Below are 72,089 nucleotides of genomic sequence, written 5' to 3' on the forward strand. Positions count from 1 at the left end.
GCGATAGTCTATTAGTCCAGGGCTTTGATTATCTAATTAAAAAATCCCCAGTCATCCTTTAAACAACAGGGCACACTACAGGCTGCCAATGGTGTGAGTTACTTGAGGAAAACCCTCACCTGCTAAGGGGTTTAATCCTAGAATAGCAACCCCGATGTACTGCAGTGTAGACTTGCTAAGGGGTTTAATCCTAGAGCAGCAGCCCCGATGTACTTCAGTGTAGACTTGCTAAGGGGTTTAATCCTAGAGCAGCAGCCCTGATGTGCTGTAGTGTAGCCGACTGGACTCGAAGGCTGGTGGATGGGTCGTGAAGACTGCTTTGGTGAGGTCCCTGGCCCAGAAAGTTGTGCTAGGAGAGCTTGTTTCCAAAAGCTTTTCCAAATTCAGGCTTCAGCTAGAGTCCTACTCCTAAAGGCCTGATTCTTGTATGGACTTCTCTGGGTTCCCACTGTTTTAATATTTTCCACTTTTTACCTACGGATCTATTCAGAAAGAGCTTAGACTCCATATCTTTTCTTACCTCAGAAACAGTTCCTTTTTGGGGTGAGGAGTTTAATATGAAAATGTCTGCCAAGCTTGTGGTCCCTCTTTCTACTTGTGGTTTGATGACTATGAATTATTTCAAAGGTTGCTGCTTAAATTAGCTTCTTTCCTTTACCTTTACAAAATGCTTTCAGAAAATTTTATACTGAAATGCGACTAGAGATTTTAAAATGAGTGAGCCTTGATTTTGCTGGCCACACAGAAATACATGTGTCTATTTCACAGGTTTATTTTAGGGGTTGATATGGTTTGGCTGTGTCCCCACACAAATCTCATCTTGAATTGTAGCTCTCATAGTCCCCACATGTTGTGCGAGGGACTTGGTGGGAGGTAACTGAATCATGGGGGTGGGTCTTTCTCATGCTGTTCTCATGATAGTGAATAAGTGTCACAAGATCTGATGGTTTTATAAAGGGCAGTTCTCCTGCACAAGCTCTCTCTTGCCTGCCACCATGTAAGACATGACTTTGCTCCTCATTCACCTTCTGCCATGATTGTGAGGCCTCCCCAGCCATGTCAAACTGTGTGTCCATTAAATCTCCTTGTCTTTACGAGTTACACAGTTTTTGGTAAGTCTTTATTAGCAGTGTGAGAACAGACTCATACAGTAAATTGGTACCAGGTAGTGGGGTACTGCTGTAAAGATGCCTGAAAATGTGGAAGCAACTTTGAAACTGGGTAACAAGCTGAGGTTGAAACAGTTTGGAGGGCTCAGAAGATGACAGGAAAATATGAGAAAGTTTGGAACTTCCTAGAGACTTGGAGAACTCAGAAGACAGAAAGATGTAAGAAAGTTTGAAACTTCCTAGAGACTTGTTGAATAGCTTTGACCAAAATTCTAGTGATATGGACAATGAAGTCCAGGCTGAAGTGGTCACAGATGGAGATGAGGAGCTTGTTGGGAGCTGGAGTAAAGGTCACTGTTGCTATGCAAAGAGACTGGCAGCATTTTGCCCTTGCCCTAGAGATCTATAGAACTTTGAACTTGAGAGAGATGATTTAGGGTATCTGGTGGAAGACATTTCTAAGCAGCAAAGTGTTCAAAAGAAAGCAGAGCATAAAAGTTTGGAAAATTTTCAGCCTGACAATGGGATAGGAAAGAAAAACCCATTTTCTTGGGAGAAATTCAAGCCTGCTGCAGAAATTTGCATACATAACAAAGAGCCAAATGTTATTCATCACGACAGTGGGGAAAATGTCTCCAGTGCATGTCAGAGACCTTTGTGTCAGTGCCCTGCCATCATAGGCCCAGAGGCCTAGGAGGAAAAAATGGTTTCCTGGGCCAGGCCCAGGGGCTCCTTTCTGTATGCAGCCAAGGGACTTGGTGCCCTGTCTTCCAACCACTCCAGCTGTGGCTAATAGGAGCCACGGTACAATCTGAGCTGCCTTTGTCCTCCTTCACCTTCTGCTGTGATTGTGAGGCCTTGCCAGCCATGTGGAACTGTGAGTGCATTAAACCTATTTTTTTAATATAAATTACCCAGTCTTGGGTATGTCTTTATTAGCAGTGTGAGAATGAACTAATACAGGGGTGTACCCTGAATTTAGCATTGAACACCTCTGCATTGCAAGGCAAATCAAAAACATATTTGCAACAAAGAACACTGTGTATGGGGCTGATGTTGATGAATGCCTTGTTCCAGTAGATTGATATGCCATTGCTCTACAAAATTCAAGTCAGTGAAAGAGTTAGTTAACTCCAATGGTATCCCTTTTCCCTAATACATACCTTATTAGAACAAGCCTTTCTAGAGGCATACAGAGGAAATATTCCAATCAGAGCATAGGAAATAGGCATTTAACTCGCATTAGATAAAGGAGAGTGTTGCTCTGAATCTGTCAGTGGAGAGATTTATTCCATGAGGAACAAAGTATTTTATCCACTAAGTACACTCAAGGCCCTCAACTGACAGCTTTCCTCCCTTTATTTTTTAACTGTGTTTGTTTGGAGAGGCTGATGTACACTCTCACAAGATTGAAGAGCCCACACACTCTTCCTCTGTGACAACGGGGACCCTCAGACTAATTCCTCACCTCTGTTCCTGTGAAATCTGAGTCAGGACTGACAGCTACCATGGAAACCTGTGGGTATTGAACACTTAACGTCCTAGTTCATAAAGTGAAGGTAATTTGAATTCAATGTCTTTGTCTTCTCCAACTCTCATACCTTTCTCTCCAGTAGATGATAAACCTTCCTTTTTCTCCCCCTCCCAGAGCCACTGGTGAGGTTATCGGTGCTGTTCAGGTTTACCTGACCACCACCATCTGTCCCTGCAGCAGAGGAGATCTTGGAGCCTGCCCTACCATGAGCCAATGCTAGTTAAACATTATGAACTTTGAAGATATGATATCTCTATTAATAATCTAAACTAATTTTTAGTCAAGGAATAGAAAAACATGGAGAAGAAAACTAATGCTTTGCAATGAACACTATGAGGAGGACAAGAAAAAAGAATAAAAAGATCAACAAAGTAAATGAGAACAAAAGGGATCTAATCCCAAATTAAAAACCCCCTGTGTACCCCATGCTGACAGCCTCTCTCTCAAACTGCCAGGATAACCAGGACGCCCTAACCCTGAGGCCAACATGGATTTGCTTGACATGGTTTTTGTTTTTGTTTACTGTCTTCCCCATGTGTCATGCCCGCTTAGTGGCTGGGCACATGAGGCCTCACCCCACTGGACTTGGGAGAGGGTTTGTAGGACACAGAGAGGCTTCCCTTTCCCCCAGGGACACAGCGCCACAGCAGACAGGCCATGGCTCCAACTTAACCTCCCATTCCTCCCAAGCTCTGACGGTGAACTATGTTGAGCTCAACAGCCACATTTACCAAGGGTAAGATTCTCAGGCCTCTCCTGGACCAGCTGTCCCAGAATCTGCATTGCAACAAGGCCCTGGTCATGGATACACTCATCAGAGTTTGAGAAACACTCTCAGATTCAGCGGTACTGAAAACTTTGTGGTCTCGGGATCTCTCTACGCTCCGAAAAAATGTGGCTTTCCAGAGCTATTGCTATGTGCTTACGTTTATCTCTATTTGCCAAATTTAAATTTTAAACTGTGAACATTTTAAGATATTTGTTTATTACTTTATTTACAAATAAGAACAATGACCCAACTACATGTTAATATAAATATTTTTATGAAAAGTCATTATAATCTCCAACAAAATTAGAGATAAGAATGGCATTATTTTACATTTTTGCAAACTGTTCATGTCTGGCTTAATGCAAGACAGCTGGGTCTTCTCTGCTTTCACATTCAATACACTGCACTAGTGTACATCACATAACCTCTGGAATACTCCACTGTACATTCAAGAGAGAACGAGAGTGAAGGCAGGAAAGTCTTGGAATAATACTATGAAGAGTCATGTGTTGTGACTATAACAGTATTTTGTAACAATAATCCTAAACAATGATTTGTTTAGCATTAAACAAGTAGTTTTGACCTAGCAGTCCTCCTGAACAAGGGCTCACTCCGCAGAACCTTTGCTCCTATCCAAGCCCCACCTTCATTAGCTGGGTGGTCTTTTTAAGCAAGTGATGGCATCTCTGCTTTTCCTTACCTGAGGCGGTAGACAAAAACCCAGATTCCACTTGTCCTGAGATTGACCTGTGTTCTAGGTACTTTTTTTTTTGAGATGGCGTTTACGCTCCTGTTGCTCAGTCTGGAGTGCAATGGCACAATCACGGCTTACTGCAACCTCCGCTTCCCGGGTTTAAGCGATTCTCCTGTCTCAGCCTCCTGAGTAGCTAGGATTACAGGCGCATGCCACCACGCCTGGCTAATTTTTGTATTTTTAGTAGAGACGGGGTTTCATCATATTGGTCAGGCTGGTCTCAAACCCCTGACCTCAGGTGATCTGCCCACCTTGGCCTCCCAAAGTGCTGGGATTACAGGTGTGAACCACCGTGCCCAGTCTATGTGCTAGGTACTTTTATGAATCTATACTTTACTGTGGGAGAAGAAAGGAAAAACAGAGACCCAGCAAATAACATGCCCTTGTCCAACAAACAGAACGCCAGAATTCAAGTGGAGATCTTTGGAACTCCAGTCCTCCCTCCAGAGGTGAAAGTGTTATTTGTGAATTGTAAGTTGATCAAGTGCTGTAAACTAACTAAAGTTATAAACTAACTGAAGTGCTAGAAACTAAAATAAATACAATAATGAAGAACAAGCATCATTATTCATAGTGCCTTTAATATTTCCATAGGCTACTTGGTTTGAACAAGCAGCCTCCTCTGTGAGCCACTGAGCAGGAGGAAAAGCCAGCCCTGGAAGGACTCTGCAGAGAACAGATCACAGTGTTTAATTTGCCAGAGGCATGCGAGCTTCTCAGAGAGTCCTACAGCCACAGGAGCTTTGCCTTCCCTTAAATGAGCCGTGGGGCTGCAACCTGGGTGTCGGAAAGGGCAAAGTGCAGTCGAACATTCACATTTGTCCTGGAAGGACAGATGATGTTTTGATGTTAGGAACACTGGGGGAAGTGGGGTGTTGTTGGTTTGAAGTAAGATTATTCTGTGTGTTATAACAACGGCAACTCTGGAATTGACAGGGAGACCCAGTGCAGGAGAGAAGGCAACCAGGCAGGGTCTTTGCTGTTCAGGGAGGTTCTGAGCTGGAAGGACAACGGAATTAGGTGCAGCGGGAGAGCACGAGCTCGGCCCCCGCCTCCTTTCTGTCTTGGCCTTTCTGCCTTGGTCTCAGCGGTACCCATTAGTTCCTTTGCCAGTGCCCCTTTTGACTGAAGAGCCTGCCGCCTCTTTCACTTTCAGTAAGTCTCCTTTGCCTAAATGTGCTGATTAACTCACCCTGTCTTTTGGTGTATTGGGCAGGTCTACCCAAAGGAGGGATTGAGATAAAGTTCTGGATATGTCAAGGTAAATGGGAAGTTCAGTGATCTTTTGTAAATTGTCAGGCCCTGTGCTGTGTTGTATGTTATAAAAACAAACAAACAAACTCAGAAGATTTCACTTCTGCGCCCACAGTATAATGTAATAATTAATATATGTTCAGGGCAACTAAAAATCAGGTTGATAGCTGCCGATAAATATGCAAACACGCGAGGTCAGCTGTGATTTTTGTCAGTTCCTTTTTGTGGTATTTTAACAACAATTTACCTTTTATCTGCACATATTGTCTATACCACAAGGTCCCCTGAAAAGTGGGGCAGGTGTTTGAGTCATAAAAGATAAATATATCCTGAAATGGCTATTGTTTCGAGTCTGTGAATCATTTCAAAGGACATTTGCCGTGCAAATAGATGATGTAACTCTATGTGTTTTCAATAGCACATCTGCAAGTTAAATCGTGTGATTCCCTGGATGATATTAAGTCTGCAAATAGACTGCCACTCACAAACAATATTGTAAGTGAGATCGGTAGAGTCCCTGTTCTAGAACAAGGACATTGACCTGTGTTTTCAGCTAAAGCAACGTTCACTCCCTTAAGGGAACATACCTGATTTTATTTTGTTAAAACTTTTATTACTGCAAACTTCCTGCATGTAAAATGTACTAGTGAAAATTCTTTTGGTATACTAGCAGCCTGCATTGCCCAAAACCGATAAAAAATAGATTAAAAATTAAACATTTATGACCCAAGGAACTGCTGAATAAACTATTTTGGGAAGAACATCTGTAACCATAAAACTCAGACTCTTGAAATTTGAATTTGCCTGTTGTGCTTATTTAATTACTGTGCAGAGTTACTTGTTGGGTCCAGGTAGGGCAATGACTGGGCTGTAAAAAATATTATTCCCTCAAGGATTGTCTTGTGCAAATTCTAGAGGGGAAAATTATCTTTCCAATACCCAAGTGTGACTTCCATTACCATTAAATGGAGCCATGCGTACTGTGTGAGGGTATAATGGACCCCGGAGTAGAGAGATAAAACTGTAATGCCAACTCCCTATAGCACATCAGCAATATTATTTAACTTGAAGCTTTTTAACCTGTGAGAAAAGAGTAAACCTTGTTCTTAATTAAATGAATAAGGCAGCTTGTAGATACGTTCATTAACGCACATAGATTCACAGCTTGACGGTAAGCTTGGTCCCCTCTTTCCTGTCCTCATCCCATCCACCCGGATCACAAGCATCTCCAGTTAGAAACCCTGCCGTGGTCATTTTTGTGTCCTCAACAGAGTCTAGCGTAGTAGGAAGCAGATTGTAAGATTTAGCAAGATACATGCTTATGAAAATGAGCAGTGGGAAAATAATTACTTGGTTTTTGTTTAATTCTATTTGTAGATTGACTATTTCATTTCTGAGTAGCAAATTTAACATATTTAAGGTTAGAATCTACCAAGTTTGCTAAAGTTCTTAATTAGAAAAAATGCAAGTCTTCCATATATGAGTTTCCGAATAGCGGCGTTGAGTGGGTCTCTGGTCTCAGGAGGAAAAAGAAACGAAGATGATCTTACCAAAGAATAGAAACAGTGAGTCAGGAAGGCAGGTTTTAGTTCTAGTTCTCACACCAAATATTTATGTTATCTCAAATTCTCTTGATCATAATTTATTATTATAATAAATTATGTATTACAGATAATTATAAATATACATTATTTATTAAATAAATAATAATTTATTATTAGTTCTATTGGAGGAGACAATAAAACCCAATAATAATATTTATTGTATATTATGTATATATTATATGTTTATATTATTTATTATATATTTATTATTATTGGGTTCTACTGTTATCGCTTCTCTCATTCCCTAGTACCCAATAATAATTATTATTATTATTGAGAAGAACATACTTATCTCAGGAGGTATCCTGAAGATGAAATAATAGGAGTGAAACTGTTTTCAAAAATTCGATGTAGACCACATATTTTTGTAAAGATTATTATTATTATTATTATTTTGAGACAGAGTCTCACCCTGTCGCCCAGGCTGGAGTGCAGTGGCGCCACCTTGGCTTACTGCAACCTCCACCTCCCGGGTTCAAGCAATTCTCCTGCCTCAGCCTCCCAAGTAGCTGGGGTTACAGGCACCTGCTACCACACCTGACTAATTTTTTGTATTTTTAGTAGAGATGGGTTTCGCTATGTTGGCCAGGCTGTTCTCAAACCCCGACCTCAGGTGATCCACCTGCCTCAGCCTACCAAAGTGCTGGAATTATAGGCGTGAGCCAAAGCGCCCAGCCAAAAAATCGTTATTTTTATAAAGAGTTACTGTTATATTGCTGATCGTATTACAGGAAATAAATCTGACATAGCAAATCTTATCCAGAGGTTGGAAGTGACAGTCAAATAGTTTTCCTAGATTTCTTTTCATAAACAAACAAATTTTGCAAATATTAGTTCACTAAATAATAACATGCCACATCAGCACAGCAATACAGGAAACAAAGCAAATCAATCTCTACTGCAAAGATAATGAAGACCATTGTGAAACGATACAGGGTAAGTTATAGGAGTCATATGGGAAGACATATCCAGAACATTATTAAATATCTTTACACGTATCATCTCACTCAACCATGAAAACAACACTGAATCACACAAGATGTCATTTGGAGTTACATTGTTGCATTCTCATTAACACAATAGTGACAAACTAATAATGTTATCTGGAAAGCTTCTTGATCAGTCAGCGTTCCTAGTTGATAGGACTGGCTTATTTTTCTGTCTTGCTACACAAGTAAGAAGCGACTTTCCGAAAAGTTCTAAAAGTGCTGCAAGGTGGGAAAAATGTGGAATTGACTACAGGTAATTTGAGTGTTGGCCTTATCAACCCTTTCGTTAAATCCGAAGAGGCAAGGGAAGCCTGGGGAAATGGCGGGGACAGCAGCTGTGGTCAGCTTGCTGGAGAGGAAAAGGATCTCTCAGGCCTGATGTCTTCTCCCTTCTGGTTATTAGATATAAGCACAGTGGAATGAATCCAGCATGAGCTTGCTGGGAACTTTATTCTTAGTCCTTATTTATGGTTACAGTGGCACCTCCGTGTGTTATTTGGGACTCTTTCCCCTTATGGCAATTAACCAGATCAACCAAGGAGTAAATCAGTGTATCCTTTGACACCAGTGTGGTTCCTGGATTAGTCACATCAGCTTTCACGGGAGCTTGGCAAAAATGCAGATCTTGGGCCTGTCCCATGAGAGCCTGGTAGAAATGCAGACCCTGGGTCCATTTCAGATCCACCAAATTGGAGTTTTTGAACAAGTTCTCCAGGGGATTCTGATGCAACATCAAGTTTGAACGCTGTGTTTGAGGTAGTGGAATAATCTGGCCTCCTTCTCCCCACCGCCTCAGGAGGCATTTCGCAGTGCAGCGCCGTTTTTCCTTTAGTGTTCACAAAGAAGACAGTGAGAGTAGGGAGCGAGAGACAGGGCAACAATAGAACCCAAATGTCCTTGAATGGGTTTTGTTTCTTTTAGACCTGTGGTTCCCAAACCTGAACATGCATCGGAACCACTGGGAGGGCTTGTTAAGGCCCAGCTTCTGGGCCCCATCTCAGAGCTTCCAGAGGCGTAGGCCTGGGGGGATTGGGGGCCTTGAGAATTTGCAGTTCTCACAAGTTCTCCTGTGATGCCTGCCCCGGCCCCACATTCAGAACCACAGTCTTGTAGAAACAAACAGGAAACTGTCAACTCAGCTGTTTTAAACTCCAAGGAGGGGGAACACATTTTAACCAATAAACACAATATATGCTAAATAATGCCCTGTAGCTTCACAGCCTTGCCAGGGTTGGGGAAGTGGCTGGAGGAAAGAGAAGCAGACATTTGGGAGGTTGGAAAAGGAAGTGAATAGAGCCAAGGAAGGGACGAAGACAAGGGTGCCTGGAGAGGCCGGGGAGGTGAGGAAGCCTCTCTAAGAGGAGAGAGGAAAAGCCAGGATGCAAACCAACAAAACCTCTGGAATGTTAGGGAAACACGAAACACGAGCTTTGGGATTAGCCAAGGTGCAAAGACGGAAGCTTGTTCATGTGGAATCACCCATAGAGCCTCTGTCCCTTCTCACATCTCCTGCCTTTAGAAACGGTTGGCTCAGGCTGGGTGTGGTGTCTCACACCTGTAATCCCAGCACTTTGAGAGGCCAAGGTAGGTGGATCATCTGAGGTCAGCAGTTCAAGACCAACCTGCCCAACATGGTGAAAGCCCGTCTCTACTAAAAATACAGAAAAATTAGCTAGGTTTGGTGGCGGGCGCCTGTAATCCCATCTACTTGGGAGGCTGAGGCAGGAGAATTGCTTGAACCTGGGAGGCGGAGGTTGCGGTGAGCTGAGGTCACACCACTGCACTCCAGCCTGGGTGATGAGAGCAAAACTCTGTCTCAAAAAAAATAAAATAAATAAAAATAAAAAGAAGTGGTTGGCTCAATAGCCGTGATTCACAGATTGAATCTGCTGGCTGTTAAACCTTTGTGTTTTGTGAATACAATTATTGCTGAGCGCTTCATATTAAAAAGTAAAGTTTTTGACAGTCAGAGGGTCTATTCTTTAGTTTAATAAATAATATATGTTTTTAATCGCACTGTATTTTTCTGTAAACCCTCACAATAAAAGTGTTTTAATTTAGCCATTTACACTTTTAAAATATATCTGTATACATATGTAGAAAGATAGATTTGCTTTTTGTGAGGTTTCTAAATTTACACAGATTTTAATTCAACAGACCTGAATGACTATATTTTTAATAAAATTTATGTCTTTGAATATTGATATCTAATAAAGACTGATATTTAGTGTTTATTTTATTGGCCCTTTGAAGCACTTGTCTGAAAAGGGCTCATTACTGACCCTGTAAATTTCAACAGCTCTCTATGACTTCTTAGTTTATAGCATGTTTTAAATTAGTAGGCTTTATTGATATATAATTCTCATACCATACAATTTGCCCAATGAAAGTGTACAATGTAATGGTTTTTAATATATTCACAGATATGTGCAACCATCACCAATTAACTTTTAGAACATGAATATTCTCATTATCTAAGAAAGCCCGTGTCTGTTACCTGTCACCACCCTCCCCTCCACCCCCCCCCCCCGCCCCCACCCCACCCCACTGCCAGTCCTCAGGAAGCACCAATCTCTTCTGTGTCTCTTAGATTTCCCTATTATGGACATTTCAAAGAAATGGAATCATATGACGTGGTCTTTTGTGATTGGCTTTTTTCATGTAGCATAATGTTTTTGTTTTTTAATAAACTTTTTACTTTAGTTTTAGATTCATAGAAAAGTTGGGGTGATAATACTAAGAGTTCCTCTACAACCTACGGTCAATTCCCCGTTTATTAATATCTTCTATTAGTGAAGTACGTTTCTCACAATTGATTAGCCAATATTGTACATTGCTGTTGACTAAAGTCCATACTTTCTTCACATTTCTTTAGTGTTTATACAATGCCCTTTTTCTGTTTCAGGAGCCATCCAGGAGATCCTGATACACTCAGTTGTCTAATTTCCTTAGATTCCTCTTGGGCATAGCATTTTCTCACTTTCCATACTCTTTTAATTTATTTTTAATTGGCAAATAAAAATTCTATATATTTATGGCATGCAACATAGTATTCTGAAATATGTATACATTGTAAAACAGCTAGCTTGATCTAATTAACACCTGCATTACCTCATATACTTCTTTTTTGTGTGTGGTGAGAACACTGAAAATCTACTCTCAGTGATTTTCAAGTATATGATACATTATTATTAACTACACTCACTATATTGTCAGCATTTTTAACAGATGGGCTTAAATCCATTACTATATTGTGTGCTGTAGTTGGAAAAATACACATGTGTGTTGTGACTAAATGAACAATATGGGGCTTCCTGCTCTTCCATCAGCCTCAGTGTCAAAGGCTGAGTCTACATGTCATCACCTGATGGGTTCTCTCTGTCCACTGCACAGACAAAACCAGTTCACTGAGACCGTGGGATTGCAGTAAAGAAAGAGTTTAACTAATGTGGGGCTGGCCACATGGAAGACAGTTATTACTCAAATCAGTCTCCTCAAAGGCTTGAAGGTTGGGGCTTTTAAGGATAGTTTGGTGGGCAGGGGACCAGGGAATGGGTGCTGATGGTTGGCTGGGGATGCAATCACAGGAGTGTGGAGTGCAGTCCTCATGTTCTGAGTCCACCTCTTGGTGGGGTCCAGGGGACTGGTTGAGTCATCAGTCACAAGTCTGGGTGGGCTCAGTCAGTTGCTAGAATGCAAAAGTTTGGAACCAACCCAAATGTCCATCAATGATAGACTGGATAAAGAAAATGTGGCACATATATACCATGGAATACTATGCAGCCATAAAAAAGGATGAGTTCATGTCTTTTGCAGGGACATGGATGAATCTGGAACCATCATTCTCAGCAAACTAACATAGGAACAGAAAACCAAACCCCACATGTTCTCACTCACAAGTGGGAGTTGAACAGTGAGAACACATGGACACAGGAGGGGAACATTACACACCAGGACCTATTGGGGGGTGATGGGCTAGGGGAGAGAGAGCATTAGGAGAAATAACTAATGCAGGTGACAGGTTGATGGGTGCAGCAAACCACCATGGCACGTGTATACCTGTGTAACGTACCTGCATGTTCTGCACATATATCTCAGAACTTAAAGTATAATTTTAAAAAAAAGAAAAAAAAGTTTGAAAAACATCTCAAAAGACCAATCTTAGGTTCCACAATAGTCATGTTAGCTATAGGAGCAATTGAGGAAGTCACAAATCTTGTGGTCTCTGGCCACTTGGCTCCTGAGCAGTGAGAGATTATAGAAACTATTCTTATATTATAGCAGAATCCAGGCCCGTCACAAAATCCTAATCTTGTGCCCTTGCGTTAGTCTTACAGAATCAGTTTCAGCCCCAAACAAGGAAGGAACCAGTTTATGGAGGAACTTATAATCATTCTTGCTTCACAGTTAAACTATGAACTAAATTCCTCCCATGGTTAGCTTGGCCTATGCCCGGGAATGAGGGAAGACATCCAGCCTGTGAGGCTAGAATCAAGATGGAGCTGGCCATGCCAGACATCTCTCACTGTCATCGTCTTGCAAAGGTGGCTTCATTTGTAACAAATCAGAATCACAAAAGGAACACATTTTCAAAAAAAAAAAAAAAATGGAGCCCATAGGTCACTAAGAAGATTGTATAATTTAATGTAAACAAACACTTTACCATTTTTAAAATGCATAATTTTCAAAGCAAACTGCTTTCATCTTGGTTGGTGTAGTGTGTCTAGGGGTTGAGCCCCAGGCTGGATTCCCAGACAAGGCCCACTGCTTGTATTAGGAACACCTGCCATCTGGACAGTCACCCAGGTTCCTTCTCTGGCCTGCGGTTTGCATCAATCCGAGCGCCCTCCTGATGGCATGAGGGTAAACGATGCACACACAGTGTCTCTAGGGGTCCTCAGCAGTGGCACTGCTCCATCAGTATTAGTTAGTAATGAGGGTGACGGGGATGGCAGGGTTGACCTGTCGTTGGGGCTGCCACGTGCCTTTGGAAGTCCCATAGAACATGTCTGACTTTAGGTCTCATCACAACCCAGTGAGGGTGAAGGCTCCGCCAAGTGCAGAGCAGTGAAGGGTCACGAGAGATTAGAATTGGGAGATCTCAGCCCAGCTGTGGGCCCTGGTGCCTGGGACTGGGGATGCCACTTGATAACAGCTGCCCTTTGGATGCAGATCTGGGTGTGGGGGTTTAGCTCTTGAGCCTTGCGTTAGAACCTCAACTCTGAAATTCACATGGCCTATGACCTTGGGAACTTCCGTGTGTCCTGGGTTTAGCTCCTGAGCCTTGCGTTAGAACCTCAACTCTGAAATTCACATGGCCTATGACCTTGGGAACTTCCGTGTGTCCTGGGTTTAGCTCCTGAGCCTTGCGTTAGAACCTCAACTCTGTAATTCACGTGGCCTATGACCTTGGGAAGTTCCGTGTGTCCTCAGGTCCTTCCTCTCACAAATGACTATTGCATTAAATAATCTCATGATCCCTTGCAGCTGTAAGATATGTAGTCTTTTCAAAACACGATTCAGTCAAATGATGATAACAACAGAGTTCATAGCTTTTTAACTTTTCATAGCTATAAATTGAAGCATGTCATGGAAGAAAAAAGGACTCTATTAACTAAACAGGAATCCAGATAAAAGTTGTTTACAGTGTCTTTTTTTAGAAGCAATATAAGCTAGAATTTTAAAACTAATACAATTCTCTTTTGTATTTTTTTCTGTGAAATAGATGGCAAATGTAAATAAAAGTCTTCTGTATATTTTAAAACTAAATGGAAAAATCTTCATAAAAAAGAATACCTACTCTCAGGCTGCAATCTCTTTATGCCAACTTTGTTCCCAGCTGGTTCAGTTTTGCTTTATAGCTGGTCATTTCTTAGAGGTCTGTAATGGAAATGCTGAAAGCACTATAAATGTTGCAGTACTAGTGGGTACTGCTGAAATAATGGAGACTTTAATCACTACCTGGGTGGGGATAGAGGGAGAAGGCTCTCCTAGCATTTGAAGATATGGAAAATTCCTGGAGGAGAAACAAGCATTCGGGGGATATTAGCGGAGTATTTCACCAGTGCCTTTTAACCAGAACAGCAGTTTCCATGAAAACAAGAGGTTTGTTGCGTGTGATGAATGGAGAGTGACTCGAAACAGGTACAGTCTGTTGTAGCAATTATTCCATAATGCATTACTCTATACTTATTAAGGCTACTAAGATAACAGTACTTTGTTATTTAGTATGGATTTTCCTAATTGCAAAACACCGTATGATTTATTATACAGTCTATGATTAGACCAGGCTGAACCAATCAACACCCCCTTAATTACTAGTTGCTGTTATCCATGCACTCTACCAATATCTGAATTCAGAAAGTTGTTAAGTTATCTCAGCCAGCAGCCAACATTACACATATTCTTCATAAATGCAAAAGGCTCATTTCATCAAAAGAGGAAGCCATTATGCCAAGAAAAATGGAACGCAGTTTATACAGGGGCAGATAAATTACTCCGTGTTAAAGAGAAAATCATTCAAGGTGTTGATCATATCCCGTTCTTGAGTAGAAGAGGGGAAAAACTGTGAAACCAGCATAAGCTACCAGTAGATAATATTTCATAAAATTAGCATGGCTGTCTTTTACTGAAGATGTCATTATTCAAGTGAATACCAATGTCTTCCACTGGATAAAACTAGAATTTTAACACAGAGGGATTCATGGTAACTAATAAGTCATATACAATTGGTCATAGGCATGCAGGCAGTTCTTTATATTGTATCCTCACCAGATAGGAGCAATTTCAGCCTTAGGACTTTTAAACTACGTTCCCTTGTGAGGCAAATTATTTCCTTAATGAGGCCAAAAACAGGGATCAAACTAAAGGCTTTGGCTGCTGCCAAATAACACTGGACTTGCACTCAGCAGAACCCAGTGGGTGCTGGAGTGAGAGGGCAGAAGCTGGGCATGCACCTGCTCAGGCAGGACAGAGGCGTGAGATCTTCTGAGAAGCCCAGTAAGAGAGAAGGGCATTCAAGGGCCGGCAGAGAGATCTGTGCAGCAGAGCCTGATCAGGAGGGACGTGGAGGAAAAGAACTGCTTATATGTAGGATAAATATCATTCTTTTTATATCTCAAACTTTTACCCTGAGACTAGGAAATAGTTTCCTGCTTGGTACAAACTTTTCCCACCTGCATGCATCATGATGAGAAGTCATCCCTAAAAACTTCAGATGACAAACGGGGACCGCTACTGTAGGTCACTGCTGACCTCACTCACTGCTCCCCTGCCTGGGCATCCACACACAGCTGTGTAGAGGCTCTGGCTCCTGGAGGACACCTCCCAGCGGAAGCACAGACCTGCCTGTCCTGCCGCTGTTCTCTCTCTCCTCTCTCTCTTTCTCTGACTCCTTCTCTCTTAGTCCCTCCCTCTCTCTCCTTCTCTCTGCCTCTCTTTCTCTAGTCCTTTAGGAATTCCCCTCGGACGCTCCAGGCTGGTTCATATTCTGGTGTTTAGCCACCAACACTGCCCCTATTACCACCCTACTTGATAAGCTCTGTGCTGTCTCCTTCCTTGTGATTTTCCTTAACAAACTGTATTAGGAACACCTCGCAGGAACTCAGGTCCTCACAGCTGTGTCACTGCACCTAGCACCTTTTGCTTCCTGGGGGCATTTCTTCAATGACGCAGGGGAGAGGGCAAAGTGACCCTGAGCGCATGGGCTTCCGTGCCTTCTCCTGCAGAACCCCACCCACACCGATGGGTGACGATCCTCTGCGGGCCTCACAGGGAGGGACAGGCGTGGCATGGTCCTCACCATCTCCCGTAAATTCGTGTAAAACCACCCTGATGGAATGGACAGATGGAGCACATGCCCAGTCTTGAATCATAAGCCCTACAGACAATCCCAAGAGATCAAAATCCCTGAAGTCTAAAATCCTGAACAACTAAAACCCCCCAAATCACAATCACAGGATATAGTTGCATGGCGTTAGGGGGGACTATTACCTTGTTATTCTTCTTTATTCAGAATATTATGAATTCCAATGGAATCTCCAAACCATACTGACAGACTTGAAATTTGGTGCGATCAACGTTTCTACAGGTGAATTTCAAGGTATTTCCAATAAAATTTATTTCGTTTTCATACATCCCAATGCATTAGGTGAAAAATTCAGATGGATCAGGTGAAAAATTCCGAATGCATTAAGTGAAAAATTCAGGTGAAAAAATTCATTAGGTGAAAAATGCATTAGGTGAAAAATTGGCCACGAGATATGACAAGGAAAACTTCGATTTAAAATGTGCCATTGCCTGCAGTCGCGTTCCCTCCAGCTGATGATGTTCCAGGAGCTTTAACGAATTAAATCTGCCTTTGCCTGAAGGAGTCCACGAGGCTCCTGGCTGGTTGGAAAATAATCACGTGCGAGGTAGGATAGGGAGGCGCTCAGGCAACAGTGTGACTGTTCAGGCTTATTTGACAGATCTGTGGTCCACACATGAGTGCACACAGAGTGGGTTTCTGCATGCCCAAAACTACACAGGAGCGCAGCGCAGAAGACGGAAAAACTTAATAGGAAATACGCACTCCCGCGCGTGTCAACTCATAGAGGAATTCCAAGTGGAGCAGCACCACGCAGAAAATGCACGTGAATTGTATTTTCCAAGGAGAACCATGTCCCAAAAGAAAAAAAGGCAGCTACTGATTTCGATGAAAGACTTCAAAATACAGTTAATAATTATGAACAGCAGGCTCTTACGGCCCATCTCCCATAGTTGCCAATGATCTATCCCTGTAAGACACTTTTTCAAATGTCAAATTTTTCTTTTAATTTTGTTTAGTCTCTTTTTCTGTTTTCAGTTATTTTTCACTATTTTAAATTATGAACGGTTAATAAGTATGAACAGTAGGCTTTTACAGCCCATCTCCCATGGATGCCCATAATCTATCCCTGTGAGACAATTTTTCAAATGTCAAATTTTTCTTTTAATTTAGTTTAGTCTCTTTTTCTGTTTTTAGTTATTTTTCACTGTTTTAAATTGCCAGCATTTTCCTTTTTCAATTTGCTATGCAGTGAATTTCACCTTTGCATCATCTTCAATACTGGAGGTTTACCTTGTGTAGAGGCCTTGAGAGAGTTCTAATCTGTTCAGTGCATTTTCTGCAAATGCAGCTCCGTAGAATACATTCTCGCCATGTTTTCATTGTGTGTGAACACTGTGCGTGTGTGTCTTCCACGGTAAATGAAGAGATGTCCTTTTCCCACATCTGCATTGTGAGTGAGAACATTTCGCCAGATTGTGGCTCTTTAGGCGCGGCACACACGTGGTTTTTGATCCGTCTCATCAAAAGACTTGGAATGTCCATCGCGGTGTGGCAGAAGGTGGTGGTTATACAGCTGGGTGCACAGTTGCCCATCACAGTGATACGTGCTTAGAGAGTAAGCTTCTGGGCCGCTTTCTTAGACGGCCCCTCTGTTTTGCTTGTAACTGGCATGCCCGTGTGACCACGTTTGTGTACCTGGGTGCGTATGCTTGTGAAAATATGAATGCTGTTGCTGCCTATCTTATCAAGTAAAGGACCTATTAGTGTTGTCAGGTTGTCTGTGTTTATCAAGTGAATCCCCCCTTTTTAACATGTAAATATATATACCTTTTAAAGAATTTTAAATTATTTTTTCCAGAATAATATTTTTCAGATTGTGATCTTTAAGGATCCCCACATTCAGGATTACAGGGTTCAGTATTGTGTCTTTCGAGATTATGGTGAGCTCCCCCTGACATGCACACAGATATGTCCACATGCAGAGGCACACTTATGCACACATTCACACACACACAAGGACACACACCACACACACACGCACGCACACACATGTGCTGCCCACAGCTTCTGGCCACGGCGTAGCCTGTGGAGAGAAACTGGCATGAGCTGTGCTGTGTCTGTCTTAGAACCCTAATTTTTGTAAAGAGGCCATGCATTTACTTTCGCATGAGCACCACACTCACTCTGTAGCCAGACCTACATTAACTCACCTGGCTCACCGATTAAAGGATGCAGCATGATTTCATTGTCAAACATAGAGGATATAAAACGGGAAATCTGATAGGGTGGTTTCCGGTCTCCCCCTGAGGCCCTGGACCCTTGGCTTTGCTCACCATGGGGGTCCCAGTGGGTGTGATGGAATTTCTTGGTGGTCGGCCTGGCCCCCAGAGACACTGTTCCCAGCCCCTCTTTGGGTTTCATGAGGGAATGAGAAGGAGATTTGAGGCATGACCCTGGGCTCCAGAAGAGGCCAGTGAGGGAAGAAGAGAGGATGTCTCCACTTCGGGCGTCTCTCCTTGGAAACACACAGAGCAGGGAGCGTGAGAATCTCAGCCTTATTCCTTCAAGCTGCAGGTTTCACTGAATGGCCCTAAACCTTCACAAACCCTTGCCCATGTTCTGTACAGCCCATAGTGTAGTTGCGATGGATGTTTGCAGAGATTTGAACTGGGCTGGAGCTGCTCTGGTCAGTAGGATATTAAACACGGGCACACTGGCAGCACCCGTTGTCAGGGCCACTGACGCCAGCTCTTCCCCCCAGGAGACATTTGCAGTTGGCTTGAAGGGTCGTGATCAACAGTGTGGGCATGTCGGGAGAGACACCGGGACTTGTTATTCAGGATTCAGAGAAACAGAACCCTCAGAAGGACACTGTGGCCCACATTGAGAAGGAGCCCAGCAAGGAGCTCGACCTACCTGGCATCCTTTCAGAAATTATATGACACGTGAAACCAGACACTTCAAACACACTTGAATCCAAACTTTACTGCCGGGGAACAGTGACCGTCCCTCTGTTCACAGCTGGCCAAAGCTCGGACATGCCACACACCGAGCAATCCACCCAAAACACAAGCCCTACACTCCCAATTCCAATACCAGACCCTGAAGTCTTTGGTCTTGTTGGGGGAACGCCTCCACCTTTGAATCTGTATTGCGTCTTAGGTACTGGGCATTCCCTGTACCAGTTGGTTGGGGTTATTAAACAGTTATGAAAACTATTAGGAGAAGAGAGGCCCAAGCAGAGGCTGGCTTGCTCTGGCAGCTCTTCCAGAGCCTTCCTCCACAGTGTGGATAAGCCCCAGTTCTCCTGCAAGGTGGAGCTCCAGCCACCAAGCCTCTTCCCGGAGGCCCGCACCTGTGTGTCCATCCTTGACAGTCCAGCATCACTAAGTTGATGTGTCACTGAGCACAGATACAGAATACTGAGAAATCTGCAGAACCCGTGATTTTAAACTACTGTGTGTGAGAGTAGTTGGTGACATACAGCAATTCTGCAGCAATTAAATGAATTGTCCAGCAAAAAGGAAGGGTCTGTTCCATTCCATTTCCCGCAGTGGTGGTGTGGATGGACCCCAACCTGATGCCCGAGGCAGTGACAGGCACTGTTGTATGCTGTCTGTGGTGCTGCCCGGGGTGTCAGGAACACTGAGCGGAGTGCCAGGGAACGCCGTTGCACACCTGCTTGTGGCTGGAGGAAGGTGCCTCCTGAGACGGGAGTGTCAGTGTCCAGGTAACAGCAGGAGCAGGGCAAAGAGGCAAAGAACAGTGGGGTTGCTTGGGCCTGATATCAGGTAGGAAGGTTGAGGTTTTCCCCCCCAGGAAATAAGAGGAGTTTCTGTTCTTCTGCAGAAAACAGGGAGACAGCACCTGCCCTCTTCTCACTCACGTGTTTTACCTGAGCAAGCTCTCTAGCCTGACACCAAATCCTAACAAAACAGATGCTCACATTTTCTATTACACTTTTCAACTTAACATAAAGCATACTTTTTTGTTTTACAATAGAAACATTTGAGAAGAAAAGAGATAAACTGGACTATACTTTAAAAATATGAAAATAAGAATAAAAGAACAGGAATTTAAATAACTTATTGTACTTATTAAGATGTAGGTAATACAGTGTTTTGAGCGAACAGGAGGCTCTTCTTTTCAATAGGACAAGTAAATAATATTTATTTCGTTTGAATTTTGTTAGGAAAATAAAAAGAAATCGAACCTTTAAATTATGTTTGCCTGACAGATTGGGTTGTGGCTGTGGATGCCAAGGAGAACCATCATTTTCTAAAGGGAAAATGTCTTTTTTTTTTTTTTTTTTTTTTTTTTTTTAGAGAATCTTCTAGGCATTGCCATTCTCCAGCTCCTCATTCTCAGAACCTTGTTATCATTGTTTAAATAAAGCACTAACTAGATGCCAACTTTAAGCTTAGAAGAGATTATGGTAAATGATTCTCTCTTTTCAAAAGTGATAAAGTCTTGTTGGTTAGCTTCAGCTCTATAACTGTCCTAGAGAGAGACCTAAATTTCCACTGAAGAGATGAACGTTATATAAAATGTAGAATTTTTAAGAAAAGTCCCTGTAATGCCACTGATTCACTGCCTCATGAAGAATCATTTATGCTGTGAAACTTTGGCAGTGGTGAAGTTGAACAAACAGACTCAAGGCTGCAAATTCTCCCAGAGATCAAGCGGCCAATTCTCTATTCACCGACTCTCAAAGTTTTGGGCTGTACCGAGTGAATATCTGACCCCCATCCCCTCGGTGGGGACCTGAAACAGAATGCCCACCAAGCCTTACAGCCCCTGGAGGCTAGTATCCACAGTATCCTGGGTCCAGGAGCCTGTGGGATGGGACGACTTGAAATCAGCTTCAAAAAGCAAATAAGTGGCCAGGCACGGTGGCTCATGGCTGTAATCCCAGCACTTTGGGAGGCCGAGGTGGGCAGATTGCCTGAGCTTGGGAGTTTGAGACCAGCCTGGGCAACACGGTGAAACCCTGTCTCTACTAAAATACAAAAAAAAATTTAGCTGGGCGTTGTGGTGGGTGCCTGTAATCCCAGCTACTCAGGAGGCTGAGGCAGGAGAATTGCTTGAACCAGGGAGGCTGAGGTTGCAGTGAGCCAAGATTGGGCCAGTGCACTTCAGCCTGGGTGACAGAGAGAGACTCTGTCTCCAACAACAACAACAACAAAAAGCAAATAAGCACAGGAGGTTAATAGATGAGAAAAGCTGCGTGTCAAGAGAACTGTGAAGAATGGCTTAAGACTGGAGAGCTGCCTGGGCGAGAGACCGGGGCTTTCCTTGTTTTCAAAGAATTCTTCCCAATCTGAGGTTTAAAATACCTGTGAGAGAAGAGACGATGAACATTTAAAAGATATGCAAGAGTCTTAGGAAACATAGACAACATGTCTACCAAAATGGAGATGGAATCCTGGAGGAGAAGACAGAGGACAAAACAGAAAAAGAAATAGCTGTCAACTTGGAATTCTGTATTTCCTTATGTTATTGTTGCTGGGGTTTGAATATGTCCCCCCAAAAGTATGTGTTAGAAACGTAATCACTGATGCAACAATGTTATGTGGTGGGACCTTTAAGAGGTGACTAGGTCATGAGGGCTGTGCCTTCATGAATTAATTAATTTAATTAATGCCATTAGCATGGGAGTGGGGTCCTTATCAAAGAATGAACTCGGCCATCTCTTGCTCTGTCTCACCTATGTGATGCCTATCACCATGTTATGATGTGGCAAAGAGGCCCCCCAAGATGCCAGTAACCCCATCTTAGACTTCCCAGCCTCCAGAACCATGAGATCTAAATATCTGTTTATAATAAATTGCCCAGTCTGTGATATTTTGTTATAGCAGCACAAAATGGACTAATAAAAGGGTAAGATGAAAATATTTTAGGTCAAGAAGAGGAAAATAAAAGAAAAGAAGGAAGAAAGAAAGAAAGGAAAGAAGGAAGGAAGAAAGGAAGGAAGGAGGGAGGGAGGGAAGGAGGGAGGGAAGAGAGGGAGGGAAGAGGAAGAAGGAAGGAAAGAAAAAAAGGAAGGAAGAAAAGGAAGGAAGGAGGGAGAGAAGGAAGGAGGGAGTGAGGGAGGAAGAAGAAGGAAGGAAAGAACGAGGGAAGGAGGGAGGGAAGGAGGGAGGGAGGGAGGGAGGGAGGGAGGGAGGATAAAAAGGACAGAAGGAAACCGAGATGTTACTGCTCACAGAGCATTGCTGAAAGCATCACCAAGGGAAAAAAAATGTGACTCTAGAAAAAAGATAAAAATGAAAAGGAAAAAAAGTGACAATCGAAGCAACTAGTAAATATGTGAGTAAAATTGAAACACATTTTGACTATGGCAAATAAGAGTAAGTTCTGATTTGGGGGGTTCTGACCCACCCAGAACACATGAGAAAGGTGGGAATAATCTACTTGAGGTGATCTATTTTAAGTTTCTTGTGTTGTTTTCTAGAAATGTAGTCAGACTGATTAAGTTTAGATGTTATTAAATCAAGTTTGCATAGTGCACACTTAAGGACATGGAAAAATTAGAGTACTCATGCACTTCTGGTAGAATATAAAATAGTGCAGTTGCTTTAGAAAACAGTTTTCATTTTCTGAAAATGTCAATCATAGCATGTAGCTATGATTCAGCAATTCTGCTCTGAGGTGTCTACCCAACAGAAATGAGAACATATGTCCACAGAAAAACTTGCACACAAGTTTTTTGTGTGCATTATTTATAATAGCCCAAAGCAGAAACAACCCAAATGTCCATCAACTCATGAATGAGTACATAAAATGTGGCACATTAATATAATATAATATTATTTGTCAGTAAAGAGGAATGAAATATTGATACATGCTATAACATAGATGAACTTTAAAAATGTGATGCTTTGCAAAAGAAGCCAGACACACAAGCCCAGATGTTATATAAATCCTGCTTATATGAAATATCTAAAAGAGACAAATCTACAAAAACAGAAAGTAGATTAGTGGTTGCTGAGGGGGAAGTGAGTGGAATGATATCAGGTGAGGGAGGGAGAGAAGGAGGTGGCGGAGACACCTGAGACTCCAGTTTCCTGAGAGAATTTGGGAAGATGGTGAGGATTCCCCCATCCAAAGCTACCAGCAGAGACGTCTATGTCTTCGGGATGGACCTGCCTTAGCTCACCTGCGTGCTTCATCCTTGGCCGGGGGAAACATGGCCTGAGCATGGACATGGAGATGGGTCTTGGGGCACAGCGGCTGGGACTTTTGTCAGTTACATTTCCCTCAGGGGCCAGAGAGAGGTAGGTTCGAGGTTGCTATGCTGTCCACAAATGACAGGCCACAAAAACAACCCAGAAAAGTTATAGAAAAAGATTGGAAGACTACACTGAACAAATAAAAACTTACTTCACCTTTGATCTTAAGCACATGTAAAGAGTAATGGTGTTATTTTTAATGGGGCATTACAGCTACAAAAGACCTTCACTGCGACCTAGGATTCACTTTCACTTATAGACAAAATTCCCGAGTGGTCTACCCAAGATTCTAGAGAGTCCTTGAGACAGATGGGAGCTCGATCCCAGAGTCGTGTGCACTTGTTTGGAAATGAAGGTATGATGTGAGAGGCTGTAAAGAAATCTAATTCCTAGGTGGAAGAACTGAGGATACCTGAACAAGGACCCCATCTATGACTGTGCTCTGCTGATCTCTGAGATGTGTTGTCAGCTTGTCTTGATTCAGACCTCTGTGCCAATTATCTGTTCTTGGAACTCGGGGTTTTAAAAACAATATAGTTTTCCATTCCCACATTACTTCCCTTAGAATAATGGCCTCCAATTCCATCCAGGTTGTGGCATATATTCTCACACATAAGTGGGAGCTAAGCTATGAGGACACAAAGACATGAGTAGGATAAAATGGACTTTGGAGACTTGGGAGAGAGGGTGGGAGGGGGTGAGGGATCAAAGACTACCCACTGGGTATAGTGGACACTCTTCGGTGTTGGGTGAGCCCAAATCTCACAAATCACCACTAAATAACTTATTCATGTAAACAAATACCACCTGTTCCCCCAAAGTTCTATAGAAATAAAAATAAAAACTAAAAATTAAAAAAACATAGTTTTTGTTAAAACTGTCCTTTTAAATAAAGCAGAGAAAACAGAGACAAATAAGTTAGAGAATATTTTCTGAGATATTTTACCAACCTTATGGTTATTCTTCCTCTTCTAGACTCTATGCCAGCACACAGCACACCCCTGACACACATATTCACATATAGTCCCTTACACACTTATGCATACAAGGCCTGAATACACACACCTGCACACATCACACAGTCTCTCTCATAATTTAGAGGACATTCATTGTCTTTGCAGCTATACTCTTAAATCATTCAAATAACTCTAGCTGGCTTGTCCCTGAGTTCTTTGTAGAGCTTGAAATATATCTTTTGAGGCAGGGGTGTTTGCTAAAATAAGAATACGAAATTACACATGTGAATAAGGAAGACACATTTATATTTGCTTAGAATGAACATAAACACATTGCAAGGCCCTCCCCAGGACTTGGGAGGGACCCGTCCGTGGAACTCTAGATTCCTGAAGCTCAAGATTCCGTAACTTCCTGGTAAATCTTCCCCCAATAGATAAGAATGTTTTTAAATCAAAGCAAAGGCCGCAGTTGATTTTACCACTGTTCCTAACCTTGTTTAGATGTGACCATACAAGATGATTTGAAATAAGACCACACATAGTTAGGCCTTTCTTTGATATCCCTAAGTTTGAGACACTTTGACCGTAATTGTCAGCTCCGGGTACTGATCCCTTCCCATTTAGTGAACTCAAGCTCCAAGCTGTCTGTATGAGACTTCCATGGGGAGGCTGAGGTGGGGTAGGTGGAGGTTAGGACGGCTGGTAGTGAGGGCCCTGGTATGTGGTGGGGCCATTCTGTTAACTCAAGCTCTTTGTATGAAGCTTCCATGGGGAGGCTGAGATGAGGTTGCTGGAGGTCAGGAAGGCTGGTAGCGAGGGCCCGAGTATGTGTGGGGCATCCTACAGGAACATTGTGCTCCTTGTAGGATACTCCAGGAAAGGTTGGTGAAAAGCTTTTGCCCTTTGAAAAATATAGATAAGGCAACAAAAAGGCAATCCACAGACTGAGACAAAATTTTGGAGAACATATATTCAACAAAGGGCTTGTATTCAGAATATAAAAGGAAATATGAACACACACACAGACACACACGCACATGTCTTAGTAATAAGGAGAAAAGAGACCTCAATGGTCAAAAGTGCTCAAAGATTTGTAGACACTTCACCAAAGAAGATATATGAATGGCAAGCACATAGAGGAAAGATGCTTAACATCACTAGCTTTCAGAAAATGCAAATGAAACCAAAATGCAACATTGTTGTGCCCACTAAAATGGCTAAATGTAAAAAGGCTGACAATACTAAGTGTTGGTGAAGACGCAGAGTGAATGGAACTTTCATTTATTGCTGGTGGAAATGAAAAATGGTGCATCTACTCTAAAAACTAGTCAGAATCTTAGAAGGTTTAGCATATACTTACTGTATGACCCAACAAACTCACTCCTCCTATTTCTCAAAGAGAAATAGAAGCATGTCTTTGCAAACATGTACACACATGTTTATAGCAGCATTATTCTTAATAGCCAAATACTGGAAGCAACCCAGATGCTCATTGGCTTTGGTGAATGCATAAATACCATGGAGTATCCACACAATGGAATACTACCCAGTAATAGAAAGGAACAAAATAGTAACACATGTCACAACATGGATGGATGTCAAAGACATTATGCTAAGTTAAGGAATTCAAACACAAAAAAGGCACATGCCATATTATTTCATTCTTATGAAATTCTATAAAAAGCAAAACCATCATGTCAGAGAGCAGACCAGCATTGGCCTGGAGCTAGGGATTGGAGGAGAGGATCAATTGCAAAGTCACACAGGTAACTCTTTGGTCAATGAAACTGTTCCCTATCTTGATTGTGGTGATAGTTACACAACTGTATACTTTTACCTAAAGGTATCCAACTTTGTCTTAAAAACAAAAACAAATAGTTGAGGTCAAACCACTCAAAGGTGTAATATCGACATTCAAAAAACATGCACAAAAGTCAGGTTGTCTTTGAATACGAGTGGTTTCCCAGGTAACAATTTCTCTATGTAGAACAGTCTAACATTCATATCAACCACATTCTATTCTGGATTGGAGAAACAATGATTTTTGTTCAGTAATAAATGCCCCAAATCTTGAATCACAAACCACTAGGTCAGAGTAGAGCTATTTACAATCGTCTATTGGCAAGCCATCCGCTTATTCTAAGGAATCAGCCAAAATCCTGTAGAGCTGTTTTTGAAACTGCTTTTAGGACTTAGTATATTCTTCTGATCCTTTTCAATGCTAGAAAGCCTATGTCTTGGAAACAATTTGGTTTCTGAAAATAATTTTTGATCATTTGATGTTAAGTCTTGAAGTAAGCAGGTAGCCGGCAATTCTGAAAGGGAGGGACGCATTTGGATTTGATTGTTCATCAACAGCCTCAGGACTTTCTGGTTCTTGCTCATCTCCATGAGCTTCCCTTGGTCAAGGCATCCTCAGAAGGCATAGGAAGACAAGACTACATGCCTCTTCTGTTCTTGGATCGGTCTTTGCTTCATTCATGGCACACGCATTTCCTGAATGTACAAAGAAATGCTGGCTTGAACAATGGTAAGGGAGTGGATGTGGAAACAAAAGAAAAAAAACAGTAGTTCAAGGTTGTAAGCCTTTTGAACATGGTGCCACTGATAAGCAAGGGGAGTTTTAGGGTGAGACCTGGTTTGGGGAGAATTGTCTTGAGCTTGATTGTAGTCACATTAGGTGTAAGTTGTGATAGAACAGTCAAGAAGAAAGATGTGATCTCATGTGGATTCAGGTCTGAAATAGAAACCAACCATGGAGGTGGGAGCAGAATGCATAAGAAATGAAAAGATCTCCAAGGGGAAAGCTGCGTAAGAAAAAGAGGCTCACATCTGATTCCAGGGAGATCCTGCATTGCTCTGTCACCTACTCCATCCTCCAGCCCAACCATGGAAGCTGGAATTTAAAATAAAAACACTGTGATTTTATTTGCACTTATTTGTTTAGGCTTAAAAGACTGAAAATGTGTGATATTTACGTATCTACTGCCCCAGTGAAAGTACAATAAGAAACAGGGTTTATCTTCACAAGGTAAAGACAGCATGCCCAGGCTAGAACAGAGATGGAATCCATTGTGTGTCATGGTTTTTAGAAACTGGAATGCTGGCCGGGTGCAGTGGCTTACGCCTGTAATCCCAGCACTTTGGGAGGCCGAGGCAGGCGTATCACAAGGTCAGGAGCTTGAGAACAGCCTGACCAACAGGGAGAAACACCGTCTCTACTAAAAATACCAAAGTAGCTGGCATGGGGCATGGTGGCACATGTCTGTAATCCCAGCTACTCGGGAGGCTGAGGCAGGAGAATTGCTTGAACCTGCGAGGCAGAGGTTGCAGTGAGCCAAGATCGTGCCATTGTACTCCAGCCTGGGTGACAGCAGCGAAACTCCGTCTCAAAAAAAAAAAAAAAGAAAGAAAGAAAGAGAAAAGGAACAGGAATGCCTAGCAGAGTAGCAGAGCTCTCCATGGGGAGGAGCCTCTGTATGTGCCTAGATATCAGGCTCACACTTCAACCACGTCATAGACAGGGAGCCACGGGGATACAGCCAAATCCAGAATGTGGGAGATTCCACATGACACATGACTCAGTTTCTTCATTTCTTCCAAAGACCCAGCAAACAAACAAAACAAAACAAAAAAAAGGTGGAGCTAAGGAATGGAAGCTGTTGTAGATGATAGGAAAGGTAAGAAATCAACAAATGCAATGTGGCCCACGTTGGGATTTTGATATAAACAAACCAATGGGGAAAAGACATTTATTTTGATACAATCAGTGAAAATTGAACACAGACTGGGCATTTGATATTATTAAGAAATTGTTGCCAATTTTCTTGAGAGTGATAATGGAATTGCGGTTAAATATAAAAACATCGTCTGGAATATAATAAAACATTTGTGCAAAAAGTGACACATTGAGATTTGCTTTAAAGTTTTGAAGCTTAAAAAATGTGGAGGTTGATAGAGATTGATGAAAGAAGAAAGAAAAATATTGGAAATTGGTGAAGATGGGTTACGAGTGCATGAAAATTTACTAAATTGTTTCCTCTAATATATGTATGTTTAAAATATTCTATCATAAAATGTTCTTTAAAATAGCAAATAATGTCTGGTGGGTAATCATAAGGTACTTATGCTTGCCAGGTTGAGATATTGTGGAAGTCGTTATTCTGGTAGGGATATAGACCTTGGCATCAGAATCACTTGAGTTCAAGCCCTGACTCCTCCAGGATTGACTATTGGGCATGAGGTGAGTTTCATGACCTCTCTGAACTTCAGTCTTCTCAAATGGTATATGGGGAGTACAATTAAGATAGATCCTGTACCTCAAGCGTGTGTTCAGGACACAGAGAACCCTCAGAATTTGTTGAATCAATGCATAAATAAAGGAAGAAATGTGTGAAGGAATAGTTGACACAAATCTTTGGATAAATGACAAAGCTTTTAGCCAAAGTATTGACAAGAACTCTTACCTGAAGTATATCAACAACAAGAGGAAGAAGCCAGCCTCCTGCTTCTGCACGCAGCCCCTGCTGTCATTTGGAAGTGTCTGTGTGGATGCAGAGTCTGGGGTGGGTGGGGGATGAGGGGCATGGTTCAAATCATTCCTAAGGGGACCTGCAGGTGCCAATGGACATTGAGATAGAGGAATTTTCACTAAATGTACATGAAGTGTATATTTTGAGAGTGGGAAGGCACCTCCTACTCGGAACTGATAGCAGGTATTATCTTAGTCTGCTCAAGCAGCCATAGCAAAATCTCACAGACTGGCGGCTTAAACAGCAGATGCTGATTTCTCACAGTTCTGCGGGCTGGAAGTCCAAGATTAAGGTGCCAGCTGCAGTTTCGGCATCAGGGAGGACTGGAGTCTTGATTTGCAGACGGTCGTCTTCCTGCTGTGACCTCACATGATGTCAGAGAGCACAGAGAGAGAAGGAAAGAACACTCACCCCATTCATAAGAGCTTCACCCTCATAAAAAAATCACCGCCAAAAGACCCCATCTCCAAATACCATCGCACTGGAAATGAGGGTTTCAACACAGGCATTATGAAGGAACATAAACCCTCAGTTCATGGCGGGTATCCTGTCTTTCTCTACATAAATCTGCAATATTTAACACAGTGTCTGGGTTTTAGTTACAACAAGATAATCATTTAATGAGCTAAACTTATCTTAGAGAAATTCTAGTCAGCTTTTCATATTGCAATTTGCTAGGAAGCCAAGTTTCTCAAGGGGAATAGGAACTGCAAATCACTTGTTTAGAAAAAAATTCTCCTGTGACACACACATCTGTGTACAAACACACACAACCACACACACATACACACACACACACACACACACGGCTGACCTCTTGAAAGACAGTCGCTGATGGGAAACTGTTTTAACCCTCTGGAGTGCTGGTCCCTGGGAAAGTCTGGCAGTGACAGTTTTGGGAAACTCTTTGGCCGAGAAACCCATACTTTTATATCACAAAACATCGCACTGCTTAATTTTAGCCTTGTGGTACAAAGAAAATATCTCTGCAAGATTTTCAGAGACAGGCGGCTTGGTAACCATCTCCACTCCAATAATTAGCAAACACCCTCTGCTACCCTGGAGGTGCAATCTAACCAACACCCCAGCACCATGATCACCATCCGGCCAGGGGTCCTGGCAGCCAGTGTGGGGATTTGCAGTACTTACAGAAATGCTATAAAATCTCCAAACGTCTTCACTGTTGCCTTTTGCTCTTTAGTGCAACTTTTCTGCATTGTAGTTATTGTATGGCTTTGTATTTCTTGTTTTTTACACTCAGGACTTTAGAGTTAAGTATTTGTACACCAGGTAGGGCTATCACCTTTATCTCATTGTACATGCAATAGTATAACACACAATTTTGGTGCTTTTAACAGTATTTCTTTTTTTCATTTTTATTAAAGAATGTTTATTTGAATTATATACTTTTAAAAAATGAATGGTATTCACATACAGCATTAGATACACCCAGTGCCCATTTGTAGTTTGTCCAAGCTCCATCATAATAAACCACCAATGATGAACTCCAGTAGCAATGGGGCAAAAACCCCCTTCCAGGGATGGGCGCTTTACCTGGCTGGGTGCCTGACTGTAGGCTGGGCCTGCGTGTCTGGGAGTCCCAGGGCAGCTGGGTATTTGAGCAAAGCTCCTGGGGTTTGTCCTTCCCTCTGTACATTTTCTTACCATTGCACAAGCAGTGGGCACTGCCCCTCCCTGTCCATCGTCCTCCACATCAGCTCGGACCTCTGGGCTTCCATCTGGTAGACCCCTCGCTTGCTCAGGACATCCATTCAGGGTCTGGTCCCCATTCACCCTTCATACCTCCACTCAGGACATGCACTTTTATCTTCCTTTCTAGCCCTCAACAATCCAACTTTAATGGCCCATGAGAACCAGAGCTGACCCCATCAGAAACTTGCCAACAACTCAGAAGGGTTTGTGTTCCCCAGAAGGCAGACAATGCTCGACCCACCGGCATGCCACAAATGGAAGGGCAGAGCTGGGAGCCGAGGACGACGGGGATGTGGGGATGGAGGAATGGGGGCAGGGCTTCCTTCTCAGAATTGGTTGACCACCCCTGAAGGAATGGGAGAAGGAACAAGCAGACATTGCTGGTACACTGTCACGTGCATAGCACCTGAAATGAGCTTTCAAAGTCAGACTTTGCCCTGGTCACTGAGAGCAGCTGCAAGTGTGGGGAGACGCTGACCACCGGCACAGGTGATGGGCGTGACAGGTGATCTATCAAGTAGCCGAAGGGGTATCTGGGCGAGAAAGGTGGCTTTCTGAGGACAGGTTCCCTATCTGGTACTACCCAGATATTCTCCAGTGAGACTTCTGTGCTCCTCCGAGCAGTGAGACTGGCACGTGAAGAGATCTCTGAGAGACATGAAGTGAATGAGTGACAGGCTGTATCGCAGGGTCAGGTGATCCTGGTTTCAGTACAGCTTTCTTACCTCTCAGATGTGTAACATCAGATGAGTTGCCTAACTTCTTAAAACCTCATTTTCCTCATTTTTAAGATGGAATTAACAACAGTGTCCACTGTGTTCATGGTAATGTGTCCACAAATGTTAGAAGGGAGGAAAGAAGGAAGGAAGGAAGGAAGGAAGGAAGGAAGGAAGGAAGGAAAGAAAGAAAAATAAAAAATTTAAAAAAAGGAAAGAAAAGGAAAGAAAAAGGAGAGGGTAGGGGAGGAGGGGAGGGAAGGGAAAGGAGAAAGGAAAGGAGAGGATAAAAGGAAAGAAGAGTAGAGAAGAGGTTCATTTGTGGCCTCCATTTTGGGCCACCCTCAGCTAGCAGTGAGCATCCCTGGGTTAAAAGCAATAGGTTAAAGACACAGTTCTCTCCAGTCTGTGTCATCAGAAGAATATTTTACAAGCAACCTTGTAAGCATTCAAAGGGAAAGCTGGGCTCAATATTTCCTCCACCTAATGCAGAAACAATGAAAGCTGATGTTTATAAAGTGGGAAGATCGTAAGCACTAAATATTGCTCATTAGTTTATAGAAATAGTAGCATGGATAATAACAAATGATTTAGAAAGGCTGTTCAGTGATTCTTATTTACCCTGCCCAATAATATATGAACAAAAGGCCGGTGATAAAATTAGAAGACATCCCATTTAGAACAGATAAAAGACAACACTGCCTTGTTTACTCACCATGTAATTATCTTGTAAAAGTCTTCACTACAGGATATTATTGTGACAAATAGTTTCAGCTAAGGATTAGGCATTTATAGTAAGAGGAGCAACATGTGTAGTTCAAACCCTATCATGCTGTATACCACGGCATGGAAGATGCTAGCTGAAAGTGAGAAGAATAGAGGGAAGGTCCCAGAAAATTCAAGACTTAAGGTCGGCCAATTTCCCCCAAACATTCTTAGCTTAACTTTCCACGTATAAGAGCACGTGTTTTGCTGTGTGTTTATTTTTTCCGTTTTAGACTATTTATCTTTTTCATTATGGGGAAACAGAGGATTACATTCAGGCTAAATTGTTTTCCTGAGATTTTTGGCTAAATTAATTAATTTGGAAAAGAATTGCAAGCAGAGAGTATAGTAGACGTTAAAGATGATCAAACATCGTTGCATTGATCGCAGAAATGATGATTTGATCTCCTAAGGATTCTGGTGGTAGCAAATGCTCCAAACTGATTGCCTGCATTGGTAAAATAATTCTGACTATTACTAAATTGCTATTTCTCTTCTTCTAATGTGGATATAGTCTGAATAAATGGTATGCTTTTATCTAAAACATCTGGGTCTGATTTCTATTAAGGACATGATGAACCATTAGCCTGTAACAACTAACAGTTAAAATGAACATTTCCCCCCTATAGTTTGGCTATAACCAAAGCAGTGAGAACTTTTAGTCAAACCAGTTGCCTGGCATTTTTAAAATTACAGTAACAACACAAAAACTCCAAATATTAATTTTTACACAATTCTAGTCTATTATACTCAATTAAGTTAGTTAAAGTCATATGAATATGTAGATATAACTTGACTAGGCCTGATTTTCCTAAACCTTTATATAATTAGAACTATGCCTTATATCAGACAGTAAAATACCTTATCTAGAAAGCTTTTGTGTTTCCGAATGGGAAATTAATAGACGCATATAAATATATTTGTTATTAAGTGTGAATTTGCATGGTTCCTCTAAATCCAGTTTTAATATGGGCCAAATGAAAATCATATCTTGTTATTAGACTATTTATATTACCTTTGCATTGCTATTGAATTCATTATGTTTTTCCCTGTTAAATTGAATATAAACTAAGCCTAAATAGGCATAGAAATAAACATTAAAAAAGTAACACATTTAAAATATGCTCTATCTCTTTAGAAATAGAATTGACTCTATAAATGAACTGTTAATAATATATGTCTTTTTGCTTTTAAAGATTGCAAAGAAAGAAAGAAAGGGATGAACAGGGATTCTAGTTTCATACACTGGTTCAATGAATATTTACTGAGTGGATTTCAAAGCATTGTATTCCACTAGGTTACCAGGTTCTTGGGGAGCCGTTGGGTAACTTAGAGATTTAGAGGGAAAGTTACACATACACACACACACACACACACACACACACACATCACAGGTGTCAGCACCACCCCCACCCCACCCCCAGCAGTCTATAGCACTCACTCACACTTGCTTCCCTCTCATGGACCCTTCCCAGTGGCTACTCCTTCCTTTCACCCGACTCTCATGCTTACTTTATTTGGACAACCAGTGCTGATCCAGTGCCTAACCTCCAATCTTCTCCAGCTTTGCTTCTAAAGAAATGTAAATCCTACTAGTGTTGATGACTTGTCTGTCTGGTATTCAGTCCCACCTGGATCAATTCATTCCACTTCTTGGTTTATATCTAAAGGCTTTGAAATCAGTATATTAAAAGACATCTCTGCAGTCTCATGTTTACTACAGCATTCTCCACAATAGCCAAGATATGGACTCAACCTAAGTGTCCAACAAGGCATCAACAAATAAAGACAATGGGGTACATATGCACAACAGAATACTATTCAGCTTTAAAAAAGAGGAAAATCCTGTCGTTTGCAACAACATGGATGAACCTGGAAGACATTATATTAACTGAAATAAGCCAGGCACAGAAAGACAAATACCACATGACCTCACTCATCTGTGGAAAATTTTCAAAAGCTGAACTCACTGAAGCAGAGAGAAGAATAGTGGTTACTAAGGGCTGGGCAATGGGGGAGTTGGAGGTTGGGGAAATGTTGATCAAAGGATACAAAATTTCAGTTGGACAAGAGAAATAAATTCAAGATATTATTTTACAACATGGTGACTTTAGTTGATAACATTATTATATTTTCAAAAATGAAAGAAAAAAGAGTGAAAGGGGATGTAATACAGTCATAAAGAGCACAGAAAAAAAAAAAGTAAATCCCATTTGTACCTTGTTTTGAGCTGTGCTATTCCAAGGCCGGGGGGAATGCTTAAAGAAACCCTGATCTTGGAATGGCACAGCTGAGACAATAAATTCTGTGTCTTGTGGAAGAGAAAAACCATCATGAGTGGAAAAAATCAGAAGGGCTCAGAGGGAAAGTGGAAACTGACTTGTGGGTGAGGAATTGGACAGACACTGGGTGGCAATCTTGGAGAGGAAAACAGAATTTAAAAAAAGAATAAATGAGATACGTTCAAAGGCCAAAAAACAGATCATGGTGGTGGTGTAGTAGTTATCTCCTGCTGTGTAACAAGTTGCCCCCAAACTTAGCAGCTTGAATCAATGCACATTTATCATCTCACAGTTTTTGTGGGTCAGGAATCTTTGTGTGGCGTGGCTGGCTTGGCTCACTCACAAGTCCACACTCAGGTACTGGCCAGGGATGAGGACTCATCTGAAGGCTCAGGTGGGGAAGGGTCTGCTTCTGAGCACCCCTACAAGCATACCGGCAGGACTGCATTGCTCCAGGGTTGGGGGATTGAGGTCCTCAGTTTCTTGTAGATTTCAGCTGAGAAATGGACTCAGACATGCCTGTTGCCTGCCCTGCCTCCCTGAAGTCTTATTCTTTTCTTATTGGATAGGAAATTGACAATCAGTAAATGGTGAGATTGTTATTTTCACCTTCACCTGGACTTTATGGAGATAATCTCAGTCAATAGAGTTGCTCCACTCAGAGGAGTTCCAGGCACCAGGAAGTCAGTCAGGCGTGGGAGAGTTGCTGTTTCTGAAGGGGATGTGTGGTGGCTTCTCCCAGCTGGTTTCATTCTACTTGGATGATTGTCCCATGTGCTCATCAGGGGACAAGTCCTGTATGGGAAGGGACAAATGTGACAGTTCTGAGCAATGTCACGTCAGGTCCCTGCACACTTAAAATCTGATGAGCTATTATTTTTCATGCTCTCCCTGGCCAGAAAAATAATGTAGGGAATGGTTTGTCTGGTCACTGATGGAAGCAATGCGCCTCTGAGTGCAGTGTCATGCTCGCAGGTGAGCCTTCCTTCCTGCCCACGTCAGAGCACATCTCAGGGGAGATGCCTGGAAAGGTGATTATGCACAGTGGATTTCAACCCAGATGGCTGAGCCAGGTGGTGTGAGGAAAACCACTCTCGCAGCGCTGGGGATGTCCCCAATTACAAGGCAGGTCTGCAGCCTCTGGGCTTCTGCCACTCACCAGGCTTGCTCTGGGAACTGCAGTGCCCCATGTCAGTAAGCTGGCACAGGAGATGGAAGATAAACATAACCATTCTGTGTGTACTGTGGGTGCCGGATGCCGTCTCCATCACTCATTCATTGTTGTTGCTGCTAATCTGATCCCAGTTCAGGTGAGAGAAGGCCTCACTGACCCTGAAACAATTAGGATTTCTTTATTTGGAAATTTTCTAAGTGGCCACTGCAATTCATCCCCTCTGCAAGACTCTGACCGTAAAAAAGCTGCCCTGAAATCTTATGGACAAAACCTCTGTTTGGGTCTGGCCCGGTTCCCAGATGATTGAGTGCATGTAATCTGGGGGGTTTGCCTTCAGAGAAAATCAGTCATTTGTGGGGAAGCCCAATATTGTTCTCTTAGCTTGTCAAAAAAAAAAAAAAAAAGCCCACAGCCCAGGAATGAAAGAGCTGGCAGGTCCGTGCTTACAGGTCTCTGGGACCCTGTCGTCTTCTGCTCTTTAGCTGTCAGGGTTGGAAATGCAACTCTCCCCTTCCGTCCTCTGTCTCACTGATGGGGCCCATTCCAGCTGCTGCTGGCTGAAGACCCTGTGGGGACAGTCCACCCCGGCGTGCCACTCTGACTGGCTCAGGACAGGAACCTGAGCCTGCTGCAGACAGGTGACCGGAGTGCGCTGGGAGCCACACGGTGGAGCAGCCCCAAAGCCGAGGGCTTGCATGTGCTACTCCAATTAATTCTAAAAGCAACCTCATGGCACTGGCCTTTCTCCCATTCTGTAAATACGGAGGTAGAGGTTTTCTAGGTTAGGGAAACTTCTCAAAGTCTCAGAGACAGTGAGAGATGGACTTGGAATCTAATTTAGGGCTGTCTGTTTCAGATCCGAATCTGTCACATACGCTGATACTGGGCCACTCACCTGTCACTCACAGACACCACAATGACTGTGAAACGGCAATGCCCTGTTCGTCTCCTCTGCCCATAAGCTTCAGCCCTACCACCTCCCACACCCCTCTCCTCTACATTCTGCTTGGCTTGGAAACATGGATATATTAAAAGTCTGTATAGATGCCCAGAACCGAGTTATTAGATACCAGAGTATGGGGTTTCTAACCTCAGTTGATACTATAGACAGATGGCAAATAAATCACCCAGTTTGCCTAAGTTCTCTTTTTCAGTCACTCATATTTTCCTCAAATCATAGTAAAGCTGTTTGAATTACTGAGCCCCTGATAAACTAGACTGGTCCTGACACGGAACAATGAACTTGCCTCACACCACCTGTTACAGGCTGAATGTATGTGTCCTCCCAAAATTCACATGCTGAAGTGCTAAACCCCAGAGTGGGTGTATGTGGGGTAGGGAGGCAATTAAGGTTATGTTGGGTCACAAGGGCAGGGCCCTAATCCCATAGGATTAGCTTCCTTAAAAGGAAAGATACCAGAGAGTGTGCTCCGTTTCTTCTCCTCTCCTCTCTCCCTCTCTTTCTCCCTCCCTCCCTCTCTCTCTTTCTCTCCTTCTCCCTCTCTTTTTCTCTCTCCAACCATCTCTCCCTCCCTCCCCCTTTCTCTCTCTCTCTGCTATGGGAGGGCATGGTGAGAAGGCAGCTATTTGCAACACAAGAGGAGAGCCGTCTCCAGACACCAACCCTCTGGTCCCTTGATCTTGGACTTCCAGACTCTGAAACGATGAAAAACTAAATGTCTGTGATTTAAGCCACCCAGTCTGTGATAGACTGTTATGGCAACCAGAGCAAACCTGTCACAGTTTGTCATCAAATGTTGGCTTTGTGATTCACTGATGATTGTGTTTCTCCCCTACAAACTGTAAGCCCCACCAAGACTGAGCTCATGTCTTCCTGCTTCAGTGTTAGATCCCTAATTCCTCGCACAGTGCCGTGCATATAGTAGGTGCTCACTAAGTCTTTGTTGACTGAGGCCTCAAATCTAAACAGAATGGGAGATGCATAGGCCTCCACCCAGACACCCCCAATGCTTCTTTTTTACAGTTAGGGGAAGCCCAGACAGAAAGCTAGTAAATCGTTTACCTGAACTTACTCAGCAGGTGAGGGGCAGGTCAGGTCTGGACTGAAGGTCCTCCGGGCTCCCCTGAGCAGGGGAGAGAAATGACCTCAGGGCCAGCAGGAGGACTCTGAGGTGTGGAGCCCCCCAACATGCCAGGCACTGCAGGAATTGCTTCACTTAGCACAGAAACTTGAGGTGCTGCTCATGTTCCCATTTCACAAAATCAGATCTGAGACCAAAAGAAAATCCTACCCACAGCAGCGTGTCTGCTGCGCCCCCCTCACCCGATTAGCCCGGTGTTTGCCCTGCGTGCCCCCCAGCACCGAGCTCACTCGCCTTCTTCCCTGCGTGCCCCCGCCACCGGCGCCGAGCTCACTTGCCCTCTTCCCCGCGTGTTTCCATCAGTGCTTGCCTTGGCTCTGCTTTCTCCAAACCTGTCCCCATCGGTCAGCTGGGGTGGACGAGTGTTTTCCATCTTGCAAAGGCATTGTGTGGGGAAGATGAGATATTCCACGTGAAGCCCCCAGCACGGCCCCCAGGGCAGCCTCCTTCCAGGAATGTTGGCTCTGAGGTCGTCTTCCGCGTGAGTTTTCATCTGTCACTTGTAACAGGAGTGCTGGTGGGAACCATAGTGCAGGGGAGCAGGCTGACAGCAGCAGTTCTTGTTGGGGAAACTTTTTTCTCTATTGTTGGGGAGACTTTTTTCTCTACTGTCATAGCTTGAAATATCTGGGGTCTGCAAGTGAACGGACAGCAGACAGGTGGACAGGAGGGAGAGCAGGTCCATCGGCTGTGCTCATGAACACACACGTGAGGACACAGTAATGAGGAAAGGGTTTATATACCAGCAAACACAATAAAAACAGGGGCTCAGGGCTTCACGGGGAGTGTGGAAGGTCCTTTCGGTCTTGACGCTAATGGGCAGCTGATCCGAACTGGTTTTGTTTTGTTTTATTTTTTTTTTGAGATGGAGTCTCTCTCTGTTGCCCAGGCTGACGGGCAGTGGTGTGATCTCGGCTCACTGCAACTTCTGCCTCCCAGGTTCAAGAGATTCTCCTGCCTCAGTCTCCTGAGTAGCTGGGATTACAGGAGTGCACCACCACACCCGGCTAATTTTTGTATTTTTAGTAAAGATGGAGTTTCACCATGTTGGCCAGGCTGGTCTCGAACTAGTGACCTCAGATGATCGTCAGCCTCCCCAAGCTCTGGGATGACAGGCGTGAGCCACCATGCCCGGCCTGTACTGCACTGCTCGGTGTAGGGGGGTTCAGTCTTCCTCCAAGCAGGAAATGCCCCCAGAGGGGTCAAAGCAGCTCTGCTTCCTGGGGCAGCTGCTTAAGTGGAGGTAGTTTCTTTCTGCGGCTGCTGACTGTTCAGGAGTTTTCAATTTAAAATAATTTCCATCCCTTCATTCTCAACTGAAGTGTGGTCCAGCATCACCTGCAGGGCTTGGAAGACGGAGATCGCAGAGCCGGGTCCCAGGGTGTCTGATTCAGTGGGTCCAGAGGCGTGCCTATGTGTGGACAGCCATCGCTGACCGACCATAACCTCACATCTCCCAAACAGACACGGCCTCAGAAATTAACAATGGATGTTTGTCTTCAACGAAGCTTCCGCCCGACACATCAGATACAGTGCTGTGCTGGGCGGAGCCACAGGAAGCCTGGAGGCCTGGCTGTGGCTGCTGGTTTTGTCTCTGGGTCCCTGGTGCTGATGATCACAGGCTTCAGACACCCCTGGAGCTGTGCGAGCCGTCAGTAGCGTGTGTGTGCGCGTGCGTGTGTGTCCATGTGCATGTGTGTGCACATGTGTGCGAGTGTGTGCGTGCGTGTGCGTGAGTGTGTGATGCGTGTGCGTGCGTGTGTGTGATGCGTGTGTGCACATGTGCCCCTGCGTGTGTGGGTGTGCGTGTACATGTGTGCGTGCGTGGGTGTGCGTACGTGTGTGCGTGTGTGTGCGCGCGCATGTGTGTTCTCGTGCGCGCGCGTGTGTGTTCTCGTGTGCGCGCGTGTGTGTTCTCGTGTGCACGCATGTGTGTGTGTGTTTTCAGGGTCAGGAACAGGTTAACTGGATGAGATTCCATCCTCTGTGAACTCCCTGTGATTTTTGTGCAGTCACTATGTTGCCCAAACTGGCCCACTTCCCTTCACTGTTGTTGCTCCCGTGGGGCAGGAGGATTAATGTCCACGCTAGGATACAAAGCTTTCACACCCCACTGTCACTGAACTCCTGCCTGTAGGGAACATTGGCTATGATAAAGAAAACTAGGTAAAGCACTGAAAGGGCAGTGCTCAGAAAGAGAAAGAAATGCGAGCAGCCCTGGGGCTATTTCCTTCCTGGAGGTTAGAAAACTCTCTCTGAGTGAGTGTGTTGATCAGAGGTCGACTAAGCTGCCTCATGACAATCGAATTCTGAATTTACTGCAGAGACAATAACCCCATCACACAAGTACAAGGGCATGTCGGTGAAAACCATGTTTTAAACTGTCAAGCTTTGTAAATAATAAAGCAAATTCAGATACTGCAACTAGCAAAAAGAAATCTGAAAATGGTAGAAAAACAAGTTTTACAGTGTATTCTCTGACGGTGATGGTATTGAAAAGAAGCGGCATCTCCCATACTACACCTAGCAGCCTTTTTCCTCCTGTATGTAATTACATTTCAGGAGATAGCACTAGACCGATTCTATCCCGCTAGGTAGCAGGTTCAATTGTTATAAAAATAGTAAGTATGTAAGAGTTCTGAAAGTGTGCACAGAGGAATGAAAGATCAGTTAAAAAATTATTTTCATTTAAAAATAGTTCACACCCGTGTCAAGAGTTTATTTAAATACATTTAATTACATCATCTTTAAAGCATTTTTGTCCAGCAAGCAAAGCGATGTGATCACAAGTGATTTTTTGTTCTAAACAAAGTGATTTCCTGTTAGCACCGTGCAGAACTGTGTAGGCCCAGTGACCCTGGTTGGTGTCCGGATGATTTGATTAAAAGGGTGGCAAGGGGGAAGGATGAAGAGGGAAGGCCAGATGCTTTGGGATGTTTCCCTCTTTTTTTTTTTTTTTTTTTTTTTGCTGTATTGAATGTTTTGAGATAAGTATAATGCTTTAAAAGCAGAAAAGAAAATGTCTTGGCTGGGTGCAGTGGCTCATGTCTGTAATCCCAGCACTTTGGGAGGCCGAGGAGGGCAGATCGCCTGAGGTCAGGAGTTCGAGACCAGCCTGACTAACATGGTGAAACCCCGTCTCTACCAAAAATACAAAAATTAGCCAGGTGTGGTGGTGGGTGCCTGTAATCCCAGCTACCCAGGATGCTGAGGCAGGAGAGTCGCTTGAACCCGGGAGGCGGAGGTTGCAGTGAGCAGAGATAGAGCCAATGCACTCCAGCCTGGGCAACAAAGTGAGACTCTGTCTGGAGAAGGGAAGGGGAGGGGAGGGGAGGGGAGGTCCTTACACACAATATCAATTACACCAGAGTGAACTACATTCCCTGCAGCAGTTAATATTGGCTCAGTGCACCCGCCACTTTCCTGTGCCCTGAGAACACTGGCTTCAGGACCCCACAGGACCCCGGGATTGTGTGTCTGCCTTTGCCTCAACACAAATCAGCACTTCTGGTGACCTCTGTCTTTAGGGTTACCACTGTCTTTTAGGTCACAATGGGGTGACCACCATCCTTTGGGTGACCACTGTTAGTTAGTTAACAGTACCTACTCAGACAACTAAAGGAACAGTGAGTGTTGTAATATCTCCTTCCAAATTCCAACCTCCCCCACCAAAATCCAATTCACAATCAAAAAATCATTGTAAGAAACTGGGATTTTGTATGCACCAATTAAGAGTCAATGTTTGTTTCTCAGAAATATTATCTACGTACAAATCATTTTTGGAAGACATTCTAGAATGTTTCATGGAGAAAAGTTTAGATTAGAAAATAGAAATCTGTTTCTCATCCTTAATGTAAACAAGGCTTACATATTTGAGGGATGTTAAAAGATAAATTTAGGCACATGAAAAATTTGACAAGTTTATTTGAGCTGACAGCGATTCATGAATCAGGCAGCAACAAACCACAAGCTTCTAAGAGCTCCATAAGAGGGTGGGAGGGAAAACGTTTACAAGGTGTCTCTGGAAGCAGGACAAAGAAAACGCGTGATTGGTTAAAGTGGAAAGTCCCCAGCTAGAGGGGTTCCTTAGCAGTTACTGATTGGTAAAGTCTCCACTTGGTGGGGATTTGGTGGTTTCTGATTGATCGAGCTTAAGTTTCCTGTTACTATTTAGACTGAGTTGGGTTTTGCTTGCCTGTATAGCAGCCCAGGGCCCTGGAGTGCCTCAGCCCAATGGCCAACCAGTTAATTATTTAACACGGGACGTGGCTCGTGCATAGGAAGAGGTCTTCAGTCCTCAGTTTTCTATTCTTATGCCAACCCAATTTTATTTCTTCTTCAGCCTCTCTAGGCTGGGAAATGTTTAATTACCCTCTTTCTCAATCCTAATCTCTTTTTCCCCCTGGCTTCACAGATTCTACCTCCAGGCTCAATTTGGGGTGAGCTAAATTAGGAAGGCTGAATACAAAATTATGTCTGCCATTATTATTCCGTTATCGATATAGACACTATAAAATTTAAGCACAAAATCCTGAAGTACTCTCATAAGTGAAGGCCAGCTATACACCATGCAAAACAGGGTGACATATTCGTGCAGTGCGTGGAAGGATGTCCCTCTAAAAGATCCCAGATTCTCTACCAGTTCCTCAATGCTTGTCAGATGATCCGGTCACTAATAATGAAAAAAAAAAGGCACAGAGACTAAGCTATATTCTGAAGGGATTTACTTGGCTATAATTCTTTATGTCACGTAATGATGGGGTGATTTTGATTGGAGTTTAAAAAGGAACATCTGTTTGGGTGAGAAAAGTGCTCAGATGAGCTTAACCATAAAATATGAGGCAGCAGAAATGCCCCTGGGAGACAGGATTAAGCTGTTCTTCAGGATCTATTCGAGCTGTGCCCTTGGGGAGGTCATTCAGTTTATCAATGCCTCAGGTTAGCATCTCAAGAAATTCACGTCTCCGAGTTGTTATAAAGCTAAATAATTTAGCATCTATAAAATCCTATGAGATGAAAGGCACAATAGAAATGCAAATTATTATTTTATTATGAGACACCATTAATAGGACAGAAAGTAAAATGCTCTCTTTGATAGATGTCCAGTTCAGCTGACTGATGGCATTGTGCTTCCGTCTTAGAAATGTATGATACTTAACTGCAACAGATAATTGCCTTCCATCCTGCTTTGTTTCATCTGCTCTCCTTAAGAATTATCTTTGGTAGTTTCTCTTCAGGGGTTACCCCTGTCAGTTCATCCCGACATTCCTCAGCAAATTGAACAAAATCGTTGCCAGAAATCCTCAATGAGAAGCAATGCTTCTTCATTACAGTAATTATGTTTTATGTGGAAGCTTTTTCATAAAAAGGTATCAACGTTTTTAATTTAAGTTCAAAAGATGATATGTTGCTAGTGGCAATGACATTAGCTAAAGCCTCGTTGTTAAACGGAGAAATTTGTTTTTTAACCTAGAAGAACCTTTTCAGTAGGCTTCCCATTGGTAAAATAAAAATGGTGGTCTCACTGTTTCATCTCCAAGATCAGAACCAGGAAATGCAATCCCTCCAGCTAGGAGACAGGCAGCTACCTCTCTTTGATGCAGGAAGCAAGTTGGTTCTGTAGTGGAAACCCTGATTCCCTCTCTCTGGTTGCTTCATCTGGGCCTCTGGGGACTGGGGGGCTCAGGGGGAGCCAGGCTTTTCATCCAGCTACTGTCACCCCAGCCTTTTGGCTGGCCGAGGTCCACAGCCTCCAGTCAGCCAGTTACCAACATACAGGGCAAGCCGAAGGGCTCTGCCGCCTGAGGAGTGGGGGAAAATAGGCAGGAATGGGGTAACCTTTGAGGCTCATAATTCTCGCATCAATTGTGAATCATCCCATTTTCGTTAACCAAAATCTGGAAGATAGAGCGACAAAGAATCTTTGTGATATTTCCTGTATAAAGTAGTCTAGGCAAGAAATGCTTACTTTAAAAAAATTGGATTTCTGGGTTATTTTTTATTTATTTGGACAGTAAGCAAAATGTTTAGATTCAGGACTATTTGGGGGGTGGCCCCATATATAAAAGAATCCTAGAGGGGAAAAAAGATGAAGATGATTGAGAAAAGCAAACTGAATAATACAAATGCTATGGCATTATGTAAATCGGTGCTATTTTAAATATCTACCTGTTTCTAGTCTTGGGAGTCAGCATGCTTGAAGAAATGCAACCTTGGCTTCCAGTCTGCGCTCGGTCACTCGCCAGGTTAGGAAGTGGTCAAGGGAGGAGCTCTCTAAGCCTCGGCTTCCTCATTGCATCGTTCAAAGAAAAACTTCAGACAAATTAAGTATAACAGAGTTTAATAGAGAAAAGAATGGGTCACACATCAGGCAGCTCCCCAGAACCAGAATAGGTTCTGAGGTGTGACTCTGGGGCTGCTACGGGTTAGGACAGATAAGTGGCAATAGCGGGAATGGAAATGGAAGTGGCAGCCAGAAACAGTGGGGTTGGCTCCAGCTTGGTGTTTGCTTTTTTTTTTTTTTTTTTTTTTTGGTCTTGAGACGGAATCTCGCCCTTTCACCCAGGCTGGAGTGCAATGATGCGATCTCAGCTCACTGCAACCTCCGCCTCCTGAGTTCAAGCGATTCTCCTACCTCAGCCTCCTGAGAGGCTGGGATTACAGGCGCCCGCCACCACGTCTGGCTAATTGCTGTATTTTTAGTAGAGACAGGGTTTCGTCATTTTGGCCAGGCTGGTCTCTAACTCCTGACCTCAGGTGATCCGCCCACCTCCGCATCCCAAAATGCTGGGATTACATGTGTGAGCCACCGCGCCTAGCCTAGTGTTTGCCTTTTTCAACAGTTTGAACAGTGGCCGCTGTGAGCGGTTGAGAGACGGCTGCTGGGATTGGCTGGGGCTTGGCTACGTGTTCCAGGAGCAGGTGGCGGCCTGTGGACACATCCAGGTAAGTCACACTTCATTGTGTATGAAGCAACCTTTAGGCCGAACCTAAAACGTGTAAGGAGGCAGCTTTAGGCTAAAGTGAACAGCACGATCTGTACATGCACGGCACACATGTAACATGCACAGAATGGTGGCCGGGACCAAGTGAGATTTAATCAACGCTGCTTCCCTCCCCCACTTCTCTCAGCACACAGAGAAGGAAGCACTCAGGACGTTGTTGAATACGTTGTGAGTTATTTTAATGAGGGAGCTTGGAAATGGAAGGCTTTACAAGTTACCTCAGGCCATGTCAGTCTGAAGCCGCGAGTACATTCGTTTTAGGCATTTCTGAAGGTGGCGGTTTATGATGCTCTGAGGAAAAGTTATTAAAGTAATAGCCACGTATAGTACTTCCTTAGGAAAGTTAGTTCTTGAACTAACGCCATTTGTCGTATGGTAATGAAAGAGAGAGTGCCAAGAAATTCAAGTCCTGATCTTTGCTTATTGTTTATAATATTAAAAATATATTTTATCTCAATACTTTATACCTGTAGTATACAAATATACTTAAAAACACCTTATATTTGTATCTTTTTATATTTTCAAAGTACTTTGGTGCATATTATTTTATTTCACCCTAACAACACCATCGTGGTTTGGAAAGGGGAGTTTTTTTCTTCCCATGTTTGGGATGAAGAAACTTAGACTCAGGGAAGTAAACTGATGTTTAACAACCAACCAAAAAGTGGAGGCAGAGTGGAACCAAGGCCTGAGCAGGCTCACTCTGCGGCCAGCATCCTTTTCATTCCAGCACTGACTCCTGGTTTAGAAAACTAGCACAGTGAGGAAGATCCTTCTTATTCATGGCAATTTGCTCACTTCCAATGTGACTACTATTCTAAACAGAATTTAGAATAAAGTGAATATCTATGGGTCTCATGCAGTGACTATGTGTGTGTGCTCACAGATATGGATGTATGGATGTGTGTATTTATCTCCTGCTTTTTTCTGAAAATGTTTTGAAATAACTGATTTCAAAATTACAAATGCAGACAACAAAGCTGTTGAGATGAATTGATGTAGGACGTAACCTTGATTCTTGTTTAAAACAGATTAAAATATTAGAAAGGGAGCTGAGCTAGCTGCTCTGTAATTCAAGGATGATGGGATGTTTCTATTTTAAGTTCGAGACGGTGCTTCTGCCTTAAGAGCCTGTAATTTGAGACACAAAAACAAATGATGGGTTATGATAATGCATGTGGTTTTATAGACCATTCTATGACACTAGATGACAGTTGAATTTCTGAATTGTTTGTGCTTTGGATTCTATTGCTGGGGTGCAGGAAATGCTATCCCAAAATAGGACATCTTGGGAAATGAGAAAACTGCAGAAGCCAGAAGGTTCCTCTCTGGCCTTTTTCTACCTTTCTCTCCTGTGAGCTGGCCAGAAAAGAGTTTTCTGACCTACTTTCCCTGAAAATAAGACTGTCATTCCAGATATCAGCCCCTCGTATGCCTCTGAAACCTGGAGAGGAGCTGCACACAGACAGGCCAGGAAGGTTCTGAGCCGAGAGGCCTTGTTCATTTCCCGAGCGTATCACCTTCAGATCACACCCTTTTCCTCCAATCACACTTCAGCACGACTCCCATAAAAATACAGTTTTCTCTGCGTCTTTGGGTCTTCATTTCTGAAGGTTCTCGTGTAAAATAAAACTTCTATTAAATAAATTCATTATGCTTTTCTTTTGTTAATCCCTATTTTGTTATAGGATCTCAATCATGAACCCAGGGGTGGGTGAGTAAAGCATATTACTTATTTTTCCCCTCAACTATCATATATGACCAATTTGTCAAGCACATGCTAAAGGTTTTGCACACATCACACCATTTATTTGCATGTTTACTGGCACACTATGAAGTGGCGTTATAATTACTGTTCTACGATAAAGATACGGAGGCTTAGCAGAATCAGTGCGCCCAGGGTGAGAAGGCCCGTGGCCGAGGGAGCTGGAATTCTTGTCTGGATCTCTGGGACTCCTCTTCCCTCCCGAGGACACTTTCTTTATTGTCAGCTGGAACACAGGGCCTTGCATTGTGAGGCTGGCCCAGTACCAGCTGCGTGAAAATCAAAGCTGCCGTGGCACTTCAACAACCGGAAGTTACCACCATGTGATCAGCTGGTTTCCAGGCACCAACGGTTCCAAAGATGGACAGAAATAATAAATGTTCATTCTGCGAGGTGCTGATGGCGTGGCTTTTGTAGGGTTTGCACCAGGGACGTGTGTTATGGGAGACCCGATCTCTTGTGTCCTTAGGGATTTCACTGCACGGGAGAACCACAGGGTTTGAGCTGGAGTCCTCCTGGCACCCAAGGATGGAGTCGGTTCACTGCAGTCAGCAGAAGTAGTTTCCCTGGCACCCGTTCCTCCAGAGAACACCTGCTCAGATATAGGTAACCCTGCACCTGTGTATGGATCATCGGACACCTGCTCAGATCCAGATCCAGATCCAACCCAAGCACCTGTGCAGGGATCATCGGCGAGACTTACAGAGCTCCCAGGGATAGAAAGGATTTCCATCTGTGACTCCACAGAGGAGGCATCTGATGGGCGTGGGCTGTCGTCAGAATGCGCCTGGCCTCACAGAACCTGGCGGGAGCAGTGTGGGGAATGGCCACCTCTGTTCTGAGCACACTGGCCTTCCTGAGGACAAGCCGGCTGCCCTCCCAGGCTGACCTGTGAGTGGACGACATTGCACACGCCCTCCTCGCTGGGGTGGAAAAGGAAGCCGTCAGAATGAGCAGTGCAACTCACCAGCTGGGGTACCTCCAAGTAAAGAGGCCTTCCTTCCAGAACCACTGTAAGCCAGCATTGCTGTTTTACATAGAAGAAGAAAGGTTATAGTTTTCATAAGGAAATCTCAATGTGAATGCCAGCAATATAAAGATAATGCATGTCCACCTGCTTTAAGATGAATTATGGTTGCTTTTCATATTTCTCACTGAGGAATGATCAGGCATTTATCTAATAAATGCTTAGAAGGTGCTTCTCACCTTGACCTGGACTCTGATTTCCCCATGGTTGTGCTTTTGTTGATGGTGTAAATCTGCACCTGCACCAGCACCAGCAATTCCGAGACTCCTGTAAGAAATCAGGGAGGATCCCTGGTTCTTGGCATAGGAGCAGGTGCGTGGTCAGGGGGATGACAGACCCACAGAGTGTGGTCCACTGAGCAGCTCTTGGGGAGGATGAAGATGGGAACAAACAAACAAAAGCAGGTGTGAGAGCTCTGAGCAAGGGAGCAGGTCATTCACACTTCCTGGGCCCCTGGGTTGGTTTCTTTCCTGCAATAAGGAGTATGATATTTCTTCTCGGGGGATCCTGAGTTTGAAAATGTCTTGTGAATGGTAATGTCTGGGACAAATATCCTGTCCTGGAGCAGGAGGAGGTAAGAGGGGGACAGACTGCGACCATCATCAACCATCTGCTGCTGGTGGACCCTCAGGAGCAGAGGATACAGGGGTGTGGGGGCCTGGCTGGGGAGCCTGGGCCTTGCAGTGGGTCCTGTGGGGTCCCCAAGTCCCCTTGGCTCTCCCTGGGCCTTGCAGGGGGTCCTGTGGGGTTCCCGAGGCCCCTCAACTCTCCCTGGGTCTTGCAGGGGGTTCTGTGGGTTCCCCGAGGCCCCTCAACTCTCCCTGGGCCTTGCAGGGGGTCCTGTGGGGTCCCTGAGGCCCCTTGACTCTCCCTAAGGTTTCTTGGGCATCTATTGGTAGTACTTTACCCCAAAACCCCCATCACAGGCTGGGACGCTCTCCCCAGCAGAAGAAACAGGGGATTGGGTTCAGGCCCCCTTAATCTCCCCACCTACAGCCAAGCCCTGAGCTTCTCAGAGGTCATACCCACATTTCAGATGGTGACAAGATAATCATGTGATGAGGTCACTCCCAGCCACATGGAGGAAGAGGAGGAAGAGGAGGAGGAGGAGAAGGAGGAGGAGGAGGATGAGGAGGAGGAGGAGGGAGGAGGAAGAAAGAGGAGGAGAGAGGAGGAGGAAAGAGGAGGAGGAGGGAGGAGGAGGGAGGTGGAGGGAGGAGGAGGAGGAGGAAGATTAGGAGGAGGAGGAGGAAGAGAAGGAGGAGGAGGATGAGGAGGAGGAGGAGGGAGGAGGAAGAAAGAGGAGGAGAGAGGAGGAGGAAAGAGGAGGAGGGAGGAGGAGGAGGGAGGAGGAAGAAAGAGGAGGAGAGAGGAGGAGGAAAGAGGAGGAGGAGGGAGGAGGAGGGAGGTGGAGGGAGGAGGAGGAGGAGAAGGAAGATGAGGAGGAGGAGGAGGAAGAGAAGGAGGAGGAGGAGGAGGCAAGTTTGCTCTCAGAGTTCAGGCTGGGAATCATTATGAACATGTTGTGTTAGCCGACCTTCCAGGTGAAATCTAAGTGAATGGTTAACCTCACTTCCTCATTTTTGGGCTTGTGCATTTGAGGGAGCACAGCCCGAGTGGAAGCTCCCAGACACAGGCTGAGCTTGTTCTATCAGCCTGATATCAATCGGCCCCTCAGCATTGCAAAGGCTGGTGGTGCCGGGAGCTGGCAGCCCTGGCATCGTGTGTTCCAGGCTAGAGATTTAATTCTGAGGCCTGCCCTTACTGTCTGTGACCTTGGCTTCCAGTGAACCCTCTGTTCCTTCTTGTAGATGGAGAGAAGGCCCAGTGAGGCGTGCAGGACTGGAGTTCAGTGCCGTGCTGGGTCGCTGCATTGCCGGAGCTTCATGCTACCTGTCGCTTCCCCAGCCTGAGCTCTTTCTTTAAATAAAGCAAAATAGTTGAATCCCAAATGAGGCAAAAAAAAAAAGCTGGACTGCAATAATAGACAAAAGGTCCTTCCAAGACACCATTAACTGATGCTGCCACCAAAACCTAAGGGAAGAGGACCTGTTCAGTTGTTTCTCACTGTTGCTGACGTCGCTAGAAAACCTGGCAGCCTCTTGGTCTTGGTCTGCCCTGCAAGAGTGTGGGGTGCTGGTTCTGCCATGTGCAAGCTACGCTTGGCAACTTACAAAACCAGCCCAAGCTTAAGCCTCTTCATTTGTCTTTAGTGACTGTGACAAGGAGATGAAACCACACACATACACACACCCCTGTGCACACCTGTGCACACACAGACACACATTTGTGCACAACACAGGCACACACAGAGCACAGGGCCTGCTGCAGAGTGGAGCAAACAGAAGCTCCTGTTATTTTTACTGGTGTCAGGCATCTCCCTTCTGGGCATCTTTGGAGGAAGGAGTTCTTCCTCCTCCTCCTCTTGCTCTGCTCTAAATCCCGGGGCTGACCCTGCAGGCTGTGCTTCCTAGGCTATTGGGTCCTGGACAGGGATCAGCGCATGGGAGCAGTGCTGTAGGGCTGGCTGGTCCGCAGGAGGCAGGCAGGCCCCCTCCACCTCTGCTTCAGGTTGTCTCTGGCTGTGGCCCCATCTGCTCTGTGGCCCCAGCTTCCCTGGTGGGTCCCTGGTCCTCAGCCTCAGGGGCGCCACTTCTTGCCTTTGGAGCTGTCTTGTTAGATGTTGTTAGTCACTAAGGTAAGGAAGGCCAAGTGGATGTCCCCTGCTGTGGTCTGAGTGTTCCTGCTTTCACAAGACTCATCTGTTGAAACCAAGCCCTCCAGGTGATGGAGTTAGGAGGTAGGGTCTCTGGGAGATGATTAGGTCATGGGGCACAGCCCTCATGATAAATTAGTGCCCTTAGAAAAGAGGCCTCAGGCCGGGCACCGTGGCTCACGCCTGTAATCCCAGCACTTTAGGAGGCTGAGATGGGCAGATCACAAGGTCAGGAGATCGAGACCATCCTGGCTAACACGGTGAAACCCTGTCTCTACTAAAAATACAAAAAATTAGCTGGGTGTGGTGGTGGGCACCTGTAGTCCCAGCTACTCGGGAGGCTGAGTCAGGAGAATGGTATGAACCCAGGAGGTGGAGCTTGCAGTGAGCTGAGATCGCACCACTGCACTCCAGCCTGGGTGACAGAGTGAGACTCCATCTCAAAGAAAAGAAAAGAAAAGAGGCCTCACCTCCTTCCACCATGCAAGGACACAGCGTGAAGGCACCATTTATGAACCAGGAGGTGGATCCTCACCAGACACCAAATCTGCTGGCACCTCCATGTCCATAAAGTCATCTTGGTCAATGTGGGTAAGTCACACCTACTCTGAGCCCTCAGAAAATGATGTGGACACCAGATTCCAGCCAGAGAAGGAATACTGTCCTTGACAGAGGTCAACCTGTCTCAGACTTCCACCTCGATCTTGGACTTCCCAGCCTCTGGAACTGTGAAAAACAAATTTCTATTGTTTATAAGACACGCAATCTATGGGATTTTGTTATAGCCACCTGAACAGACTAAGACATTCCCCTTCCAGTCACCACAGTAAATCAGAAGCAAGAATGCACTTGGAGTGCAACGGGAGAGAGCTCAACAGGAGAGATCACTAAGGGAGAGATCACAACGGGAGAGATCACAACAGGAGAGATCACTACAGGAGAGATCACAACGGGAGAGATCACAACAGGAGAGATCACAATGGGAGAGATCCCAAAGGAGAGATCACTACAGGAGAGATCACTACAGGAGAGATCACTATGGGAGAGATCACTACAGGAGAGATCACTACGGGAGAGATCACTACGGGAGAGATCACAATGGGAGAGATCACTACAGGAGAGATCACTACAGGAGAGATCACTACAGGAGAGATCACTACGGGAGAGATCAAAACGGGAGAGATCACTACAGAAGAGATCACAACAGGAGAGATTACAACGGGAGAGGTCACAACAGGAGGGATCACTGCAGGAGAGATCACTACGGGAGAGATCACTACGGGAGAGATCACAACGGGAGAGATCACTAAGGGAGAGATCACTAAGGGAGAGATCACAATGGGAGAGATCACTAAGGGAGAGATCACTACGGGAGAGATCACTACGGGAGAGATCACAACGGGAGAGATCACTACGGGAGAGATCACAATGGGAGAGATCACTATGGGAGAGATCACTATGGGAGAGATCACAATGGGAGAGACACAACGGGAGAGATCACTAAGGGAGAGATCACAACAGGAGAGATCACTATGGGAGAGATCACAACAGAGGAGAGATCACTAAGGGAGAGATCACAACAGAGGAGAGATCACAACAGGAGAGATCACAACAGGAGAGATCACAACAGGAGAGATCACAACGGGAGAGATCCCAAAGGAGAGATCACTACAGGAGAGATCACAATGGGAGAGATCACTAAGGGAGAGATCACAAAAGGAGAGATCACAACAGGAGAGATCACAACAGGAGAGATCACTATGGGAGAGATCACTACGGGAGAGATCACAACAGGAGAGATCACTAAGGGAGAGATCACAACAGGAGAGATCACAACAGAAGAGATCACTACGGGAAAGATCACAACGGGAGAGATCACTATGGGAGAGATCACTAAGGGAGAGATCACTGTGGGAGAGATCACAACAGAAGAGATCACTATGGGAGAGATCACAACAGGAGAGATCACAACAGAGGAGAGATCACAACAGGAGAGATCACAACGGGAGAGATCACAACAGGAGAGATCACTGGGAGAGATCACTACGGGAGAGATCACAACAGGAGAGATCACTACGGGAGAGATCACAATGGGAGAGATCACAACGGGAGAGATCACTACGGGAGAGATCACTACGGGAGAGATCACAACAGAGGGGAGATCACTACAGGAGAGATCACTGTGGGAGAGATCACAACAGGAGAGATCACTGTGGGAGAGATCACTACGGGAGAGATCACAACAGAGGGGAGATCACTACAGGAGAGATCACTGTGGGAGAGATCACAACAGGAGAGATCACTGTGGGAGAGATCACTATGGGAGAGATCACTATGGGAGAGATCACAATGGGAGAGATCACAACAGGAGAGATCACAACCGAGGAGAGATCACAACAGGAGAGATGAGATCACTACAGGGAAGATCACTACTGCCTTGAAAGACTTAAGCAGACGAGGAGGGGGGTTCCCATAGCACCCTCAATGTAGTCACTGGCCCAGCCCCTCTCAGAACCAGGTGGATGACTGCAGATAACAGTGGCTGCTGCAAATTCAACCAAGTGATCGTTTCAATCATAGTTGCCTAGTGTGGCCTCTTTACTGAAAGAGTTTCTGGCATTTGTACGCAAGACAAAAATGCACTGCCATCAACCTCAGTTCCATTCAATATGTCAGGGAACTCCAGAAAGACGGCATCCAGAGAAGCATCTTGCACAGTGGCTATGCTTCCCCCTGGACACTCAGTCATCAGCTCTGTGGCTGGAGGCAAAGACATGTTTGGACTCCCAGAGCCTGGTGAAGGCTCAGCTATGTGGTCTGGGAACAGGAGAGAGAAGGGCTGCGTCCTCCCAGGTTGACACCTGTTGAGGACTGCGTTTCTTCTCTGGCTCAAATCTGGTGCACATCATTTTCTGAGGGCCCACACTGTGTGATTTACCCACATGGCCTAGGACCACTTTATGGAGATGGAAATGCGACAAGGGGCCCACACCAGTCACCTGCCAGCCTCCCTTTGTCTTGGTGGCACAGAAGCCGTCGGCTGGATGCACCCTGGAATGTCAGGAGGAGAGGAGGGAGGTGGGTGAATGCTATTTATTGCATGCTACCCTCGGACCAACGGCTGCAGCAGCCACTGTCCCCTGCCCCCCTCACTCTCCTGCTGTCTTTTACTGGGTTTGGTGATTACCAGAGGCCACCTCCTTGAAGGGTCAGCAACATGGCAGAGCCAACTGAGGTGGGTGTGGATGGATTTGGGCAGCTACACACCCACCGTGGGCTGCACCACTGCACCCTGGTCCGTGCAAGGACCACACACAACTCTGTCTGTGCTTGGACTTTTTGCTCATCAAGCACAGGCAGCCCTCAACCAAGGAGAGGCAGGGACAGATGAGAAAAACCTCGCTGATCCTGGCCAGTCAGTGGGACTGTCCTGAAGCGCTTGCCCAAACCATCTGCTAGAGGGGCCCAGCTCATTAACCCTAATGGGCTTCCCTGCTGCCTGCCTCTCTGCTCCCTTTTCTCAGGTGGGGACAACCTGCCTCTCTGCTCCCTTTTCTCAGGTGGGGACAAGGACAGTGGGTTTTTCCCTGCACGGTCTCACTTTCCCACTCACAATTCACACACATGACTCCACACATTAGAGTCCCCAGCCCCGTGGGGCCCAGCTAGGGGAATTCTGCTGGTCCCACCCCTGGTGATTCCTGTCTGCCGAGGTGGTGTGGCTGCTGTGGGGGTGCCCGCTGAGAGCCCCCCATGAGAGCAGCTTCTGACAGGACAGAGTTCAGCCGCCCCATCCTTGAGATCTGATGCGTCTTCCATTCCTGGGCCCACTCTGCCACCCACATCCTGGCCAGGGCCGCATGTCACGGACGTGGATGGCCGGCCTCTGCCCCCAGCCTGCGGTCCCCTAACGGGCAGTCTCTCCTCCGGAGCTCCCCATCAGCTGGGCTGTGGGGCCTCCGTCCGTCCTCGGCTTTTCCTGCCATCTCTCTGCTTCCTTTTCTCCATCCACAGGTGTCTGGCCTGCACCGTGGCCTGAAGCCCTCTGGCCTCTGGCTTCACGTCACCTTTACCCACAACGGGTGTGTCCCAACCAATCTCCTGCAAGTCCGATTCCATCTCAGCGTCTGATTCCTGGAGGACCCCACAGACACTGTGTGTTTCCGAGCCTTCTTAACACCTCATTGAAAGATTTACAAATAAGGGTTGTAGGGCCAGTCACAGTGGCTCACGCCCATAATCCCAATACTTTGGGAGGCCGAGGCGGGAGCATCACTTGAGGCCAGGAGTCCAAGAGCAACTTTGGAAGCATAGTGAGACCCCATCTCTACAAAAAATACCAAAATCAGCCAGGCGTGGTGGTGCATGCCTGTAGTCCCAGCTATGTGGGAGGCTGGGGTGAGAGGATTGCTTGAGCCCAGGAGTTGAAGGTTACCATGAGCTCTCATTGCGCCACTGCACTCCAGCCTGGGTGACAGAGTGAGACCCTGTCTCAAAAAGAAATAAACGAATAAATCAATAAGGTTTGTGCTTAGTGCGCAGATCCACCAGACTTTAGTGTGCTGGACCTACTGAGGGTCTCGGGGTGGATCTGAAGGCATCAATCAGAAAGGCCCCCAGCTGCTCCATGCGAGGCCCATAAAGAAGAAACAGAGGCTGGGGGCGGTCACTCACGCCTGTAATCCCAGCACTTTGGCAGGCCGAGGTGGGTGGATCACCTGAGGTCGGGAGTTCGAGACCAGCCTGACCAACATGGAGAAACCCCACCACTACTAAAAACACAAAATTAGCCGGGCATGAGGTGCATGCCTGTAATCCCAGCTACTTGGGAGGCTGAGGCAGGAGAATGGCTTGAACCTGGGAGGCAGAGGTTGAGGTGAGCCGATGTAGCGCCATTGCACTCCAGCTAGGGCAACAAGAGCAAGACTCCGTCTCAAAACAACAACAACAACAACAACAACAACAACAAAAGACAGAAGTCAGGATCTGTTCCGGGTAAGGCTCAGGAAGGAGAGACTGGCAGCGCATGGGTAAGAGCGTCTCCTCCAGTCGGGTGCCTGCAATGTGAGCATTCGTGAAACGGGGGCTCTGGGAGGAATGTGTGAGGGTGGGCACCGCGTCAGGGGCTTGGTGTCATGGGCTGAGGTGGGTTGGCCAAGACTCATGCGCTGAAATCCTAACTCTCATGCCCCAGGATGTGGCCGGACTTGGAGACAGGGTCACTACAAAAGCAACTGAGTTGAAATGAAGCCGTTGGAGTGGCCCTAATTTGATCTAACTGGCATCCTATGAGAAGAGGAGGTTAAGGCATAGAGAGGCACGCAAAGGGACAACTGACTGAGGACATAGGGACAAGACGTCATCCACTAGCCAGGAAGGGAGGAGGCCTCTGGAGGAACCAGCCCTGCGGACAGCTGGATCTCGGACCTCCAGCCCCCGAGAAGGGAGAGGATCATGTCTGTGGCTTAAGCCACCCATCTGCGGCATTTGTTATGAAGCCTCGAGCAGACTGAGACCCTAGAGTTGGGCGTGAAGGCTGAGTGGGTGATTTCCACTTAAGTGGCAGGGCTAGATTTGGAATTCCAGCTTCCCAAGGCCCCAGACGGACAGGCAACATCTCTGTTTCTCCTTCCTTTTCTTCCCAGCATGGAGACCCTAGTGGCATCGTTGTTAAAACCTGCTTTCTGAAAACTGCCTTTGTGGCTGCAGGAAGCTCACTGCTCCTTTATCTCTCTTATCAAATTCCTGATGCTGTTTCCATGAAAGAAGTCGCGACGGAGCAGCCAGCTGGCCAAGGTCAAATCGTCCCTCCATGCGATTCCTCCCTTCTTCTGAACAGGCTCTTCCTGCGGCCTGTGTCAGCCGAGGCAGAGAGCGACAGAGCTTTTCACACCAGGAGAGCATGTCCTCTGTCCTCTGTGCTTGTCTGAGAAAAGAAAAATTTAGATCATTCCATGTGTTTGAGGATTAGTCATTAGAATCATCTGGTGAGATAAGCACCCGAGTTTAATTGTGAGTTAGAAAAAGAAAGTGATTTAAGCATCACCTAACAAAAGGTGGTGTGATATGAACTGCAAATGGGGTTTCAGATACACCTTCCCAGGAGCACGTCTGATACGGGCGGGGCGGAGTGGGCCAGAGGCTCCCGGCTGTGTCTCTAATAGCACAGAACCCAGGAGCTGGCAGGGACGAGTGTGCCCTTACCTAGCCGGGCCATCCTGCTGGACTGCTGTGGGAAGGACAGGAAGCCAGTGTGTCTGTCACGACCCTTGTCCTTTCTGCCCTGGGCTGGGAGCACCGAATGGACTCACACTCCACAATGGGATTCCACAATGAGAGGATAGAATTAGATCAGTGGGTTTCAAACAATAGTATTCCAAGGAGTGTCAGGTGCCTGGATAGAGTCTGGGGAGAGCAGGGGCTGTCAGGAGAACAGGCACAGCCTCGCGTCAACAAGCCCGTGTAACAAAGCACCATAGACAGGCGGCGTAAACAGTGGGCGTTGGTTGTCTCAAGGTCCTCAAGGCTGGGAGTTGGCATCAAGCTGTCCACAGGGCTGGTTTCTCCTGCAGCTTCTCCCTGTGGCTTGCGGATGGTGTCCTCTCCCCCAGCCCTCAGGGCCATCCCTCGTTCTGTGTCTGTGTCCTAATTTCCTCTTCTTAGAAGGACTCCAGGAAGGTTGGATTAGGGCCCACCCTGTCGGCCTCCTTTGACCTTAATTACCTCTTTAGGTGCAGTCACATTCTGGGGAACCAAGGGTCCAGGCTGCAACAGATGAATTTGGAAGCAACGATCAGCCCCCTACAGCCCTTCTCCTTCTCTTGACTTTTACAATGCCTTTCTGTGTTTATCTGCTTTTACACATTGGCGTTTGGGGTGAAATCCATTTGAAAAAGTGGTTTGATTCATCACGAAGGTCTGGAAAACCCCGAGATGGACGGAGGCTCCACCTCTCTATGGGCTCTCGCTTGGAGCTTCCCCTTGAGGATCCATGGAGGATGGGGGCCGGCATCTCCAGGGCCCACGCTGAGGCCATGGCTCGATAGAGGTGGCTTCTTAGTGGGGCTGAGGCCCCCGGGGTGCATTGCTCTGAGAAATGCCGGGCATCAGCAAACCCGGTCCCTCCTGGGTGGCCAGAGCAAAAGGCTTCTCTTTTTCTCCTTTAACCAGAGAAGAAGGCTCCGTTCCATGTGGCGCTGTGGCTCTTGGTGGCTGTTACAAAGCCATTTCCTATCTTCTGAAGTCTAAGTAAGGAAGAGCAGGGGTTTAAGAAGACGTGAGTCTACAGCCAAGCTTGTCCCAGTTTGCTGGGTGGTGGAGGCCCATGTGGGCTGTGCTTCTGGCATGTTCTCCCAAGCCACAGTGGGAAAAGGACCTGGCCGTGGGAGTTGGGAGCCATGGAGGACGTGTTCCACTGGTCTAGAAGCCGAATCGAGTGCTGTGACATTGTATCCTGGCCCACAGCAAAGCCAGTTGGCTCAAATAAGAATATTGATACCGTCTCCTAAATCTCCCCATTTCAATAGCTTAAGTTGGGCTGGTTGGGGTTGGATTGGTCAGTTCCTGATGCAGAGCAAATGACAGACCTTTCAAGACTGTTTTCTGATTCTGCCAAGTGACCGTAAGAGAGGGCAGAGGAAACAGGTGAGAATCCCTTTTACGATTGTAATCAACCCCCCTCCTAAAGGACAGGGCTGCTTTTCCGAGAAATACATTATCCTCTGGAACATCCAAGGATATTTTCTCAGTAAGAAAGAGAAATGGGGCCGGAGTGAATCCAGAGAAGGTGGGAAAAGCAATACCAAGATTCAGTCCTTACGACTTTGGGAATATTGCGAAGTTAAACAGAACGTGACTCCCCAGGGCTGTTGGATACATTTGGCCTCTGACTCTGGTCAGTTCTCCACCTGCTTCCTCTCTCTTTATGGGATGAGGGATAAGCTAAGGGGGTGGGAGGGTGCAGGGCACAGAGGTGGGGGCACAAGCTTTTGGAATGTTATATTATTATATATGAATACAGACAGTAACACCAAGTGACTCCAGCAGACAGCTACCTCCAGAATTCGTATTAATAAATATCAGAGACCTATTCAGACGTTCCCGTGTTCTGGCCTAGGACCTTTTGGAGGGTAGACGGCTGATTCCTCGGAACCTACAAACTAAAGAAACAGAAGCTGCCTCAGAACCCAGACTCCAGGCCCTGCAGGGGTAAGGGCTCTACTTTTCCTGCTGTGCAGCTTCCTGAAAGCTGTCGGATGCAGGGAGACTCCAAAATCACCATCGTGCTGGAGTCCACCGCTGTAGCGGGAAGCTCTCATGGACCTACCAAGACACTTCTTTTTAACCTCTGTGAACCCTGACACTCATTTCTCAGTGTCTTCTATTAGAATCTTTTTGCTTCATTAGAGTAAGTCATGTTCCTGCAACATAATTACAGATTTCTTAAAAGGGCAGGTGTGTCTTATATGCAAATCCTAACACATACAGGGAATTGGTTAATCACTCAGATAATGTTCTTATCATATATTATTATATATTAATATTATATTAATGTTATTATATATTATAATTATATTTTTGTATTATCTGAATGATTAATTCCTCATGTGTTAGGATTAGCATATAAGACAAATTAACAGTGACTAGTTAATCTAAATAATTATTTAAATTGTTAATTTATCAGTTAATTATTACATATTACTATTAAACAATGAATAATTATTTATTATTTATAAATTGTAAATATTTGTAAATTATTTATTAGTATTAACTATAAATTATTGTTTATTATTAAATTATTAATCAAAATAATTACATATTTAATGATATAAACATTTTCTTCATACTTTGTAAAGGAGTAGCTAATCAAATTTCTCTCACAGACTTTAAAAACAGTTGTGAAGAATAACGTTAAAAGACACGCGTGTACGCGGGGCTGTGAAATAGGTCTCTGATATGTATTAATAGGAACGCTAAATAAGGCAGTCTAGGGAGAAATGGGAGCCCATGCATCAGAAGGGAAAGAGATGGGCTGGAGAGAGATTTCGGAGTGGAGACAAATGGCTTTGCACTACTGAGGGCAAGGAAAGAAAGAGGGAATTAGGAATGACTCCCGTGTTTATGGTTTGAGCTGGCGGGGCCATGGGGGTGGATTTTGTCATGATAAGGCCACTTTTCCCAAAAGTGTTGTTCAGTTCTGTTTCTGGGGATTGGAAAGCCAGAGTGGGAATGTCATGATAAAACTACAATTGCGAGAGAAACGCTCTCCTCTTCCCCACCCAGGCGAATATCTAGTTTACATATAACAGGCTTTTTAAAACTTCATCTGTGTCGATTCTGAGGAGCTGAGCAAAGGAATTTCTTCTGAAATCCTGGTTGTTCTCACGGCCTTCACTTCTAATGACGACTATGCAGTCCATTTCAGCAGCTTATAAAGCCGTTGAAAATTCCCCTTGCTTTAATAGGAAAAACCAAGATAAGAGTAAAAAAAAACAAGATAAGATTTGATGGATAGTTCAGGCATGAAGGCAACAGGTATTCATTCCATTTAATCTTTTCTCTCTTGTTCCATAGAACTTAAAAAGCTAATAATTTACTTCCGCAGTCTCTCCTGCAAGAACACCATCCCAGCCAAGCAAAACGTATGGCAGGTCAGGATGACTGGCACATAAATCAGTCAAACAGAGTTTCACTTCAATTCAGCAAAAGCTGTGGATTTCCTTTCTCTGCCTTTTTTCTTTCTTTCTTTTTTTTTTTTTTTTTTTTTTGCACTAAACAGTCTTCTTCAAAATGATGCTCAAAAAACTGGTACTATCATTATTACACTTTGCTTTGTCTATTTTTTGGCATTTTTTTCAGGAATGGATCTAAAATTATTTTTGGCCTGAGCCATGCCTTGTTAAGATGCAGATCCTGAGCCGGTGGGTCTGTAGTGAGGCCTGAGGTTTGCATTTGTAAGGAGCTCATGGATGCCGCCCTTGCTGCTGGTCCGTGGGAACATGTTGGGTAGCAATGTCCAGGGGCACCTGGGGGGCCAGGAAGCCCTGCACAGCTGCTCCACTGAGGCAGGGCTGGTTTTGTGCCCCCACAACCCACGTCAAGGGGTAACTGGATGGGGGCTGCCCTGGCGAGGCTGCTCCTCAATTCTGCACACCACCCAACTGGGCACGGCCAGTTAATTCAATTCAAATCCATTCAGAGCGCAGCTGAGGTGAGGCCTTGTGTGGTGGAAGGAGAATGGCGTTTGGAGCCAGCAGACCTGGGTTTGGGTCCCGGCTCTACCACTTAGAGGCACCAGCACCGTTTGTTCAACTTTACATTTATTATGTGAAATCCACAATATATATCACCTCAACCATATAATTTTCAAAACAGCAAGTGAGATACTATGTTTGCAAAGATTTTGCCAATAATTCTTAGTTGGTTCTCATGACCTTAAGTTGTGATCAAATCCAAAACTCTTACTATATTTTGTATAGTTCTATTTTTGTAACATAGCTATTACATAAATGCAAAATGCTGTTGAATGTACATATATGCGTAGACAGAGGATAGATGATAGATAATTAGACGATAGATAATAGATAACATACAGATGATAGATGAAATAGTTATAGGTTAGGTAGATGATGGCTAAATTGACAATAGATCATTTAGATCAATAACAGATATACAGATAATAGATATGGATAGATAATAGATATAGATAATAAAATATAGATTTGCAATGATAATAGATAGATAATAGATACATGATAGATAAAGATAAATGGATGATAACTAATCAGGCGTAATTTCCTTATTCCCTTCTACATTTTGGCCTATCCAATTGGGCTGTGGGTGTGGCCCATAGCCACATTCCTGTGCTGAGTCAGCATTTCTCACTGCACGAGTTCAGGGGGAGCTGGTGACCTGGGCAGGGCCCCTGAAGGTGAGAGGGTCTCCATGCCGCAGCCCACTCTGCCTACCTCTCCGGCACTCTCTCCTTTTTGCTCGCACTGCTTATTCTGGCTGAGGAAGGGACAGGAAGGGACAGGAAAGGCTGAGAGGTTAACCACACAAGTGAAGGTTGATGGGAACTCTTGTGATTGGGTTTCCTAGTAAAAGACCAAGGCAGAGGTTCTGGGGAGGCTCTCGTGGAGGGCAGACAATGCCCACAAGGGGATCCCGACAGCTTCCACAGAGGCTCAGGACTGGAAGGGCCCTTCAGAGCAGCCCTCACTGAAGCAGAGGAGTGGGGCTTGTGCCCCCAGACCCAGTGGTAGCTGGGCAGGGCTCCCCTGCAGGGCCACCCCCAGGCACTGCACGGAGGCACTTGCCATCAGCCTCAGCAGCCCACAGTCCTGGGAGCTGGACGCCGGGAACTTGGTCCTGAATGGGCACCACCTTGCATGGCACAGGAGGAGACAAAATCTCCAGGCATTGATGGGCATCACGCTGCGGCTGCTGCAGAAGACATGGCCTCCTCAGAGCGCCACGGCAAGACAGGGGACCCAGCTCCTCGTCACTGTCATCTGGGACTGAGCGATGTGGGTCAGGACTACAGGAGCTTCTCTTGAGTGGGCACTGCTGGTCTCTAGGTACCATGGAATCTTGCTCTTGAATTAGCTCTTAGCAGGCATGAGCCAGGAAGAGGTGTCTCCAGCAGTCAATGTGATTGGTGTGATTGGCGTGTTCAGTGTGATTGGCATAGCTGGTGTCCATTCTAGGAGAGAACCACAGGGGAGTCCCAAGGCCACACCCTGTTGTGCAAGGATGGTGTCCTGCAGCACAGCACAGAGCCAGAGGTAGGATGTAGGTGGGGCACAGGCAGGATGCAAGTGGAATCCAGGTGGGACGCAGGTGGGAATGCAGGTGAGATGCAGGTAGGGACGCAGGTGGGATGCAGGTGGGATGCAGGTAGGGTGCAGCTGGGACGCAAGTAGAACTCAGGAGGGATGCAGGTAGGATGCAGGTGGGACGCAGGTATGGTGCGGGTGGGAGACAGCAGGGACTCAGGTAGGGTGCAGGTGGGATGCAGGTAGATGTTGAGACAGGTGTGTGCACTCAGCTGTGTCAATAGCTCTGGACCTCAGTGCTGTGCCTGGAGTACCAGAATCTGATGGGTCCCAGAGGGAGGGCTGCATTCAGATGAAGACTGTGAATGCTTAGCCCCAGGGCTGTGGCCCTGTAAGGACCAGAGATGCCGCCTGGAAAATTCTGTAGTGTCCTGCGCCAGCTGGCCCATGAGGGTGTGAATGTGCAGCCCTACAGGGCATGCTCCCGGGACAGACGCACTTGTGAACAAATCCACGTGGATGTCGGAGAGACTGAGCCCTGAGCCCAAAGCCCACCTCTTTCACTGAACTGTTGGGCAGCTTTGTGCCCTTCCTCAGTCTCTCTGAGCCTTAGTTTTCTCCTTGTAGGCAACATATCTGTGCAATAATAATTCCTGCCTTGACGGTCATGGAAAGATTGAACAAGATCTAGCTCCTAACATCACCCAATTAGGTTCCTTTCCTTCCTTTTCCTTTCTAAGCTTAGAGAGAAAGAGATAGGAAAAGCAAGTGGGAAAAAAATGCTGGCAAAGCAGACAACAGTGTGTGGCACCTGGCGCCCTCACAGAGAGCGTGGCTGTGGCCTGCAGCAGCAGGGAGCCGTATAGCTATGCCCAGCTCCCGGAGAGGGGCTAGCCTGGGCCCTGGGCTCTGAGCCCCCGTGGCTAGCATAGCACTTGCACCTCTTGGTATAATCAGGACACCTTGGCATGGAGGGAGGCCACTCTGTGCCCCCAACCTCTGCCATCTTGCCACCCCAGCAGACTCCAGGGACTGGGCCTGACTTTGCCCAGAAGTGTGAAAAACCCAGAGGCAGCCTCCTCCTCCCACGTATGATGTCTGCGCACAAGGGACCAGGGTCCAGGCTGTGGACGTGGCCACCGCTGTCCCCTGCAGCAGTGGATAAGGGCGGCAGCTACCTGGTGGCCCCTAAGTCGCTCTTAAGCCAACTCTTCAAGCTTCCTCTTGCTCAGCTTCCTGCCCGGAAGCTTGCTGGGCAGTTATTATCCACAACGAAAAGGTGTGAAAAGGAGTAACTTGGTTCTCAGTCCTGCCCCAGATGAGTCAGGTTTTCTTTTCTTCCTTTAAAATTGAAAGTAAATGGATGGCTTTGGTGTTATAAGGGCCATTCTTATCTGATTGTTGCATTAATATGATCCTCAAAATCGACCGAAGGAGGATTAGGATAAATATTTTGTATTAAAAAAGGCACTAACTTCAGTTGAGATAGGGTTTTAAGTTTTAGAGCAGAGGGAAGAGAAAAATGGTAATACAAAAATGAAAATGTAAATAAAGATTTTAATCCCAGCGAGACTGGAATACGCAGGTCTTGCCCTTGGAAGGGGTTGAGCTGTGTACTGTCTCAGCGGAGCGGTGTGCAGATCCCCCATCCCTGGCCGCTGTCAAGGAGTGTTGTGGGTGGATGCTCTACTCTTGTGGGGACCAACTTCCTGCGTTTGCCTTCCTTGCTGTCAGTGTGGCCTCATGTCCCTGAAGAAGCAGGGCTCCCAGGGCCCCCCAGCCAGCGTAAATGTTAGCACTGTTGGCAGGGATGATAGCCACTGGCTTTCAATCGTACCTTTACACACACTCCAGATCCTTTTGAGTCTTATTTTAACTATATCCCCTAGATAAAGGGACTCTCCTAAGAAATATGATGTCCTAGGTTCACTACCAACCCCACAGTCTTTGGGTTTTTGTTGTTTGTTTGTTTTTGAGACAGAGTATTGCTCTGTTGCCCAGGCTGGAGTGCAGTGGGGCACTTGGCTCACTGCAACCTCTGCCTCCCGGGTTCAAGCAATTCTCCTGCCTCAGCCTCCCAGGTAGCAGGGATTACAGGCACATGCCACTACACCTGGCTAATTTTGTATTTTTAGTAGACAAGGGGTTTCACCATATTGGCCAGGCTGGTCTCAAACTCCTGACCTTGTGATCCTCCCGCCTCGGCCTCCCAAAGTGCTGGGATTACAGGCGTGAGCCACCACGCCCAGCCTGTTTGTTTTAATATTTACCGAAGGTCACAGTCACATTTTATAAGTTATTATATCTGAATTTAGAGTGATTATACGCTGTGGATCTCAGGGCCTAATGTTAATTCATACTTCGGGGAAATGAAGAGTATGATAAATTCAGGCCAATGCCGGCACCTCCCTGCTTTTCTGCATGGTTTGAGAATTGACCCAGGAGTTCAGTCCAGTTTTGTGTAAGGAAAGCTCACAGTGGCCGGGTGAGGAAGCCAGGGGCTGAATACTGAAGCCACACAAAGCGTGGACTCAGCCCCTCCGCAGGAGACAAAAGATGGATGTGGACGATGAGAGGTGCCGTTGACATCGTTCTGTGAGTAGTTAGCGCTTTAGGGGCAGTAAAGCCCCCAGCTCTGCAGAGCTGCAGAGCTGCAGAGGGGAGGCGGATCCCAGCGATTCTGAGAAAGCCTGGCTTCAGGAGGAAGTGTGAGAGAGCAGAGACTTGAGTGGACCAGGGAGTGCAGAGGATGGGAAAGGAGGCGGCTCCAGGGGAAGCACGGGACCAGGCGGTGCATGCGGGGCGAAGGGAGGGTAGTGTCCTGTGTGTCCATGTCCTGGCCAGGCGTGGCTCACTGTGTACCGTGACCTCAGTGCCGGCGGTGGCTCACTCTGTGTGTCAGCTTTGTGTGTATCTTCCTTTTTGAGCTACTATTGAGCCTAGATCCTCCAGCCCCTTTGCATTCTTGGTCCGGGCCCTGACTGCCAAGCTGCTGTTCCTGTTCTAATATGTGCTTGGTTTTCCTGATGAAACTCCCCATCCCAAGCAGACACGCATGGGAAACCAGCCCTGCTCAGGGCTCATGGCCCTGAAGACGGCCGTGAAGACGATGTATTACAACCCTGGGCCCCATCACAAATTAGACGAGCTACCTTAAGGGTCCTTTATCCGCTGTGGCCTCTGTGCTCTGAGGTAAAAATAGCAGAGTTTGATTGAGGGCTACTCGAGATGGCTTAGCTCGGGAGAGTGATGAATGCTTCATTGTTGCCCCCAAATGGGCAATTTTCTCTGACTTCAAACAAAATGTAGGAAGGTAAAGGTAAATTAGCAGACAAAGGAAGCACCTCCAAAAGCTGCCCTAAGACACAGAAGCCCGGTGCTGGACCCGCAGGCTTTCTGGGAGAGTAGGACCCTGAGGGCTCTGAAACCTAGTGGCCTCATGGTTCTGCAGGGGCCCGTGTTCCACCTGCGCCATCCCTTCCCTGCTCCACCTGCTATCCCTTCCCCCTACACGCCTATCTATCACCCATACAGCCCATTTTCCTTCCTGTAATACCTGCCACACCCAGGTTCACCCAAGCCGCCTTTCCCGGGAGTCCTAGAGTGAGCCTTGGGGAGAAGGGCCCCACACGTGTTGCTGAGCCAGGATCTCTGCCTGGTTCTTTGTACAATCATGAAGGAGACAGCTGAAATGTTCCCTTCGGGGCATTTATAAACCGAGGTCGCTTCCTGTTTTCAGGAGGAAATGCGCCTGGAGCTGGGGAGGGCTGTGCTGCTGGGCGAGGCTCCCATCCTCTGAGTCACCCGCCCCGCTGTCTCTCCTGGGGACCACACGCTGTGCAAATCCGCCATCCATCCATTACCGTCCATTATCAGATGGAAGGCTTCCAGCCCCTAGTGAGAAGCAGGAGAGCACTAATGTCCACATGGGTACAAAGTTATTGACCATGAACTGAGGAAAGGTATTTTTTTTTCCTCCTTTCCCCTGTGATTGGAATTACTAATTAGATCAACATGAAATTAAAATGATTCCAAGGCTGAAACACTTGGGGAAGAATCTCTTGAAGTCCGTTTTTTTATCACTGGGCTGAGACTAAATGATGCTGTCAACATGCCAGATTATTTCAAATTAGCTAAATTAATTAATCTAACTCAGTCTTTGGCTATATTAATCATCTGTTTTAGGTTTTTTATGGGAGAAAGAATATGTGACTGTTTCAGCATAGTGCATATAGATGAACTTCATAGGCAGGTGGCTTTTCTTCTGCTCAAAGCTGGTATTTTGAAATCTAGGCAGTAATAGGGTTCCCTCAAATGCACTCAATAAATTTCACAGTTTCTTATTTTATTTTGTTTGCGTTTGAAAAGATCTACCTTTCTGCTGTTAAGACCGTAAGAAGTGAGTGTTATTTTTTCCTTGAGCACTGAAAGGTGTTGAAAAGACGAGCTCATATGCAGCCCATTTTTAGGATGATTCTCTTTTAAATGCCAGAAATCCAGAAGTATCTACCTAAGAAGAGAGAGCTGTTGAAGTTCTTTATGGACTACAGTAATCCAAAACTCTCCAGAAATGTCTAAAGCTGAGTCATTGGTGGGGAAGCAATGTGAATCACCTATATGTGATGGAGGTGAATGTATATTATATATATATTCACAATGGAGTCCACCTACCAACGCCTCCGAGTCCAAGACCAGGGGCTCTTCCTGCACAGTTAGTGACGCTGCACATTGAACTTGCGTTCTCAATGTGTTCCTCACAATTTGTCAGGAAATGCTTTGCGTGGAAAAATAATGATGGTGGAGAGACCAGGCACCGTGGTAGGACATGCAGCCTGTGTGAAGTAGGGCCCATTATTTTCACCATCCTACAGATAAGAAAATCAAGGCGAGGTGTCCCAGTTCACAGTCATCTCATCATGATGGAGCAGTGGGGTGCTCGCAGGGAAACATGTTGCTGCCCCTGAATGCTGAATTTCTATGAGACCGGGTAAAGGGGAGGGGCCTGCAGAGGGGCAAAAGCAGCTGGAGTGCAGCTGCATCTTGTCCTCACTCCTGGGCTCCTGGCAGGGTCTGAGCTGGGCGCTAAGTACAGTCGTGGAAAATGGCCTGGACTCTGAGCCAGGAGCTCTGACCTCTTCCCTGGCCTGGCTACCATCTTGAGACAATATCTCTGGGCCTCTGTTTTCTCAGAATGAGTGATGTGGACTCCGCCACCCTCAAACCCCCGGATGCCAGGCGTGCAGTTTTCTGGAGCAAGTAGAAGAGTTACTTTTTTTTTTTTTTTTTTTTGCAATCACTTTTCCCAGCCATCCTGGTTCATAGGACACTGGCAATGAAAGCCATTATTACCATTCCTGTTAGTGATGCTAATGAGAATAATTTGAATTCATTTGACACGTTTCCTGGAAGGGGCCCAGATTTTATGATTATTGCTCATCTCTGCACTTTGAGATTCTGGCTGAGTCCCAGAGAAGTGGAAAAATACTGTGAGAAAGGTTGAACTTGTGGTATTTCTGGGTTGACTGGATACAGGAAGTACAGCAATCTTAGGGAAAAACATGTTTACATATTTCTCTGGATATGTATCTATATATCCTTTTTAGGGTTGGGAGGGTTGATGTTTACCGAAAGGTTTGAACTTCAGCCTCAAATAGCTGATCCCTGACCCACATTAGGTTTTGCAAAATTGGTTCAGCTGCCCCCCAAGCAGTTCCTGTAACGTTTTGGGAGGCAGAGAAGGAAAGGTAGCCTGCACTTCAGTCCCCAGGGGCCATGAAGAAGGCATTTCTGGGAGGCAATGGGCTAGAACAGGGACTTTGCAAAGTCCTGTGGAGAAGTAACGCTTACGTGTTTCCCACTGCTTGTCAATATTTGTCTGGGCAATGACTAGACAATGAAATGCACAAATATTATGAAGTATTTGGGGATTTTGTTTAAATTATTTCAGGGAGAGAAGGTATCTTTTCAGGACATTGGCAGATGGGATTTAGAATGGTCCCAGAAGGAATTATCCCAACTAAGAGGTGCCTCTCCCAATCCTCAACCTCAATTTTCTTTTAATTAGTGACCACCATTTTTTTCTGTTATATCCAGCTCAAAACTTTTTGGTTATTCTGATATTTATCCTGACCTCAGCATGTGCCTGACTTTCTGTGCCATGTTATCTTGTACTTAATTCAGGCCTGCTTCATGTACATTTTTTTTGACAAAAGAATTGATTGCAAGCATGGACTTAGCGTTAAATTCCTGCTTTCTAATAAAAGCCTCCCTTTGTAACCCAGGTCAAGCACTTCAGAGATGCGCACAAAATCAACACTTCCTATAGCGATTATGTGCGCATTATCTTTTGGTGGAATAATGCTTTCACTGGAATAATAACGTTATCTTTTTTAAAGTATGTTAAAAAGTTGAAAACGTTAGGAATCTAGGTTCTCCCTTTAGACTGCACAGCTGATGCTGAGATTGGAAGTAATATGAGAGACATAAATACGGCCTCAATATGCCTTTGTTTAAAGATATTAGGATCATTTTGGCCACCTACAGCAGTCACAAAAAAATCACAGGACATCTGTGAAGCATCCCTACAGTTGGCTCACACTTCACAGCCAAGCACACATTTTTATTAGATGACTTTGCTTTATTCCATCTATTTTAACAGCTATACGCTCCATGGCTTCATAAATCTTATTCCTGTGAAACACTCAGATTTTACCAGCTAGTGTACTCATGACCAAGACTTTTACCTTGAAGCAATCTTCTTTTACATGACAATGGATTTAAATGCTAGGCTGGCTTCTGTAATGTATGCACTAATGCACACACTACATACACTGACACACAAACACGTATGGACAATTTTGACCACTAATGTCATGGGTAAAATTGGCTCTCCACTAAAATTCATGTGTTGACATCCTAGTCTCCAGTCCCTGAATGTGACCTTATTTGAGATAGGGTCATTATGGAGGTAATCCATTTAAAATGCGGTCATTAACGTGGGTCCTAACTCCCTATGGCTGGTGTCCTTATAAAAAGAAAAAGTTTGGGCACAGAGACATCTACAGAGGGAAAACGATGTGAAAAGACACAGGGAGAAGACAGCCATCTACAAACCACAGGAGAAGCCTGGAACAGATTCCTCCTCACAGCTGGGAAGGAGCCAACTCTGCCAGCACCTTGGTCTCTGCCTTCCAGGCTCCAGAGTTTTGAGAAAATAAATTGCTGCTGCTTAAGCCTCCCAGTCTGTGGTACTTTGTTCTAGAAGCCTGAGCCAACTCACAACTAGTGGCACAAAGCTGCCAGCCGGTGGATAATGCCTTTCAGCAGCTGCAGAGGCGGAGGTGGGGACGGTCAGCGCCAGGGTCCCTCACCCCAGCAGCTGGGTGTGACCTGCCTCTGGTGCTGGACACACAGGATTTGGACTCGGGGCAGCTATGGCGTCAGCAGAACCTCTGTAGACCTGCCTGTGGGATGAGGTTGGCTGTGCCTCCAGATTCATCTCTGTCTTTACCCATTTTTTTTTCATTTTTTAATTTTTGAGATGAAGTGTCACTCTGTTGCCCAGGCTAGAGTGCAGTGGCATGATCTCAGCTCACTGCAACCTCCATCTCCCAAGTTCAAGTGATTCTCCTGCCTCAGCCTCCCAAGCGGCTGGGATTACAGGCATGCACTACCATGTCTGGCTAATTTTTATATTTTTAGTAGAGATGCCGTTTCACCATGTTGGCCAGGTTGCTCTCGAACTCCTGACCTCAGGTGATCTGCCCACCTCGGCCTCCCAAAGTGCTGGGATTACAGGTGTGAGCCACCATGCCCGGCCTATCTTTACCCATTTTCTAAGCCAAGCAATGGCTCTTCACAGGTATATTTTCTTCTTAGATCATTCAAAGTTACTGTGGGTTGCAACTGACAATCTTGACTGATACAGAAATTGGTACCAAGATTTGTTATAGCCAGGGGGCTCTGGAAATTTGAGATGATTCTAAGAATTTTCTTAGGCTTAGGTACCTAAATTGAAGGAACAACAAAGAACCATACAAAATAAATTTCAATCACCAGGAAGTTCTTCATATTGAAGCCGTCCTCACAGAGTTAGCAAGAATTCTGGACAGAAATGTAGTTATAGTTAAGCATTAATCACGCTGCACTGTGGCCCAATTTCTTGTAAACAAAAGTCACTGAGCACTAGATACTGACCATTCACATTCCTATAGATAGGAGTCCTTTAAATAGGATTTCTGTAAGGCTTTTGTTTAAGAATTGCTTCAGATGTTTTTCAGATCTCAAATTCCAGAAAAATAACTGAGTCCACCAATTTGAAGACCCCAAAGAGTAATGGAATCAGTCTGAGAATACAGCTTCTTCCTCTCCCTGTCTCATGATGTCACCCTGCACTCTTCAACCAATGGTCTGCACACCTCAGCCCACTCCAAAACCGTTAAAAACCCTAACCTCAGCTGGGCTCAGTGGCTCACACCTGTAATCCCAGCACTTTGGGAGGCTGAGGCGGGTGGATCACCTGAGGTCAGGAGTTCGAGAGCAGCTTGGCCAACATGGTGAAACGCTGTCTCTACTAAAAATATAAAAATTAGCAAGACATGGTGGCGGGCGTCTGTAATCCCAGCTATTTGGTAAGTTGAGGCATGAGAATCCCTTGAGCCAGGGAGGCAGAGGTTGCAGTGAGCTGAGATCGTGTCACTGCACTCCAGCCTGGACAACAGAGACTGTCTTAAACAAACAAACAAACAAACAAACAAACAGGAAAACCTAACTCCAAACCCCTCTGGGAGACAGATTTTAGGTTCCTCCTGTCTCCTTGTCTGCGTCCCTGAGACAAAACCTCTTTCTTTGCTGCAAGTTGGTGTCTTGGCATATGGACTTGCTGTGCAGTACGTGTTGGGCTTGCAATGAGCCTATTACTGTTACGATAAGATACGGGAGAATAGTGAGATGCAGTGCTGTGCTGTGCAGTGGACACCAGCTGCTGTGAGTTTCACCCTGATGCTGAAGGGAGGGGGCGGGCAGATGAGCTGCCATCATTTTTCTTCTGCTTGGCAGGTATTCACAGGACTTGACTTGGATTTCAACGTCTCTTCTGGTTCTTACTTTTTTGTTCTGTTTTTATCTGGGATTTGTTAGGAGGAAGACAGTGAAGTCTAAACAGCTGACAGAAATAATTTTTAAGGCTCAGTTGCCTGGAACGGAAAACCAAGTATTAAAGAAGGCGTTGAGCTGAGTGAGGTCTCTAGGATTAGACAAAACCCTAAAAATGGTAAAATAGGAGGGAGTGAGGAGGTGATGGTGTTTTCCTGTTTCCTCCTTAATTTACAGGAAAAGGAAGAAGGAATAAACCAGTATGTTCCGCAGTTTCAAAATACAGTCATTTAGCTCTGAAATGCTAAATCTGAAATGAAGCTCAAAGCTGGAAGCTTCCATCATAAGAAGGGTATAAAATTGTCTACCTAAACATTTCAGGAAAATCAAGATTTTTTTTAACGTTGAGATATGGAAAAAAGGTTCCACAGAGTGTATAGGTTGGTATTTGTATTTTAAAAGATTATTTTAAGGTTTTGTGTCTTAAATGAGTTGTGCAAAGTCTAGTAATTAGAGCTTGAAGATATTCATGGTCTTCTTGTCTCTAGCCTTGGCATCAAATAATCTAGCAGCCATATTCCAATCAAAGTGGCTTTTCTCAATCACATATCTGCTTCTGGATATCACTTAATGTGACACAGCCTCCCACTAGCTCTCGACACCCAAAGTCCTCGTGCCTTCACCCATCTGTCTTGAGCTCCCTTCTGCACATGCCATCAGCCTGCCCAATGCACAGGATGTGGAAACCAGTGAACCTGGCTTTCTCATCCTTCCTGTGCCTTCCAGCTGTGCAAATTGGGTCAAGTTAACTTCTCTCTACTTAGTCTTCTTTGTACAAGATGCAGATAACCATACTGTCTAATAAGATTGATGGGAGAGGAAGTAAAAGCAAAAATATGTAATTCACCTGCAAAATGCCTGACTAAGAGCAGATGTGCCTTTTCCTGTTCCCACTCCGCACCCATGAACATCCCACCATTACTTGTAAGTAGGCTGAGTAAAGGGAGGTTTAATAGAGGTAGACCTGGTGGAAGTAGGTCTAGTAGGGGTAGTCCTGGTAGAGGTAGGTCTGGTAAAGATAGGCCTGGTAGAGGTAGGTCTAGTAGAGTTAGATCTGGTGGAGATAGGACTAGTAGAGGTGGATCAAGTAGATGTGGATCTAGTAGAGGTGGATATAGTGGAGGTGGATCTTGTGGAGGTGGATCTAGTGGAGGTGGATCTCGCACGGGTGGATCTAGTGGAGGTGGATCTAGTGGAGGTGGATCTCGTGGAGGTGGATCTCGCGGAGGTGGATCTCGTGCGGGTGGATCTAGTGGAGGTGTATCTAGTGGAGGTGTATCTAGTGGGAGTGTGTCTCATGGAGGTGGATCTTGTGGAGGTGTATCTAGTGGAGGTGTATCTAGTGGGAGTGT

General features: G+C 45.3%; 1 long non-coding RNA gene across 1 annotated transcript; it reads right to left on the reverse strand.

Moving 5' to 3' along the window:
* Positions 1 to 24,982: 24,982 nt before the first annotated feature.
* LOC129136239 (uncharacterized) lies at positions 24,983 to 38,740 on the reverse strand. Its single transcript, XR_008537650.2, has 2 exons — positions 37,217 to 38,740; positions 24,983 to 34,814 (listed from the first exon to the last, which is right to left on the reverse strand). It is a non-coding gene; the product is annotated as an uncharacterized LOC129136239 (long non-coding RNA).
* Positions 38,741 to 72,089: the final 33,349 nt, after the last annotated feature.

This window comes from Pan troglodytes, chromosome 8 (assembly GCF_028858775.2).
Source record: "Pan troglodytes isolate AG18354 chromosome 8, NHGRI_mPanTro3-v2.0_pri, whole genome shotgun sequence".
In the NCBI taxonomy this organism is placed as follows: domain Eukaryota; kingdom Metazoa; phylum Chordata; class Mammalia; order Primates; family Hominidae; genus Pan; species Pan troglodytes.